This window comes from Staurois parvus, unplaced genomic scaffold, assembly GCF_062004578.1.
Source record: "Staurois parvus isolate SC_StPar_1 unplaced genomic scaffold, SC_StPar_1.0 ptg000122l, whole genome shotgun sequence".
Taxonomy (NCBI): Eukaryota; Metazoa; Chordata; class Amphibia; order Anura; family Ranidae; genus Staurois; species Staurois parvus.
The window spans coordinates 10,549,665-10,621,753 of NW_028317918.1; the positions used below are offsets into that span (position 1 = coordinate 10,549,665).

Sequence of the window (72,089 nt, forward strand, 5' to 3'; positions counted from 1 at the left end):
GCCCCCTACTGACCCCGGGCCCTCGGGCAGTGCCCAGGTTTCCAAATGGTCAGTCCGCCCCTGGACATCACATGACCAACTGCAAGGGGTACATGAGGTAGACTCATTGCTCTGGATTTCAGTAAGTCTCTTTTCTTCCATGGAATATCTTACGCAAGCACCACTTCATTTGCACACTCTGCAGAGTTGTAAATCAAATGTAAAGATTCTGTAAACCTTAGACATGAAATATGAGCAAAACATATCCCTCTATTGTATGTACTTGCCTCAGTTAAGAGCACTATGTGTCATTTCTGTCTGCTGCTTTGTTCCTCTGCTATCTTTATGAGTCACGTCTAACATGTTTTCCTGACACCAAGGGAAAAAGGATGATGGGAAGGGAGCTTCAACACACAGCCTGAGAATGACAGCCTCAACTCTGTTCCTGAGCTATGTGTGAAAGGGGGGGGGGTTGTGTCCTTTCCCTCCAATCAGCTCTCAGAGTTCTCTTAACTGAGCTCTGAAGTGTGTAATTTCAGCTCTCCACCTCCTGTTTTGTGAAAGCTCAGACAGGCTTTTCAAATTCTGCACTTTGAATGGCTGTAAAGAAGGGAATACTGCAGATAAACAGGTACAACTTATGTAGGAGGTTTTGTTTTCATCTCTGTGTACCACCTGGGTCCAGTCAGTTCACTGGGTAAATGTAAGGGTTTACAACTATTTTCAAAACATTCATTAGAACCAATTCTATATGTAAAATACTATTACTATATGTAAAATACTAATACTATACTTCTATATGTAAAATACTAATACTATACCTCTGTAAATTATTTAGGCATTCTGATTAAACAGAGTGTCTTGAGCTAGGCCATTTAGCAGTAGTGTTGTCTTCTGTGGCAATTCTCCCCCCCTCCTCCCCCAAGATCTTAAAATGAATAAAATCACAAAGGAAAGAAATTAGTGGTGACCTGTTTTATCAATACTGCAAGCAGTTCCAAATAAGGCAAAGAACTGCCAGGCATAAATAAATCAGTGCACATAGGAATACCTAATATTTGTATGCTGGGAATACTTCCAGTAAATGACCCTTACAATGGTATAAATCATAAATAAATGACATATCTGTCAGGCATCAATTTTGTCTTTCCATTGCATACAATTAGGCCTTTTTATATATTATGTAAGTTGCAGTAACCCTCAGAAACCAGTTAGCACCTATTGTTATTGATTTGTCATTAATAAATAATGTATGATTTATTATATCAATTATTTTCATTTCCATAGTATCACTGCTGTTTGTACATCTTTATTAAATAAGACCAAATGACTTGCCACAACTGCATTGAGTGGAAATCATTTGGGCTCTTAGGGGGAGGTCCTCCTGTTTCTATCCTCATAATTTAGGATATGGGTGTCAAACCGATGGCCCTCCAGCTGTTGTCAAAATACAAGTTCCATGACACATTGCAAGATTGACAGTTACAAGCATGATTCCCAAAGGCATGATGTGACTTGTAGTTTTGCAACAGCTGGAGGGCAGCCAGTGTGACACCTGATTTAGGAAGTAAGTGATCAGGAGGGGGTAATAAAGTCTCACTCCTAAGCGGAATGAGGTAAACCCTTCAGTTTTATGGTTCTGATAAGGTACCATCCTTTATATGAGATTTTTGTGTGTGCTTGTTTTCTGTCATTTAAAAAAACAAATGATAACTTAAATCAAAATGCAAGAAAAATTTAGTATAATACAGTATATTATCATTCCGTATATGTGGGTTGCTGCATTAGTTTTTGTTTTTTAGGATAATTATATTTTACTAGAAACACCTTCCAGTGCACTAAAATAGTTATCTTCCTTCTAGGTTATCTTCCATGAGCTACAAACCCCCTCCGCCCGTATAATAGATGAGGAGAGAAGGACGTGTTTTGTTGTCCAATTCAGAAGGGCATCCTACGGTAACAACACTGCTTCTTCAAAACAGTAAGTGTTGTCACCCAAAGACAGTTGATGTGTTAAAGACAGGATTAAAAGGTGAAAAATAAAGGGAAAAAAGCCTGAAAAAGAAAACAAAACTGTTGTTACCACATCTAAGGACTGGTAAGCTGCAATATATGTTTTTGTTTGTTTGTTTTGGGGTTTAGATACATTTAATGTTGTACAGCACACTATAAAATACACATACATAGAGCAGATATCTGTTTAATAATAGTTGCACAAGCATAGTTCAAGGCATGTTTGAGTAAGGGACAGTTCACACCAGAATGTGGTGTGGCAAAGGCGTGCTCCATTTTTATTTCCCGAACTGCGTGGAAATGCACTGCCCTTGCAATCTCCATGTGGGCAGGGGCGGACTGACCATTTGGAAACTCGGGCACTGCCCGAGGGCCCGGGGTCAGTAGGGGGCCCCATGAGATGCCCCTGGTACCTTTTTCATAGGCTTTTTTGAGTTTGGGCAAGGACACAGGGTCCCCATGATCCCCTATTGCCCGGGGGGGCCCCATGAGTTGTCAGTCCGCCCCTGCATGTGGGTGCCAACGTACTGTTATTGGCACCTTAAATGCAAACCACAAATGTAGTGCAGTGCATTTTTAAAACTAGTGCAAACACTATTTGTTGCATGGTCCAATGCATTTTTCAGCCCAATCAAATGAAAGGGCTGTCAAAACTCACAGCACAGAAATGCATGGGAATCATACAGGAACACACACGTTCCCATCGGATCCCAACATGAATTTGCCCCCAAGGAATCTGAACCAAATAAACCTGCTAAATTTTGCTCACTCTCCACTACAATGTATCCCAATGTCATCCTATTCCTCAAGAAATTTTAAAAAAAGGGAAAGTTATTGCAAAGGCAAAATGTTTATTTATTAAAAAATACAAACATGTCATACTTACCTGCAATGGTCTTGCACAGAGCAACGACTTCTCAGGTCTCCTGCAGGTGCTCCTGGCCTCTCCCCCCCCCCCCGTTGAGTGCCCCATAGCAAGCTGCTTGCTATGGAGGCACTCATGCATCTACATTCCTGAGCCCCACTCTATGTGTCCATTGACACACAGAGTGTGACTTGTCCCCACCTCCCGCTCTCCTCTGTGGCTGTGATTGATAGCAGGAGTCAATGACTCCCACTGTTGCCTCTCTGTCCAATGAAGAGAGAAAGCAGGGAGAGCCACTTCTCTCATGCACACCACTGGATCGAGGGGGTGGGGGGTGGGGGGAGCTGCATGCAGAAGTTTTTTTACCTTAACACATAGAAAGCATTAAGGTGAAAAAAACCTTCTGCATTTAGAACCACTTTAACCAATAACAGAGTTAATATGAATATGTCTACTACAACAAGCATTTAAATTATTCATTTTAAATTTTAAAGCACAACATATACCTGTGATCTAGTGTAATAAATATTTTAATTAAAAATTTGTTACATCACTTCTCTGGGGAAATATTTATAGCTCTAGATCACGGTTCACAAAAAGGAAATTCTAATTTATTTTGCTGATTTAAAGTCAGCAATTAACTGTAAGCAGCAACGTGTAAATGATTCAGAAGTGGGATAGAATGTGAAGAAGCATTTTGTAATCATTTTACTTTTCATTAAAGCAAGCCTGTCATTTCCTAATATCAGTTAAACAGATTACAGGTGAATCAAAGACACTCTTAGGTGTCTGCACAAAGCTTTATTTAGCTTATCATTGCTTTGAGAACACTAAATCATGGGGGGCTGTAATATGTAAATTTCAATGTTTGTTGAGAAAGCTGATTACTGGACCACCCCCTCTGACTTCCATAACTACCTAATGGTTCTCCAGCGTGATGGGCAGCAATTTTAACCTCTTCACACCAGCCACACGCAAATGTGCGGCCTCCCAGCGTCTGGGCCTTGATGCCGAACGGCAGCACATTTGCGTGCAATTAAGAAAAACATATGTGTTGAGAGCACGTGCCCAGCACACATGTTCGGTGCTCACGAAAAGGTCCCGATCTCCTCTTTAGATCGGGACCTTTCCTGATCATGTGACCGCCATGATGGCGAATCATGGTGGTCACATAACCCTAAAACCCCACCCCGCCTCCTGGCTTCTGAAACCCTTCAAGGGCTGGGAGGCGCTGGCATCAAGGGGTTAGGAATGTTTACATAAAAATGTCCTGTGAGCCATCAGTCTACTGCAAACAAAAGGAAAGCATTTTTACATACTTTCCGCCATCAGTGATCACTTGCTAGGACTGTTGTTAAATTGTAACTTGGCAGCTCACAAAGGAAGAGAAAGTAGCAAAGCCTTGATCTCTGTGAGCTAACATGTTTACACTCAGCCAAGAACAAGAGCCAAAAAATCTACACCACCAATGTACTGTATATGATTGTGCCATCTATAGGTTCTGCATCTTAGCCCAGGAAGTGCTAGCTGATCTTGGATCATGCCTAACAAATATAGCATTGGCCTCCTCTTCTCAGGCCCCCAATGGTGCTCTTGGCTCTTCTCCCCTGCTGAGTGCCCCCATAGCAAGCTGCTAGCTGTGCTCACTTTTCCATTGACACACAGAGCATGGCTCAGCTCCGTCCTTGGCTCCCTCCTTACTGACTGTGATTGCCACTGGCTCCCGCTGCTGTCTCAGAGCCAATGAAGAGCAAAAGAGTCAGGAGAGCCACTAATCCCATGCACATCACTGGATCAAGATCTGGCTCAGGTAAGTATTTGGGGGCTGGACAAAGGAGGTTTTTTTACCTACATGCATAGAATGCATGAAGATAAAACATCTTAAGACTTTAGAACTACTTTAAACACCTAGAACAAGTATACAGCCTGTATATCTTTCCATTGTATCATGCCATTTAAGCTAATTATGTTAAAGTAGAACTAAAAGCATTTCTTTTTTTTCTACTTTGAATAAAGTAATGGAGGGTTATAACCCTTCAAAGGACAGAGGTATACCACTCAGGTAAACAATCCAGATCAATCCACGACAGGTGCAGGATCTGGCTCGCCACCACACAGGATGCAACAGGAAGAAGGGTCAGCTGCACACCGGAAGATTGATGAATATAGTGTATATTTATTGATCCATAGGACACACGAAACACCAGGACATGAATACAGGACCTGTTAACGTGTTCCACGCGATCTTGTGCTTAATCACAACCAATTTATGATTAAGCACGAGATAGTGTGAACCGCATTCACAGGTCCTGTATTAATGTCCTGGTGGTTTGTGTGTCCTGTGGATTAATAAATATACACTATATTCATCAATGCTCTGGTGTGTGGCTGACCCTTCTTCCTGTTGGGGTTTCAACCCTTTTAAGTTTATTTTTTTGCCACCTATATCTTATTGGGATTCAATTTCTGTCCCATAGCCAAAATAGAAAGTGAAAGGAATTCCCTTTAAAGTGTGGGAATCCCTGGTTATCCAGAACTAGTGCCCCCTCCTATTTTACTGGGTGACAAGCCAAAAGCCTCTCAACTCTGTCTAAAACTAAACATAAAAATGTGTTTGGTTATATTTTAGTTTTTGCAAACACATAGTACCCTGTAATAACAACTGACATCAACCAGCAACAGAAAATTGTGTTACACCTTGGCAGCACATGATATACTGCAAAAAATAATAAAAGCACATTATTGTACCAACCTAAATCACATAAACCAAAAAAATCTATTTACATTAAATTGGCTTAAACTTCTGAAAAGAAACATTATTAAAGCATATCTTCATATAAAGTGCACTTGTCGCAATCCATAGCACCTCTCCTTCCTGGGTGTCACTTCTGGACGCTTTCTCAGACACCAGGCAATCTACAGTGATGGCCCTTTCTTCTATCACATGGCAGGTGACCTCTGTGAAGGTGTGTTCATTCATTCAACTCAGATGTCAGTTTACACTCGGTTCTCTACTCTGTACTGTGGATTGTGTGACATCAGTTCCCTCCTAAGGGCTAAGAAATACAATCTGCTGGGTGTACTTTGGAGGGTTCTGGAGGGAAAAATGTTGCAGCTGCAGAAGTATAGCTTATTTGAGAGGATTAACTTCATGACAGTTAATCACATATGGGTAGTTAAGTTTTTTACCAATTTAACTACCAACATGAAATTATATCACCCTACAACATCCCCATATACAGTATCAGAGAGTAGTGCAATTCTACAAGTGTGCATCCCCTCTTTTAAAGTGTTATTAAACCCAGGACCCTGCATTCACTTTATCTGGTCTCCCACAGTACACACTACATGGAAATGCAATTATTTGAGTAAATATACACTGATAAATACCTTTTCTCACCAGCGGTATATAGCAGTCTCGTGACTTCTATCAGTGTCCAGCTGGGCACTGGTTAATGCTTGTAGAAGGAATTTTCATTCCATTCTGACTGTCCTAAGAGGCTGCATGAACCTCTGTCTGGACAGTGCTAATTGGCCCTGTGCACCCTCCCAAAGAAAAAAAAAATCTCTAGCAATACACACTAAACTGAGCATGTGCAGAGTGACTCCTAGAGTTCTGTACTATCAGCAGATGGATTGGGGACAGTAGAGGAAGGAGAGGATGAGAGAAGATGGGATCAAACAGCCTTTTTACACAATGCGGAGGATTAACCCCTTAGGTTCCTCTTTGAATATAACAAGCATGCTTTACTGCATATACAGACTGATTTTACTGTTGTGGGTTTAGTAACACTTTAATTATCTACCTCCATTTTTTATGTACAGCCACCCCCACCTACTTATATTTAGCTACCATCAGTTTCCTTAGGTTAAGCTTCCTTAAAGTAGAACTATAGGCAAAACATTTAAAAAAAATTCTGGATAGAGCAAGGAATCCTTATTAGATATTTTTTTTTACCATCTGTGTCCAATTGCAAAGATTTCCCTTCACCTTCTGTCAAACAGGAAATGAGAGGAAATTCCTGCAAATTATGGGAATTCCTTGGGGGCCCCCAGGTCAAAAGAACTATTGTCCCCATTGGAAGATTTCTATTATTTTTCTGGAGACAACCCAAAATTTGAGATTTTCTTTTACGGTCACTTTCAATATTCATGGTAAACAGGACTAATAGAGAGGGTGAATCTCCTTAATGGGGGCACAGATTGCTTTAAGAACTGACAAGCCTTCTAATCTCTCTCTCTACTCTGTTCAAAACTAAAGAAAACATTTTTCCTTTAGTTATACTTTAAATTGAACCATCAATATAACAGGGATTCTACACTCACAACCAATTCCCCCTTTATGTTGGTGTTCAGTGTAAACCCTCCTGTTACATTGGTAATCAGTGTATATACCCTTGTTTTATTGGTTTTAAATGCCCGTCCATTACAGGTGATTCTTAAATGACAAGCAGTTTAATAGGGGATTCTACACAGAACTCCAATGCAATGTGGGCATTTACACTAAACACTGCCATCAATGTAACAGGGAGATTTGTACTGACCACCAATGTACTCAGTATAATAGTGGTCAGGCTAAAGTTGCCCATTACATTTGTGGTTAGTATAGAATTCTCCTCATATATTGTTGTCCAGTGGGATATAGTCCTCACATTCAACATTGTTTATTGGGAAAAGAACCCTCAGTGGGAAAAAAGGCCTCCTATTTATTTGTGGTGGTGGAAAAAGAGCACTCAATTCATTGAGGTGGTAGCAGTATTTACTCATGCAGCCATGAAGACAATCCCGATACTCAGCAGTGGTTGTTCCTTATTATAGGAGGATGATAGTGGGAGTCCTAAAGAGAGTCCAGCTTTAGGGGCACAAGTGCTTCCTCACTCCCTAGACACCTCTGTATGCCTATGGAACACACAGAGTATGGCTCATCCCTGCCCCCCCTCCCTCCTCACCGGCTGTGAGTGACAGCAGCAGGAGACAAGGGCTCCCACTGCTGTGTCTCAGCCAATAGGGAGTGAGACCTGGGATATCTGCTATCAAAATTGGGCTCAGGTAAGTATTTGGGGGGCGTGGACTGCATACTGAAGGTTTCTACCTTCATGCATAGAATTCATGAAGGCAAAAAACCTTCAGCCTTTAGAACTACTTTAAGGCAACGGGGTTTGAATAGAGCTTAGATATGGTGCCAAAGGGAGTGATCAAAGTCCAGGATTAAACCTAGCATCCTGACATGAAGGGAGAGACTAATGGTTGTGATGTTGATTTCCATGAAATCATTGAGTTTAAGGTGTTGTGGCATCCATATTAATACAGTTGCAAGAAAAAGTATGTGAACCCCTTGGGATTACGTGGAGTTTTGCATGAATTGGGCATAAAATGTGCACTGAACGTCATCTAAGTCACAACAATAGAAGAACACAGTCTGCTGAACATAATACTACACAAACATTAGATGTTGCCATGGTTTAATTGCACATAACATGTAAACATTCACAGTGCAGGGAGGAAAAAGTATGTGAACCTTTTGACTTAATATCTGGTTGACCCTCCTTTAGCAGCAATAACCTCAACCAAAAACATTTCCTGTAGTTGCAGATCAGACCTGCACAACGATCTGGAGTCATTTTGGACCACTCCTCTTCACAAAACTGTTTCAGTGTAGCAATATTCTTGGGATGTCTGGTGTGAATTGCTCTCTTAAGGTCATGCCACAGCATTTCAATCGGGTTGAGGTCAGGACTCTGACTGGGCCACTCCAGAAGGCGTATTCTGTGCTGTTTCAGCCATTGTTTTGTTGAATTACTTGTATGCTTTGGGTCATTGTCCTGTTGCATCACCCATCCTCTGCGGAGCTTCAGTTGGCGGACAGATGGTCGTACGTTTTCCTGCAAAATGTCTTGATAAACTCTGGAATTCATTTCCCATCAATGACAACAATCCGTCCAGGGCCTGAGGAAGCAAAGCAGCCCCAAACCATGATGCTTCCTCCGCCATGTTTTACAGTGGGGATGAGGTTTTGATGTTGGTGTTCTGTGCCTTTTTTTCTACACACACAGTGTTGTGTGTTCTTCCCAAACAACTCAATCTTGGTTTCATCTGTCCACAGTATATTTTGCCAGTAGTGCTGTGGAACATCCAGGTGCTCTTTTGCAAACTTCAAACGTGCTGCAATATTCTTTTTGGACAGCAATGGCTTCCTCCGTGGTGTCCTCCCATGTACTCCATTCTTGTTTAATGTTTTCCTTATTGTAGATGTGTCAACAAAAATGTTAGCATGTGCCAGAGATTTCTGTAGGTCTTTAGCTGACACTCTGGGATTCTTCTTTACCTCATGCAGCATTCTGCGCTGTGCTCTTGCGTCATTTTTACAGGACGACCACGCCTAGGGAGAGAAGCAACCGTGCTAAACTTTCTCCATTTGTAGACAGTCTGTCTTACCGTGGACACATGAACATCAAGGCTTTTGGAGATACTTTTGTAACCCTTTCCAGCTTCATGCAAGTCAACAATTCTTGATCGTAGGTCTTTTGAGAGCTCTTTTCTGCGAGGCATGGTTCACATCAGACAGTGCTTCTTGAAACCAGTAAACCCAAAACAGATGTGTGTTTTTTAAGGGCAGGACAGCTGTCAGCAACACATCCAATATCATCACACTGATTGGAGTCAAGGTTGGCTCACTCCTGGCTCCAATTAGCTCTGGGAGAAGTCATTAAGCTAGGGCCTCACATACTTTTTCCTCCCTGCACTGTGAATGTTTACATGTTATGTGCAATTAAACCATGGCAACATCTAATGTTTGTGTAGTATTATGTTCAGCAGACTGTGTTCTTCTATTGTTGTGACTTAGATGACGTTCAGAGCACATTTTATGCACAATTCATGCAAAACTCCACGTACTCCCAAGGGGTTCACATACTTTTTCTTGCAACTGTATGTCAATTAGTAAATTAGATTAGGAGACTGAAGGAGTGAGGTGAGGAGTAAAGATATAGATTTTGGTATTAAAAAAAAAAAAAAATATATATATATATATATATATATATACAGTATATAAAGGGGTTGGACATACACATGAAAACACTACATGATTTGCAGGTGTGAAAGTAATGACAATGTTCATCATTCACTGCGTGCGCTGCTAGTAATACGGAGTCATGTCAGAGCATACTGAGATTCAAAGATGGCAAAATGTTGGTGCCCGCTTCGCTAGTGCCTCTCTGACAGAAGTTGCCAATTTATTTTCCATGCCGCGAGGTACAGTATCAAAGGTTATGACAGCATCTACAGTTTCCAGGAAAACGTCTCATGAGCATAAGTGCGATCAACATGGTCAACTGACTGAAAGAGACAAAAGGAGATTGCACAGAAACAATTGCTGCAAAAGTGACTGCAGAGCTCAATCCTAGTCTTCCAAGCCCATGTCCACAAGTACTGTGTGGAGGGAACTCCATAAGCAAAACATTCATGGGCGAGCTGCAATTGCCAAACCACTACTGACCGATATTAATGCTCAGAAGTGGAGAGAGTGGTGCAGCACTCATAAATCATGGACTATCGATCAATGGAAGACTGTAATATGGTCCGATGAATCAAGCTTCACACTGTTCCCAAACCTCTGGACAGGTTTACATGTGGTGAACACCATCCCAAGCTTACAACCAAGACGGTCTTGTGCCAATGATAAACCATGGTGGTGGCGCAATCATGGTTTGGGCAGCCGTATCTTGGTATTCTGCAGGCCCCAACATCACCTTAAAAGGTAGACTCAGTGCCAGCGACCATGTACAAATTTTGGCTGACCATGTTACCCCCATGGTGCAGACATTGTTTCCTGAAGACAGCGCCATTTACCAAGACAGTAATGCTACGATTCACACAGCTGGCTTTGTCAAATCATGGTTTGCATGATGCAGACAAAGTCTTGCACCTTCCCTGGGCACCGCAGTCACCAGACCTCAATAACATAGAGCCACTATGATCAGTTTTGGAGAACAAGGTTCAGGCCCGTTTTCCTCCTCCATCATCTCTGCGAGAACTGGAATGATTTTTGCATGCAGAAAGGTATCATATTCCATTATCTTCCATCCAAGACTTATATTTGTCAATTCCTAGGAGAATCCAGACTGTCTTGGATGCCAAAGGTGGTCCAACACTATAATAGGTAAGTATTTAGTTCCTTTACCTGGAGTTTCCATAATTTTATATATATATATATATAGTATTTATTTATAGACAGAAATATGTCACCATTGAGGAAATGTGCATAAATATTATACGGTTCATAACGTAGCATTCCTCCTTTAACTGCTTGGTAACTTCGTAGATAGATGCTGCCTCCTTAGTAACTGCATAGATGAATGCTACCTGCTCAGTAACTGCATAGTTGGATTCTTTCTGCTCAGTGATTGCATAGATAAGTGCTACCTGTACAGGAACTGCATAGATTAATGCTACCTGCTGAGTAACTGCATGCCGCAGAAGAATGCACCTGTATAGTAAGTGTATAAATGAATGCTAGCAGCTATGCAACTGCATAGATGAATACTACCTGTTTAGTGATTGCATAGATGAATGCTACTAGCTTAAAAAATACATGGGGGAAAACTACCTGTTCAGTAACTTCATGGATGAAAGCTACCTGCTCAGTAAGTTTTAGCTGCCGGTCCACAGCAATGGAAAATGGGTAAATGGGTATTCAACCTCTGGTTGCCATGGAAAGTGGAAAATTTAACAGCAGTATTGCTACTTTTGCTAAATGTGACAGCTACCTGCTCAGGGCCCCTGGTTGTTAGAGAGCTGGCAGACACTGGGGTACTAACAGCCAGTGGATCATCCCTGCCTGGCCCATTCAACTATCAATTGTATAATCCTGGTATTCCTGGATGAAAAGTGAAGGTACTTTATTTTTATCCACGTGACTGTAATTTTCAAATTTCACCTTAATTAAAAAATAATGATACTTACAGTATTCTGGTGTGTTAGCTTTGTGAATTGAGCCCAATGCATTGGGTGTTATGAATAGCATGGGTACTTTATTATACATTACAGTTATTATTAGAGAAGATTCAAATCAAAGCTGTACTGGCCCTTCTTTTTTTAAATACACTTTTATTGGTTTTATGAATAATGAAAAACACAATACAATTTGGATCAAAAATGAGCATTTACAAGTTCAACATAAGAGCAAAGATAGGAGTTAGAGTATGTCCTAGGCTTTAGAATGTTACAAAGTATAACATAATTGTTTCTACAGGGTGATGAGGCATAAGTGGTGGATTCCTAAAGGGTCACACCTGACTAAACCAGTCAGGTGAACAGTGAGTTCTCCAAGTATGACTTAGATGGCCAACCATCATACCATGAAAGAAAGGGAAGGATGAGGAGGAGGGGGTGGAGGGTGTGAGAGAGATAAAGATGGGAAAGGAAGAAGGGAGAAAAGTACTAACTAGAAACCAACAAAAATCAATACTTGAAGAAACCAAGATGGCAAATCACCTACTGGTAAAAAAAACTCCTGGCTAGACCAAGGTACTTGAATAAGGCCTAGTTGAGGGAGCTGGTAGCTGAATTAGAAAGAAAGGTTGTCTAGTGGTTTTGTGTCAGGACTGGTTAAATGAGGCCAAGGCAAAAACTGACAGGAAGACACTGGTAGAGTTTTTTTCTGCATCTGCTAAGGTAGAGCCCATAAAGGTCTTCCATCTGCAGGTGAATCGCTTTATAGAGACATAGTTAAATAATTCCATGTCCAGTTTTTCTCTATAGAGCAAGATTTTCAACTCGTTTGACATCCATGATGATTGACAGTTTTGAGGAAGTCCATTTTTTGAGTATAGCTCTGCGTGCAACCAACAGACAGATGTAAGACCATTGTGGGTGATAAGAGAGTTGTATAGGTGGTTGGGAGGCAGACTGACATGTTGATGAGCCATAACCAAATAGGAGTAGCAGAGGATCCTTAGAGATGGAGCACCTAGAAAGCCCATGTATAAAGCTGGTCACCTGATCCCAGAAATGATATATGTGTGGATACATGACCAGAAACAGTGAGTAAGAGAAAGTCTGTTAGATCCACAGAACTGACAGTTGGATGACTGGGGTTATTTTTTCTGTGAGAAATGGGATGAGGGCTATGTGAAGGAGCTTAAATTGCACCTTTCGCCCGATTGATCACTAGATTTGTTTCAATATTGTAACCACCTAGTATTTTATCTGTTAGCTTGTAATCGGGGAAGTCTTTACACCATTAAGATACAGAAAAGGCCGCAAAGGATTTTATGAAATACATAACAAGAGGTTAGTATATGTCTGAGATGTAGTAAGTTTAACTGTGGAGCAGGAGATCTATTAGTGAAAGTTGAAATCGCTTGGTCTTACTGGTGTAGCAGGACTTTGCATAGCTGGAACATTGTGGGGGCAATAGCCCTTTAAAACAGATTTGCAAAAATAAATAATGATGATAATAATATTAATAACAACAACAATTAATGTTATCATAATCATTGTTATTATTTAGACAGTTAGAAAAGGCTAAACATTTTCGTAAGGAAATTTACATAAACAATATGCTTTGAAGCTAACCCTCTTTCAATTTGTCAATGCCTGCTTTTTGTCATGTAGTTCAAATAACATGACATTTATTATAGTCTACAAATCTGATTTAACAAAGACAATTAAATTACATTGTGTGCTCTTGGATGATGAAAACAAGAAAATGTAGGCCTGAAAAGAGCATCTATTTTTTACATATAAAGGCAGCCCATGGATATAATGCTTTGAAAAAGACCACGCTTCTACAAAATACAGTTGATAATAACAGCAATGTACCTTGTTAACGCTATCCAAAATAATACAATATAGTAGCAGCATAATAGATTGCTTGTTTCTGAAATGAGAGACACTTCTTAAGGATCCAGCGTGACATGACACAGAATGCCTGCTGTGGGAGAGTGTTTTAACTGAAAAGTTTGTCCAAGTGTTGAAATTAGAGCTCCAGCTGGGAACCTTCTGGTAAAGGCCAAAGTTGCATATTATATATGCTGAACAAGGCCACTAATGCTTTCACATAATCAATATAATCAGTACGCATGCTGTGAGGAATAAGCTAGCAACAAGATATTGTAGTGTGCTACAACTTACTGCTAACACTGGAGCTCTGCGTACTGTATAATAAATCCTAATGTTGTTGACCCAGACTGTGTTGTTTTATTCACACAAATATTTAAATCTAACTTTCTGAATACCAATATGTAATATTAAACAAGTTAAAAGCAAGTTCTTAAAACTGAAGTACTGATTGTAGTGTAAATCACTGAGAAGGAATATTTTACAATGTAAGTTTTAAAGAGTTTATGTAAACAGTTTTAAATATACAGTTATACATGACAGCATGACAAAACTTTAACCACTTGTCCTCCAGAAGATTTGCCCCCTTTCCTGACCAGGCCATTTTTTGCGATACGGCACTGGGTTACTTTAACTTATAATTGCGTGGTCATGCGATAACAATATTTTTGACATAAAACATATCCAATAAAAAAATTTTAAAAATCAAATTTCTTCATAAATTTAGGACAAAATGTATTCTGCTACATGTCTTTGCTAAAAAAAATCCCAACAAGTGTATATTAATTGGTTTACATTAACTTTATAGTGTCTACAAATGGTGTTATATATACTGCAATTTTTATTTTATATATACTGGTGATGGCGGAGATCAGCGACTTATAGCGGGACTGCGGCAGGCATTCTGACACTGGGTGGGAACTGACTAACTGCCACTAACATTTCCAGTGACACTAATACAGTAATCAGTGCTCACAAAAAGCACTGACACTGTACTAATGACACAGGGCAGAAAGGGGTTAACATCTGGGGTGATCAAAGGATTAACAGTGTGCTGTGTGTGTTTTATTATGTGTGCTGTGTGTGTTTTACTCGGGAGACATGCTGCTTTGTATCTCTGCAGTACAGAGAGATACAAAGCAGAATGTCCATGCTGACAGGAGAGATCTCCCCTCTCAGCCCTGCCGATGATCACCAAGGCCAGGACTCAGTGATGGACATATCCAACAGCCAATAGGGTTAGGCGGAAAGTGCAAAATCACGTGATTTTGCGCAGCGGAGCCACCCTGTAACAGTATATCTGCTATGGGGCGGCTCTTTAAGTCTTAAATGCAAGTAAACAAAACAAGGAAATACAGGTGAAAACAAAATGTATACAGGCTGTATTTAGCATAATGAATTTAGGCCGGTGTCTATGGATCAGGGTAATAAAGGCCTCAAACATTAAGATCTCCAAGGCCCTATTGCACATTGCAGTGATCTATGTTTTACTGCACTGGAAGAACATAGGTCACTCTTAGGACACATAGAAAACTATAGTTCTCTATGTGTGCTGTTCACCCTGCAATGCACCCTGGAGGTGCAGTGCAGTGAGCTTTGGACAGAATATCATGTAAGCAGAACAACACACCATGCTGCTGTACATTGACATGAATAAAGTGTCACTTTTGTGCACTTTAAATAAAGTTTGCATAAAAAAGGGAGCTGTGTGATGCGCTAAAACATGCCCCCTACCACCTGCTCACTGCAGCCAGAATGTACAGCTGCCGGACACTAAATCGCTGTGGTTTAGTATGTGGCAGCTGCCATTGCTGTGTGAACGGGCCCTAAGGCCAGGTTCACACCTATGCAGTTTGCATTTAATTCGTTTCTGCAGTGCGTTTTGCATTTTTGCTCCCGCGTTTTTGATGCGCTTTGCATTTTTTTTCCCACTTTGGTTGGCCAATAAGAAACAGACACAGGTTTGATGTCACAGGATGTCAGCATGTTTACTTCCTTATGTCTGTAACCTGTGCAGATCTGACACATCATGGCTGCAACGTCCTTATTCCTAACAATTGCCACATTGACAGCTACAGTCATGCAGGAAGAGGAAGAAGAGAAACAGAGGAGGAGACACAGATATTGGATACATCCGATGATAGCCAGTAGACAGCAGAGAGGACCATGTCTAATGATCTGAGAGCATGAGTACAAATTTTTCCAATACACACAGATGTCTACAAAAAGGCGAGCACAAGTTTAGAACTGTTCCTGTAGCTACATATGTTTGTCGTAACATCCCCCTCCCACTTCCACTCTTCATTTCCTTTTTTTGGGGGGGGCTTATTCTTTCTTGCTTTGTGTTTCTTCTCTTGTATTTCTTCTTTTCAACTTTTTTTTTCTTTTTAAATTTTTTTTTTAATCACTAACTTTTTCTTTTTTTTTTTTAACAGTTTTGATGAATTGCTGGGTCTACTCAGCAGCAAGCTGGAGCAACAAAACACCTTCTTCCGGGACTCCATCCTACCAGTAGAAAGGCTGATGAATACATTAAGGTAAGTGTTTGTACTCTAAACTGTACAAGTAATAATGTTGAATTGCAAAAAAACTTTGCATTTTTTTTAACATACACTTATGTGCTTTAAAATAATAAAATGCAATAAAACTTTAGAACAATTTTTTCTGAAATTTTGTTTTAGTTTTTTTTATAAATAAACACAAAATGGCATTGTTGCCAACATATTATGACATAAAATTAAAGAAAAAAAATGATAGGGTCTGATAAACTCATTCCTCCTGGGAGACATCTTGCTGCTCAAGGCACTGGGGCTGGGGCAAGCATGGTGTAGGTTTTATGTATCTCTGGGGAGCACTGGCAGGTGAATACATTGGGCGCTGAGTTTGTCCTTCAGGCACAAAGTGAGACACAGATGGCCGTGGTGGAGGCATGAGCTCCATAGGTGTTGCCAAAGCATGATAACCATATTGTGGCATGTGACAATTTGGCCATATAGGACTTTGGTAAGCACCATGCATTGGGTATGACACGTAAGAGTTCTGAGGTGGTGTCTGCTGGGGCAAGCTTGTAGGTGGGGGTGGGTTAGCAGAGGGAATGAAAGAGGTCATGCACTGCATCATTGCAATTCTCATCTGCCCTTATCTTTCAATAGGAACTTGATCAACAAAGAGGACTAGTGTGTTTACGTACTGCTGGGATAAAAACATTTGGTTTTTAAATAGAGCTACCAGCACATTTAATGTATCCATTTTTTTTTCACTTTGACGTTGAGTCATCCTTCTTGATGCTCCTCCCCTCCGAGATGGTGGTTCAGCAGGCCTGCTCAAATCTTCCTCCACCTCCTCCTCCCTCATCTCCTCTGTCACCCTGGATACGGGTGAACCAGTAGTTGGGGTTTCCAGGGGTGTTGAAGGACACTTCCCAGGGTCCTCTGCACATGCTTGAGATTCCCAGCTGCTCTCAGTGCTGCAAATACAGAAAGGAACATTTAAAAATTCCAAATATTATTTTTATTTCAAACAAAAATGATTGTAATGATTCTATGATCCTAGCTTACCTTCTCATCTCTAGGATTGGTTTGAGGAACTCCATCTCCTTAGTAAATTGGTGTTGCAGCAGACACACTCCTTGCTTGCTGTTCCATACGCAGCTGTTTATAGTAGGAGTCTTGTATGCTACGCCATCTCGTACGCAACTCTTTAACTGCAAAACATTAAAAAAAATAAATATTTTTTATTTCAGGTGCCTTGCAACAGGACATTCTTTAGCCAATCTACATTTTCAGTTTATGGTGGGGAAATCAACTGCAAGCTATATTGTCTGTGACATCTGCACTGTCCTATGGGAGGTACTGAAGGATGAGGTCTTCAAGAAACCAACAGCAGAAGAATGGTGCAATATAGCTGCTGTGTTCCAAATGCGCTGTAATTTCCCAAATTGTCTGGGTGCGATAGATGGGAAACACATTCGCATAATAAAGCCAGTAGCTAGTGACAGCAGTTTTCATAACTATAAAAAATATTTTTCATTTGTGATATTTGCAGTGACAGATGGCAGTTATCGTTTCACTTACATAGATATTGGGTCTTATGGTAGCAGCTCAGACTCAAGTATTTTCTCACACTGCTCATTTGGGCAGATGCTTCAAAACAATGACCTGGCCCTGCCAAAAAACAGTGCACTACCAGGCACAAGGGGTCCTGCTCTACCATATGTATTTGTAGGCGATGAGGAGTTTGCCCTCAGTTAACATTTGCTAAGGCCCTTTTCCAGTTGCTTCTTGGATGTTGAGAGGAAGGTGTTAAACTATTGCCTTACTAGGGCCCGTAGAGTTGTCGAGTGTGCTTTTGGCATCCTTGCCAATAAATAAGGTTTATTGCACACTCCCATCCACATAAACATGCAGAATGCTATAAAAGCTGTTAAAGCAGCATGTGCCCTGCATAATTTTATTCGGGAATGGGATGGATTTCAGTAGGAAGACACAATTAACCATAACATGGCAAGTGCAGATTTACCAACACCTCGGGGCAGCAGGAGTGGTGCCGCTATCATATTCTATGCCTATTTCATGTCTCCAAATGGTCAGGTGCCATGGCAACTTGACGCTATTTAATATTTTTGGTCTTGGTTTGGAAGACAAAAATACTGCTATGTAAGGTTGTGAAATTAGCATTGTTAAGTTTGCAAAACTGTTTCTTATAAAAAAATATTGTTTTTTTTATTTTAGGAGAAATTAGGATAATAAAAAAAATCATTATATTTTGGACTTTGTTTGTGTTTTTTTTGGGGGGGAATCTAAAAAAAAGGTACAGCAAACATGAGCTACGCTGAAACCAGATAATACAGATAGTACTCACTTTTGTTTTCTTTCTGTACCTAGTTGAAGGAATCCCATTTGTTAGAATAGAGTTCTTTGACAATTTCCAACCAGCCCTGTTGCTGCTTCGACTTGCTCTTGTGCTCTGGGTTGGCCAGGCTATATAGATAAGCTCCGGGCCTCACCAGCTGTATGAACACCTCTGTTTGCACCATGTTGCCTTGTCTTTTATCTTATTTCCTAGTTTGCAGGGCAGCATGGGAAGTCTGTTGTCAAGGGGAGATATTAGTAATGAAGCATGTTAAAAATGTGAAACACATCAAAAACGTGTAAAACGCACACAACGCAGCACTTGCGTTTTATATGCAGTTCCATCGACGTCTATTGAACCAAAAGTGCAAACTGCAGCTGGAAAAGAAGTCCCTGACCCTTTCCAAAACACGCGGCCACAAAAAAACGCATAGATGTGAACGTGATCCATAGGAAATCATGTTAAATGGCATGCACTGCGTTCCCACAAAACGCATAAAAAATACACAGGTGTGAAATTGGCTTAAATGATAAAGTTTTCCTTTTTTTGCCCATTTCTGGACATTTATAACTACATTCAGGAAGTGATTTGTATGAGGAAGTTTGTGTGCAGGGACTGTTAAGAGGAGCCATAAGATTCACTATAGATCAAGAAACAGGAAACCATATCCACTTTCTCTTTTGGTGTGCTTTACAGTTAAAAAGTATCTGTGTTGACAACAGGCATGCTTCAATAGCACATTCGGACATTGGATTTTACTGGAATAATTACATTAGCCTTGTGTAAAAGGGGACCATCATTCAATTGTGTCTATAGCAATATAGCAAAAATAGACAAATGCAGCTCTGAATATATGTGGTGACATGCCATACCCAATGTGTTCTTTAATATCAAAAGAGGGAAATTCTAAAAAAAAGAGGTACACTAATTTTGCTGGTTTATTTGTAAATGTGTTTTGTGATCCGTTGATAAGGTACATACCCACATTTGCAGGTTATTAAATACAGTATTTGGCTTTGCAATAAAAAGATCCATTCATATCAGTCTCAGCCTTGAAGACATAGAAGCTTACAGTCACAAGACATGTACGTATAATACAACTGGAATACTGTATGCCTGATAATGAAAGCCAGAATGCATGCTTTGAAACCATGACATTTCAACCTACTGTACCTAAACTTCTACATGTTTCCCATATTATTTCATAACTACCCCTAAAATTGCATCTTTTTAGGCTGCCATATAAGAACATGGGAAACAAATGAAAGCTGTACCAAGAGCAAGCAAACTGTAATTGTTGACCCTCTATTTTGAAAACACTAGTTTCTTGGCTGTCACACTGATCCAAAGGCTTTGTAACTTTCTAATTAACTGACCCGAAACAATGATAAAGTAGAACAGAGCCTAATAGGGTGCAAGTTACACGTGCTTCGTTTGGTGTGTATTATTAAACAGGTAGATGAATTTGGTGCACACTGCACCACTTTCAGAACACATGTGAGAAACTTTTGCAAAATCTTTCTGCGCCAGTCTTTATAAGTTCCAGGGATTCTCTTCAATCACCAATCAAGTACTTATTCATCCTCTACAATCAGACAAGGCCCACATTGTCAGATACTATACAGCTTACTTATGACTGCAAAGAAACATAAGCATAAAGCCATACAAACATCATATAACATATATCCTTGCCAAAAAAGTCACACAGACTAATTACCACTTGCCCTCCGGAAGATTTCCCTCTTTCCTGACCAGGCCATTTTTTGCTATTTAGTGCTAATTCAACTGGTAATTGAGTGGTCATGCAACTCTGTACCCAAACAAAATTTATGTCCTTTTTTTCACACAAATAGAGCTTTCTTTTGGAGGTATTTGATCACCACTGGGTTTTTTAGTGATATAAATGAAAAAAAATACCAAACATTTAAATAAAAAAAGATATTTTCTACTTTTGGTTATAAAAAATATTTTTTGCCACAAATTTTTGGAAAATGACAATTTTGTTTTTCTTTACACAAAGTTGTCACTTAAATTTTTGCTCATATATGCCATGGTTATATGTGCAATAACACTCCAAAACACACTCTGTTACTTCTGCCGAGTATGGTGATATTACATGTAAGAGACTATTTGGCAGCCTAGCCACAAACATGCCTCCAAAATCCAATGGCCACCTTCAGGCTTTCAAAGGGCATATTTCCTCATATCACTTCCTCACTACCTATCACAGTTAGGTGATAGGTAGTAGACACCCCACGGAATTTGATAAAAGGCATGGTGAGTATTTTTCAGATATCATTTTTGTCACAGAGTTTTGAAAATTAAAAAAAAAAGGAAAAGAAAAAAATACATATTTGTTTTCTTTCATCATTTTTCAAAAACTTGTGGCAACAAATGAGATCTGCAAAATGTTTACCATGTCCCTTAGCAAATACTTTGGAGTACATACTTTTCAAAAAGGGGTCATTTGGGAGGGGGGGAGGATGCTTCTAATATCCTGGCATTTCAGGGCCAACATTAAAAGCTTATGCCAAACATCACCCACTCTTTTAACCGCTTGAAGAACAAGCCTTTTCTGACACTTCTTGTCTACATGAAAAAAAATTTTTTTGCTAGAAGATTATTTTGTTTTGAACCCCAAAACATATGTATATATATATAAATATATATATTTAAAAGCAATGGCCCTAGAGAATAAAATGGTGGATATTGCAACTTTTTATGTCACACAGTATTTGCGTGCAATTTATCTAATGCTAATTTTGTGGAAAAAAAATATCTTAATCTTAATGAGAGGTATAAAACATATCAAGAGTTACTTCAGGAATTTAACATGTACAGTCTGAAGTAAAGAAGGGAAAAGGGAGACACGACTGAAACATTTAAACACATCAAGAAGGTGAACAAGGTTCAGGAAGGCAGTATTTTCAACATGAACCAAAATCAAGAACATGGGAGCATGACCTTAAACTAACTGGGGGAAAGTTCAAAACTACTCTCAGAAAGTACTATTTTACTGAAAGAGTAGTTGATGCTTGGAATAAACTTCCAGCAGAGGTAGTGAGCCAGTCAACATTAAATAGCTTCAAACATGCGTGGGGCAAGCATAGATTTATACTCAGACAAAAAAGTTAACAAAGAGAAAAAACCCAAAACAAAAACAGGCAGACTCAATGGACCACTCAATCTTTTTCTGCCCTCTCTTTTCTATGTTTCTATGTTAATACACAAAAACACAAAATATAGCCCAATTGTTTGATAAAATATGAAAGATAATGTTACGCCGAGTAAATAGATACCAAATGACATGCTTTAAAATTGCGCACGCCTGTGCAACAGCGTCAATCTATGTAAATTTTTAATATTGATAGGTGACGCTTTAAAAACCTTTACAGGTCACCACTTTATATTTACACAGGATGTCTAGTGCTAGAATTACTGCACTCGATCTGACATTTGTGGTGAGAACTCACATGCATGGTGCAATCTCTGCTTACATACCAACACGGGACCGACACTTGCGTTCACCTTTGTGCACAAGCATGGGAAGTGGGGGAGAATTTTTTTTTTTAAATTTACACTGTCCCTTTCTTTTCTTCTTCTTTTTTTATCACGTTAATGTTATCACAGGGAATGTAAATATCCCCTATGATAGCAATAGGTAATGATTGGTACTCATTTCTGAGAAATCTGGGGTCTATTAGACTCTAGATATCTCCTCTGTACTTAAAGCATCTGATTACACCAAGATCGATGTGATCAGATGCTTTCCCAATTTAAAAATGGTGCTGTTAATATTCAGTGAAACAAATGATGAAATGCTCGTAGCTTTTTTTAGCTCAGTTTTTTAGACCATAGAAATGATTGGAGCCATTCTGGTCTCTGATCAGCTCTGTGGTCAGCCAGCTGAACTGCTGCATTCTTGGATTCCCCTGTAGGATGGGAGAGCCCAAGAAAACTTTGGAAGGTGGAGGGAGGGCGGGGGTGTCCCTTTCCAATGCTTGTAAAAATGATCCAGCAGCTAGTTAGCTGCTAGGATTGCTTTTACATGAAAGTCAACCACCAGCTGAAAAAAACAATACCAGGTCAATGCCTGTAACTGCAGGCTTCATCCTGGTATAACCACTCAAAGTCCAGTGATGTACCAGTACATTGATGGTCCTTGGTGGGCATTTATTTAACAGCAGAGAACAAGAGCATATTATGAATTTGACCTCAATTCATTCTTTTTTGTAATGCTCATGTTGAGGGATAGTGTCAGGACTCCGGGTATGACCAGAGGTATGTGAACTGATGCAGGGAAACGCAGGCTTCAGATATGTTATAAAAAATATAATTTATTAATACTAACAATACAAAACGCAGTGCAATACTAAAACATAAACACAGTGCAAACGAACCAAACCAAACCACCCCAGATAACAATACATACAATGAAAGCGAAGTCAGGCAGGCCGGGTCAATAACAATCGGGCAGGTAGGAACAGGAGGAGCAGGCAGAGAGTAGTCAGGTCAGGAGCCGGGTACAGCAGCTAACGGGCAGGTAGGTACAGGGGGTCAGGCAGAGAATGGTCGGGGTCACAAGCCAGGGATCAAACAGGAGAAGTCAGCAGAGGTCAGGATCAGGCTGGGTCGGCAACAAGTCAGTCAGGCAGGAACAGGAATGCAGGTAGCAAGATACAGGGGCCCATGGAAAAACACACACCAAGGCCCAGACTGCAGGTCTGGCCATCCCTTAAATACACCTCCGTAATCAGCTTCAGGTGTTTGGCTGACTGCAGGGTTGAGTTTCTGATTGCTGAGAGCACCCGCTGGCTAGCCCTGGTACTGCAGCCCACAAGGCAGGTGAGTCCCACCATTATTGGCAAGTCCATTCCTGACAGATAGGCTCAAAGACGTTTTAAATTCAGAAACTGTGATAGGTTTCCATGTGAATTGTCTGACAAGAGCTACATTTTGGTGGGCAGCGAAGTATTGTTGTGCATGTCAATTGCTTTGGCCCACAATCAATTGATACAAATCTTCTGTGACAAACAGTACAGTGGCTAAATGGTACTGCTACAGAGATCCTGCTAACATTGCATTTTTGGGGACACTATACAAAGGAGGCACTAGCATAGTACTGTTTGTGATTAATATATTGATCCATACAAACACTATAATGGCATTGATCAGCCACCTATAGCATGAGTGCGATAGTGTGCAGGCAATCTAACACAAGCTGACCCTGGCTGGATGGGGAGTTTACAGACTCTGACACTATCTGATGTCACTAGTGGCAGTAATACAGTGATCAGTGAAGAATTCTATATACTGATACTATACTAATGGCGTTGGCTGAGTGACGGGGTGATCAAAGGGTTTATAGAGGTGATCAAAGGGTTAAATGTCCTAATCCAACATGCATGTAAAATGTAGTGCTTTTACTCACAGTGTGGTATTCTCTCTTCTCTACCTGGACCTACAGAGGGGGCAGCAGGAGGCCCAGTAGCATTCACAACCTGAAATGTGCTCGCCTGCACATTGCACAAAAAAAACCCCTTTAAAAATAAAAAAAAATCTCAATACAGTATTTTTAATTTTTCTTTACTTCTTTTTTAAATTTTTTTTAAATACTTTTATCAGAGTACTACAATGTTACCATAGTAACATTGTACTACTCTGGGGGTTGATCAGGGATTTTTTTTTTTTTTTACACTTCGCTTTGCAGGAGCAATAAAGATTATTGCTCCTGCAATGGAAAGCTTGCTTTGAAGTGCTTTGAACTGTCATGAATGGGTTAAATTCATGACAGTTCAAAATAATAGTGATCTGTGAATGGCTAGAGCAGGTCACATGGTACAGGGTGCTGTGATTGGCTTCATGTATTATGTGAGAGCTGTGGGCCAATCACAGCTCACCAGGGAGAGAAGCAGAGCTGTATTGAATCAGATTGATTCATAACAGCTTTGCTAACAATGTGATCATGTGATTGCATAGTGATCACATGCACTAATTTGAGGGATGATGGCAGCTGCAAATTTCCACCACCATAACATATAACTGATGAATAGGGCTAGGCACTTTAGAAGGATGTCAGGCCCTCCTGATGTTGATAGTTGCCCTGGCCTAAAGGCTGCAGTGACATTCTGAAGCAATGGAGGGGCAGTTATTGAGCCTTCCCTATTTAAGACAGTAAGATTCTAGTCAGCCTGTCTATTCTCAATAAGTTCCCTGACCCTGGAGAACAGCTTTTTAGTATCCATGCTTAGGTATATACAGATGGAATGTAGAGGAGTACAGCTCTTGCGACTGTTGTCAAATTTCACAGATCACTGATATACTTTGACAAAGTGTAATTCAGGCCACACCCCATGTTGTAAGAACCAATCTGTCCTGAGCTTTGATATAAAAGTCACATTTGCAGGTTACCATAGCAACTACTTAAAGAGCAATTATTCCATCAGTCAGAGACTTAGGGGGCCTTTATCTTGATCCCACAACTTGTCCATTCATATTGTAAGCTTGTATGCTTCTTACTGATATATTTTTTTCTTTATTTAAATCATAGAACTATGTTGGAAGTTTTATTTTATTTGTAAAATGTTCTCTGTACACCTGTATGGGAGATGATTGGGATGCATAAAATATTTTAAAAATATTTTTATCATTCATAATTTTAATGTTCTGAAAGATTGTCTAGTTGTAAGAGACTGCCATATCACAAGAAACTGTCATATTCCAAATGTTTTTATAAGCCTTTTCTATGTACTGCAGAAAAGAATCAGCTCTTTATTTTCAGAAACATTCACTTTTTCTCTTTCAAAAAGAGATTTTTGGTTAATCTCCATTTATAGCAGCATTAAATTAGGCATACAGAGTGTGGACCACCCTTTATTGATATCCCATGCTGTTTTCCTCATTTCTACTTACATGTACATGTTCCTCCCAGGATGCATTTGGAAGTCGATCAGACAGTATTTAATGCCAGAAATTAGTATGTTCATAAAGATCTAGAAAAAGGCCTGAATAGTTGGATTGGGATGAACATAGCAGGATGTCAGTTTAATCAAAGGGATATCCCTCCAAGAAATTGGATAACAGTGTGTCTTAGCTTGATGTGCCAAAATAACATTCTTCGCATCAAGTGTCACCAAAATAAACTTATACTATATTCAAAGACCCAGCAAACATGTTTCAAATTGTGCTTGTGTCACTAGGGAATAGACAATGTGTCCAGAACTGATTGCTTATGTGCTTTACAGAAAAGAAGCCTGCAAACTTTCACATGTTGTATTGCAACCTGACAACATGCAGAAAAAGCTAAAAATTGTTCTAAGAAACATGCAAAACTATACATCTCCTGACATTTCAATTGTGAGTGTTCAGCAGAATTGTAATAGTATATCCATAATTTATCACTTGCCATTGTCAGCTCACCACAGCGTGCCATGGAAGGAGATTCTAATCTTGGAAATACATATTTATTGTGGATTAAAAGTGAGGATTTATTATGTTAGCCTGAACACACAGAAAAGTGAATCTGTGATTTTTGTGTGTGTATTCAATTGTACGGGCTCATGTTTTTTTATTATTTTATGATGCGGTAAGGAAAATAGATTTCACTGTAATATGTGATATTACACACAGCAGATGTTTAGAATGATGTTAAAGGGCTATTAAACTTCAGTCTGGACATATACAGTAGATGATAGTGCACATTAGCAAGCAATCTGACCACCAGGCAGTTTTTGTGCTTCTGAGTATACATGCTTCCATCTTTATTTAAAGTGGCAGCGCTGATATATTTTCCTTATGACACAGAGAAGTAAACTAGGGTAATTTTGAACAAAATATTTGAGATTTCTGTTAACATTTTTCTTTTCTACTCTGCACTGTCCCTTGCCTCTCTATCACAGGTTGGTTGGCAAATCCAACTGCAGAAATGTATATGGTGATAGGTGGACGCAAATGCTGCTAAGTTGTTGGGTGAACAGGGTTAATAAGATTCTCTGCAGCTCAAGTATCCCATTGCCTTTTGCATTTTCACTGAAGAGTCCTGACTGGTAGGGTTTGCAGTTCAATTTTAGATTTGTATGCAAAGCAGTCAGTCTGCTGCTTCCAGTAGCCAATTTTTATTTTAAGAAAACATGCAAGGATACTGGTACTGTCTCTGTATGGTGTTTGGTGAACAGATGAAGTATCCTCTTCATATACAGTATACTGTACAGCCAAACTAATTTCACTGTTTTACAATTTTAATTTCAAATGCCTCAACATTTAATGTACATTGGAAGATAGATAAGTGTAGCGCAGATCCCCTTTAGGGCTGCAGATTTTTACAGGTCCCAGATTCAGTACAGAGGCAGCCAGGCACACAACAGTCTTCCACTCTGGCTCAAAGATTGGTCTGGGGGTATTATTTTATTTTATATTTATTGATGAATAAACTTGGGTGGGATCGGGGGAGCTGTGGGATACTCCAGCAACACTGAACAATAACAAAAGGACACTCTTCACTTTGTTAGAGCTTCCTAGAACCGTCCCTTTAGAAGCAGCTAAGGGGATGGACAGTACTAGCATGATACACAAGCAAGTACAGACACTGGTGAACAAGGAATAACAATAGCAAAGGGGCACAAATATCCTGCACTGAGGTCTGTACTCACACTGTTACTGGATACTCAGATGCCTCCTGCCAGTGTCAGCCAAACATTTCACCAGTGAACTCTCCAGACCAGATTCTCAGTGAAATCCCTTAATTAGCTCCAGGAACATATTGCAAAACAGGCCCCCCCAACACGAGCATAGCTAGGACCTTGATGAGTACATGTAGAACTCTGGCTGGACTGCCTGAGAGGGCAGCAGCCTTTAAGGCTGGGAACTTCCCCTCCTGTACAAGAATCCTGCTGTTCCAGGTCCCAGACTATTTATACAGTACAGTTATTAGACACCTACTGGGCATCTTCCCCACAGAGATTGGCTCATACCACATAAATATTCAGGCAAAGGCTCTACCTAGGCCACTAGATTTTAGAATCCAATAGAAAGCAGGGACAAGCAGTTGAGCCCACAGTCAGTGAAACCCAGAATGGCCAAAATAATTACACACCGCTCCAATAGTTACAGAGGAGGTGAAGAACTAAATTTACCTGATTCTCTTTAACAACCTATTCTAGGAGAGTGTTACATAAGTTTACCCCAAAATTCAATAAACTATTGGGGCTAATTCCCTATATCCAAACAAAACAAAATTAGCTCATAGTAGCATTTTTCCTATTTTTTTTGGAAAGTGTACTGTTGTTTTTTGTGGTCATTTTTTTCTCTAGTTTGCTAATCAGAAAAAATTTATTCAATCAGTCCCATGCAGGGCAAACCAACAGGGCCACAATATTACCAATCTCTAAAGATATAAACTGTATACTTACCTTGTTTTCATTAATATGCCATTTTATTTAGCCAATAGGAGTAAAATAAATGCTCTACATAAGTCATGAGCTGAATGTTTAGCTTACACAGGGCAATGGACCCCTCATGTGACCAAGCTGATTAGTCCAGTACTGCCAGTAGAGTGATTTCCATATCCAGACATACTGAGAAACTCTTTTAGTTTCTGGTGCTGACAGGGACAATGGGGATGTGAAAGTAATGTAAGTATGTTCTGGTGGGGATGGAAAAATGGGCTTAAAACTGTTGCTTTGCCTTGAATGGACAAATCATATGTTTGCTTTTAAGCAGGAGCGGACTGACAATTCATGGGGCCCCCGGCAATAGGGGATTATGGGGCCCCTGTGTCCTTGCCCAAACTTAAAAAAGCCTATGAAAAAGGTACCAGGGGAATCTCATGGGGCCCCCTACTGACCCTGGGCCCTCAGGCAGTGCCCGAGTTTCCAAATGGTCAGTCCACCCCTGCTTTTAAGTGATAATAAAGTCTCTTAAAAAAAACAAATATATAAAAACAAATATGCTTGCTTGCTCTGTTCAATGATATTGCACAGAAAGCACCCTCTTCTGCTTTTCTAGCAGTCCCCAACTGATGCTATCAGCTTCTCTCTGCTCTGGGTGCCTTCTAACAAGCCACATACTAAAGGGATACTTGAGCATGCATGCTCCATGAGTCAAGCTGGGTGCGTTAATATATACACAGCACTGGTAAACCACACATCTACTCTGTCTTCACAGGAATTTGACTAATAACATCTGGAGCCTATGGCTCCACTGCTCTTGGTGTCTCCTGTGAGACCAGAATGTGAAGTGACCAGTGCTGGAACAGTGCAGGAACAGTAACAGGAGTCAAGTACGTGTTTAGTGACAGGGCGGTAGGACAGATAGAGGGATTTTTTTTTACCTTAATGCAGAGAATTAATTAAGGTAAACAATGTTTAGCCTTTATGACCATCTTAAAGGACCAATATCATGAAAGACATGAAAAATAAAGAACTGTTAACACTTAAGATTCAAAAATAGTTTTACTTTAGTTGTTTTAATTCTAATTGGTTGCTAAAGGTTGCATTACTTTGAAAATGTGAACTAATAGGTTGCTCGAGGGTACAGCGCTATGCCAATAGCACATTGGTCTGTTAACAGTCTATTAAATACGTTTGTTTGCCTATTAATGCTTAGCAAATATATCAATTAATGGATATTGTATTATTTATTGTATGTTGTATTCTATCCCTGTTGTATATACTGCATGCTAATGTAGCCATTCAAAATCAGATAACTTATTTTCAACCAAATACATATCATTAACTCTTTTATGCAAAAGTTAATACTTTTTTATGCAAACTACTAGGACAAATTAAGTAATCATAGGAATAATAATAAAATGATAGATTGTATTTTCTCCAGCTTCTTCAATAGTAAAATGTTTGAAAATGTAATGCAGTTATGTACATATTGTAAAAGAAAGAAGAAAGAAAGAAAAACAATTCCATATTATTGTTAAACATTCTCGTCCAGTTCAACCTAGCACAGACTGAGGCCATGGCAACAGTCTTGGTGTGAAGGTCTACAGCTGACAATGACAAATGCCATCTGGTGCATCATTACCAAAGTTAATTAAATCAACACTAGTAAGCTCTGTCTGAAAACAAATGGTAAAACCATGAGCAGATCATTGTGTACCTAATGCAAGGAGTCTTACTGATGGGTATAAAATCCTGTATTAAATGTAAGTCATTTTCTATCACACCAAAGCAAAACATTGCTTATAAGGTGTTTGTCAAACATGTAACAGTTTTGATGTTTGTTGATTAATGAAACTTTGTTATACAAAGAAACTAGAAAAAGGAAAAATGTGCATGTTTGCTATAACAACCAGCCATTTGTTTGCTGTTTGCTGCGACCAAATTGGACACTGCAGATATTGCATCCAGTTTTTGCATATTAACTTCATGGTTTAATATTTGTATTTGTACAGAAAAGTCATGAGCAGTGCTGGGACAAGGTCATCCAGTGCCCGGGGCAAAGATGGGAACTGTGCCCCCTTCTCCCCTGGGTGGAGAAAGACAAGGGGACGGGGCCAATTTGTGGCATGTGATGAAATACTACCAATGTTTGTGGTACACTGCAACAAACTAAAACATTTAAAATCGGTGCACAAATATGGGGCCAACAGTGACAAAGAAAAAGGTGCCACCAAGTCAGCAGTGACATTGAAAGGAATAAATGCCCCAGTCTCTGTGGTGTCACTGGAAGGAAAACAATTGTTCCTGCGTCTGTGGTGTCACTGGAAGGAAAAAAGAATCCTCTGTGTTGGTGGTGTCACTGGAAGGAAAGAATGTCCCTAAGTTGGAGGTCCAGTGTATTGCACAGAGCTGAGCAGTGTATATTGTGCAGAAGTTTGTATTGCGCAGGGCTCAGGAGTGTGTATTTCAGAGGGTACAGGGGAGGGTATTACTCAGGGCTCAAGATTGTGGATTGCGCATGGCACAGGGCTCAGGAGTGGGTAACATACAGATTAGTGTACAACCAACAATAACTTCCCCCCAAATTCCCTTCCCCATAAAGATCTCTATCCACAGCCCTTCCCAGTACAGAGTTCTTCCTTCAAAACCCCCTACTAGTGATGGGCTGCACACCCCCTGTTTGGCTCGCGTCGAACATTCGAACCTAACAAAAGTTTGACCACGAACTCCGACCGGGACAGTTCACTAAGCGGTATCTTACTGCATCTGAGTATGTGGTAAGATACTGCACAGCTACAAAAATACCTTATGAGTTATATTATTAAGTCAAGCAGTATTTTAGTAGTGAAAACATTTTTTAACGTTTCAGCTGTCCACTCTGACAACTGAATGTAAAAAGAATTGCTGGCAATTAAAAAAAATATAAAAACAATGGCATGGGGTCCCCCCTATCCATACCAAGCCCTTCGTGTCTGGTATGGATTTTGAGGTGATTCCCCACTCCAAAATTAAAAAAAAATGGAGTGGGCCCCCCCCCCAATATCAATACCATGCCCTAATCAGAGCATGCAGCCAGGCAAGTCAGGAAAGAGGCAGGACTAGCAAGCACTACCCCTCCTGAGCCATACCACACCTCTTGCCCTAAACATGGGGGGGTGCTTTGGGGCAGGGGGGATCCCCCCAAAGCACCATGTCCCCATGTTGATGGGGATAAGGGCCTCTTCCAAACAACCGTGGCCAGTGGTTGTGGGGATCTGCGGGTGGGGGCTTATCGGAATCATGAAGCACCCTTTAACAAGGAGGCCATATCCTGTTCCCCCTGATGTGAATGAGTATGAGTCATTCACAAAAAAAAACAAAAAAGTGTAGTGTAAAAAATGACAGAAGACAGTCTTTTATTAAAAACAAAAATAAAAAAAATGTCCCCAGAAATAGATCCAATGTCAATAACGATGCACGGCACCAACCCCCAAACTGAAAAAAAAGAGAAAAAAATGCTCCGCTTTGGATAGAATTATTGTATTAACTAACTATTTGTTATAAATAAGCTCCAGACAGAAATGTTATGTAATTTTTGTAAACAGTAATTGTGTACATTTGTGTAATTAGTTCTTGTTTAGTTGCAAGGTACATGAATCATAATTAGCTACTTGTTACCTTAATTACCTTTTAGTACGTGGCTGCTATACCCGTTATTCCCCCTGGCTATTCCCCCTGGCCACTGGTCATAAACATTTGCTTCTGTAGTTTTTAGGAAAAGTGTTTGGCAATATAGTTATTATGATGATGATTGTTATTATTATTATTATTATACAGGATTTATATAGCACCAACAGTTTACACAACGAGGGCAGATAGTATAGTTAGGGTACATGCACTCTGGATGATAAAAACAACTGCTTCTAGCACTGCCTGGGAGAGGACCCAACTTGAGGGTCACTCTCTATCTCTTACAAAACACTGCTGAACCTTCATTCTCTTGAAGACCCACCTTTCCTAGACCATTGGGAGACAGATCTGCATGTCACCTTCACTGGCACTCAAAAGGAACAAATTATTTTCTTTGCCCTCTGTAGCAAGTACCAAGCAACCACCTACAAAATAATCATGTGTTGGTACAGAACCCCGTCGACTCTAGCAAAGCTTTTCCCCAACTAATCTGATTGTTGTTGGTGCTGTGAACAACATCCAGGCACCATATTACATATCTTTTTGGGAATGTCCCAAGCTTCAGACCTTTTGGCAGCCAGTACTTCAACTTATTCACAAATTCACAGATATTTCTCTACTCAACCTTACTTCATTTTAAAAAAAATGGTACCACAAATCCCTCCTCAAACATCTCCTTAATGCCAATGGGGCATGTATACCAGGCCAATGAAAACAAAAGTCTGCACCCACAGTTACACAATGGCTTGCAAGAGTAGATGATATTGAACAGATAGAGACCCTGACTGCAGCGTTTCAGGAAAAATCTGAGGACCATAAAACCAGGTGGTTCTGCTGGGATTTTTTTCGCTTTTCTGAGACTTCCCTTCATATACCAGTAGCTCTTTGTGGATGTCAGGGGGAACCTTCTTTATAGACAGGTTTGCATTCTTATGACCAGCGTGGAGGGTTCCTAAAACGTGTTACATTTGTGATATGGCTTTCTGCTTATTTATGACTATATTAATCTACTATTGCTTTAGGCAGCCTTACTACCAGTACAATGTACCTGTACCCTGACTGTGCATACCCTACTGTATATTACCTGGACATTATGTGAAGTTGCAATTTTTTTGTATCTGTTGAATCAATCAATAAATAAAGAATTTTAAAAAAACCTGCTCCTGACATTGTTTCTGGCAGCAAAAGAATCACTTGGCACTGGTAAACATGTGTACCGCGTTTACCTGTGTCAAGCGATTGGGCATTTATTCATTTAATTGGCCAATCATTAGTGTTCCCTCTAACTGCAGCCTAGTAATAGCATTGCTGGGAGTAAGCTCGCAATGAGCAAGTGAACATGTGTTTTCTGTTGTCCTCTTGATACAGGTTAGCCACATGTGGTTTATGCTATCTTTGTTGAGTTTTGAGTTTGTTTTGACATTCACTTTCTCTGTTTAGTATCCTATATGTTAGTAAGGGTAACTCTTTAACACAAATTGATGAACTTCTCTATGTGGCCTGCACTTCCACTATAAAGAAAGTAATTATCTGTATAATGTGATTCATTTCTGTTTGTCACATTAAACTTGGAATGAATAAGTGAACACATGTGTTTTCAGTTCTCCTCTTGATGCAGATACTGCAGGCTGAATCTTTGTCATACCTTGCGCTCAGATCAACAATAATTCTGTAACATGTACAAAATAAAAAGGATTGCGAAGAGCAAAGAGAAAGCTCTACATCCTAGCATTATTTTTTTAGAATTAAGATCTTCTTTCAGGCAGCCTATTTATTTTAAATGGGCTGCCAATAACTGGTAATGGATGAAAAACTGTACATGCATCAAAAGTGTACCAGAGTGCAGGGGCGGACTGACAACTCCTAGGGCCCCCGGGCAATAGGGGATCATGGGGCCCCTGTGTCTTTGCCCAAACTCAATAAAGCCTATGAAAAAGGTACCAGGGGCATCTCATGGGGCCCCCTACTGACCCCGGGCCCTGGGGCAATGCCCGAGTTTCCAAATGGTCAGTCCGCCCCTGCCAGAGTGTATGGAATGTGTATTACAGTGTGCTACAGGGCAGATGAATTGCTGAATATTTTGGTTGGGCATTGGGGTGGCATTCTAAATAAATGGCAAAACAACATACCAGACTAAGTGTTGTGTGTGCTTACAAGTGTAGCTAGTAAACACAAAGATGACAGTGGGGTTGATTTACTAAAACTGAAGAGTGCAAAATCTGGTGCAGCTCTGTATAGAAACCAATCAGCTTCCAGGTTTTTTGTCAAAGCTTAATTGAACAATCTGAAGTTAGAAGCTGATTGACTACCATACACAGCTGCACCAGATTTTGCACGCTCCAGTTTTATTAAATAAACCCCTCTGTTTTACTGCAGTACAAAGATGTTAAGATAGCCTTAAGGGGTATTTTAGTATATAAATTTACAGTTATTTGTTATTTTTTTAACCACAGTTTTATTAACATAGTTTTAGCTTTTACATCTTGTAGGAATCTTGTTCTTTTTGTATTCTACTAATAATAATAATAATTTTTGTGTATTTTTATAAAAAAAGGTTTGATAAACATTTTATGATGGGATATACAAAATCATTAATCTTTTAGGGCCCATAAACATTTCTTCATTGAGATAATGCACGCAATAGCACATGGTAATGCACATAACATGTTGCTGCATTGTGGTGCCATTCATTGTACGTCAAACACACTAAGGCAACATACCTGTGTTGTAGCATGCTTCTTTGCATGTTAACTCATGGTAGTGTTTTGCTATGTGCTGTATCACAAAAAATAGTGTAATGTGTGATTTTAGGCATGTTAAGGTATGTTGGCAGGCCATTCATTTTGAATCAGTTGTCTTATTGTAATGTGTTTTAATGTGAGAGTGTACTGCAAAGAAGAATATAGGCCTTCCATTGAAGATATAAGATTTCAGAAGTGGAAGGGGGTGGTATTGTACAATTTTTCAAGAATTTAAATATTATCAAGCCACCTGAGGAGCAAAATGAGACTGCTCGACAGTGATAGGGTTAAAGTGACTGACTCGACTTTTAAGACCATAGTACATATTACAGCCTTATTTAGCATTTACCATGTAACCATGGCCAAATGGTTCTCCCCATCCTGAAAATGCCCCCCAAGGCAAGTAGGGGATTTTCTTCCCCACAAAAGCTGTCAGATAAGTTCTTCAGGGTTCTGCTCACACAGCAGCATCAGTTATTCATGGAGATATGAAAATTAATAAAATACCCATAATAAAAGGCCACCATAACAGACAGACTTGCAGTTATCAATGGAACACAAATGCAGTGATCACCACACTCATAGTCCATTGAAACTTCTGTAGGTCTCTTAATTGAAAGTCCATACCTTGTTATGGACATACAGATGAAAGAAGAGTCTACAAGAGGCTAGCATTGCACCCGCTATCCACTGATTGCACTTGCAATGCTTTGCAGGCATATTTGCAGAAAAAAATAGGTGCACATTTTATTTATTCAAATATACAGTATGGGGATATATTATTATTGTTATCATTATTATTATTATTATATATTTATTTATTTTTCAAAAAAAGGTGGACTTTGCTATTAATGATCTATTTAAGTGTGGAGAAATAGCTCTAACAGAGTCCAAGATAACAGTAAAAGATTTAAAGTGATATTAAAGACAGAATAATTTTTTTTGCTTAAAAAAAACAAACATGTCATGCTTACCTGCTATGTGGTTTTTCACAGAGCAGCCCCAATCCTTCTCTTTTCAGGTCCCCCGCTGGTGCTCCTGGGCCCTCCCTCCTTCCTTATGCCCCCATAGCAAGCTTGCTATGAAGGTACCTGAGCTGCTGCATTGTGTGTCCATTCAAACATGGAGTGTGTGAATGGACACACGCCCCCACTCTCTCCCTATTGGTTCACTGGCTATGATTGACTGTCTCAGCCAATGAGGAGGGAGAGACCCAGGAGAGTTGAGGCTCTCGTGCACATAGTTGAATCAAGATGGGGCCCGGGTAAGTATTAGGCGAGCTGGGGGGCTGCTGAACACAGAAGATTTTTTACCTTCATGCATAAAATGCATAAAGGCAAAAACCTTGAGCCTTTACAACCACTTTAACCCTTCCCATGCTATCCAAAACTAAAAATATATTTTTTAAATTGTTGGGCTTGACATTCATTTAAATCACTCAGTGGTATAATCATATTCTGCAAACTATGTTCTGGTCTGATATTTTCATTTGGGAAACTGAAAATGCTCTTACTTTGTACATATACATATGTCTGCAGGAGTTTAAATATAAATAGAATTTTAAAAAACAAAAAAAAACAAAAATAAAAGCCAATCATGGAATTGTGCTCTTTCTACACTCACACTAATGTCAATCTGCTGTGTGAAGAATTAGGTATTTACTATAAACAAATGAGGGCACACCATATGTTAATTGTGACCTGGGGGCTAAGTGACATTTATCTGTGAATACAAATAACTTTACAAAAACATTGCTGAAGCAAAGTTCCAACATTGATCATTCAGGGTTTTTTTTTTGTTTTTTGTGCTGTGGGTTATGTTTTGCAAACATAAACCAGAGAAAAAAATCTTTTTTTCTTGCAATACATGTAAGGATGTGTAAGGAAAGTAGGGGTTAATCCTTTCTCTATCATTTTGTGAAAAGGATTCCATTTCTTTGGTAGAGACAAAGGGTGTTAAAACTTGCTCATTTATCGTCAAAACACCTATCAGCTCCACTGAATCCCACCTGCTCCATCTGTTAGCACCTCCCTGAGAACATCCTTCCTTGTCACTGCTCATCAGTCTTCAACAGGAACCTCTGTTTTTAATTCATTTTCTTTTCACAGGATTGTGTTTCCTCTGATTCACTTCTCCAAGAAAGCAATACTCCTAATAAACTCAGCCCCCATCAAATACTTTCATCTATTCATTATTGCGAGCAGTCTTTGTGGAAAAACATTTTTCACTGTCTGCGCATGATGTTTAAAGTTGTCATCGAGCCTTTTTATCACAAATACAGAAAGAGGAAAAAATATTTTTATAACAGTTCTAAGCTTCTAAAACACAAACCTTTTTCTTTCTTAACATTTGAAAATAAATAGTTCAAAGCATTTTCTTTTTATTTTGTTTTTAAGCAGTTTATAGAAGGACTGAAATTGCGCTTTTGATGGAAAACACATAACTTTTAAGGTTAAAAACAAATAAAATTGTAAAAAAAAAATTATTTAGCAAAAGCATAAAGTTTCTCAGAGGTTGAAGAATTAACTTCACATATTTTTATCAGTCTTTTAAGCTTTACTATTTTACAGTTTTAAAAGCTGTATGATGACAAGACTGTACAGTGACAAGAGTGTTTAACAGAAAATAAAGGAAAATAAAGAAAATCAATATTGTAGAAAAAAACTCAATATCACATATTTTTCACTCTCTACTTTTAGTTAGGGTGGCTGGACAGATGGTCACAATGTCGCACTTTGAATGACGATTGCGTGGTCATGCAACAGTGTACCCAAATTACATTTTTATCATCTTTTTGAGACAGATAAAGCTATCTTTTGTTGGTATTTAATCACCACTGTTTTTTCTTATTTTTTTCTAAACAAACAAGAAAAGACAGAAAATTTTATAAAAAAACCCTTTTCTTGATTTCTGGTATAAAAATTTTCAAATATGTACATTTTCTTCTTCACTGATGTGCACTGATGAGGATGCACTAATGGGCACTGATGAGGCTTCACTGATGGGCACTGATGAAGCAGCACTGATGGGTACTGATAAGCTGCACTGATGGGCACTGATGAGGCAATACTGATGAGCACTGATAGGTGACAGTGATGGACATTGATTGACCCTGATAGGGCTGCACTGATATGCTGCACTGACAGGTACTGATGGGGCTGCACTGATAATCAGGGCACTGATGATCAGTGCCCTGATTATCAGTGTAACAGGGGTGGACTGACAACTCATGGGGCCCCAGGCAATAGGGGATCATGGGGCCCCTGTGTCCTTGCCCAAACTCAAAAAAGCCTATGAAAAAGGTACCAGGGGCATCTCACGGGGCCCCCTACTGACCCCGTGCCCTCGGGCCGTGCCCGAGTTTCCAAATGGTCAGTCCGCCCCTGCAGTGTAAATGTTTCCTATCATAGTAAAGCTGGTTAATGGCTTTTCCTTCCTCAAGCTGTGACAGTGCTGAGAAAGGAAATGCCGATAACCAGCGTTTATTTACATGTGATCAGCTGTGAGTGGACACAGCTGATCACATGGTAAAGAGCCAACGTCATTGGCTCTTGACTCTGATCGGTGATGCACTGTGTCGGAGGGACACAGCTCACCATCAATTGCCATGCTGCACACCCCCGGGGGGCTCCCACAAGCAGCGTGACAAGGAAGAGGTCCACCTGGAGGGATGAAAGGCCGTCTGGCCGTCAATCTGCTATTGGTAGGAACCAGTTAAGAGTGGTGGAATAATGATTGTATCCCATTATTACATTAAACTATAACAATTCACCACAAATTTTATGTTTTGGAAAATACAATGGACTATGCCTTCATTGTCAGTCTTTGGGAGTATAAGCTGTAGTAACAATGGCAATTTATCTTTGTGTCTATAGTATTAGTACTTAAAACTAAAATCCAGATCAGGGGCGGACTGACAACTCATGGGGCCCCCGGGCAATAGGGGATCATGGGGCCCCTGTGTCCTTGCCCAGACTCAAAAAAGCCTATGAAAAAGGTACCAGGGGCATCTCATAGGGCCCCCTACTGACCCCAGGCCCTCGGGCAGTGCCCGAGTTTCCAAATGGTCAGTCCGCCCCTGATCCAGATAGATTTAGTAGGTATACTCAATATAAATCATGACATATTTTATATTTGTAATACATGTATTTGAATTGGCCTTTATATAAGTTTACCATATAGCTGTCATGTGAGGCAGTCGGAGACAGTGTTGTTAATCTATCTATGGAAGACTGTGAACATAAGGAGTGGGCAGAGTGTCATCTTCATCAGTATGGTAATGTTTATTCATATTCTAAACAATACACTGGGATAATTCTTCAGCAGAGAAAAGTGAGGTTAGTATCCTGGCTATGCTGGCTGGCAAGAACACATTGATCCTAACAGTACTGAACAGAATAACAAATCTTTTGGCAAGTTAGACCTCATGCACAGTGGGTGTACGAGATCCCAGTGTTTTGGTGTGGGTGGGAGGCACAGGTACACCATCCAACCCAGCCCTGTAAGTCTATGAGAGGCTGAATGATGCTGTGACTGGACAATCAACCAAGTGGTAATATAATTTACACCCTGGTCACATCGGGTGCAACTTGGCATGCGATTTGCATGCTATGCAACTTGTAAATCAGATGCCAAGTTGCACCATACTGTCTGCAATTACAGCGGTCATATCTGTGCGGTTCCGACTTGGTCAGAGCTGCACTGATTTCTAAAATAGTACATGTACAACTTTTGGTTCGAGTTGCATAGATATCTGTGTCAGATGTCTTTCAAATCGCACCTAAAATCGGCATGTCCCCTGACATTGAATTTGTGCAATTTCACTGTAATTTGCATGATTTCAAAGCTGGGCTTGATGTGACCCGGGTGTTAGGGCCTTAAGTATCTAAGGACTATTTGTCCCTGAATACATACTACCCTAAACATTAGTACTACTTTGTGCACCGTTCAGCTGCAGCAACTTTCAGCCTCTCTTAGTTCTTTTACAGACTGCCAGCAGCATGGCTAGATGGTGCATCTGTGCCTTAAGCCTGCACCTAAAAGCTGGGATCTTGTGCACCGGGGGGGGGGTGTACAATTCCCAGTGTGCATGAGGAGTAAAAACATTTTGCATATATTCATTTTGTGAGCAAGTCAGTTCACAAATCTACTGGATCAGAAAAACAGTCATTAATTTATGCATTCAGATTTAACCAGCCTGCATAGAATTATGACTTATATGTTTTCTTGAAGGTTTTATTTTCACAGCTCTGATAGATCTACATCCAAATATTCAGGCAATCAAAAATTGGTGAGTCACTGATTCTCATTATTCAATCATAAACAGTTTAGGCCCTTTGTGCTTTACTTTCTACTCTATTGAATGTATCTTATCTTCCTTACAGGAATAATCAGACTCTTAGTCCCTCTGTATGGTACATCTCACATTTGCATTTCTCTGCATTAACATAGAGTGACTGGAGAAATGCCAATATGTGTTTGTTTTTCTAATGGCCTGTTTATGCGAAATGCATTTGTGGTAATGAACGGTAAAACAAGCAATTTTGCACACATTACAGCATGTAAAATGTGCATGTAGGTGGGGCCTAAACCTAGGGTACCCAATCAGGGAGGGACCCAAAAAACACACACAAACAGTTCTTGATGTTGTAATTTATCTTGTAGATTTTTGGGTTATAGTAGGCAAGGATGCAAGGTAATATAGCTGTTGGTATTTATACAGTGTCACCAGGCTTGGGCCTGTATTAGTGGACGACAGCTTCTGCTGGAGGGGTGGTGGGTTGCAGTGTACCGGGATGCAGTGGCGTCCTAAGGCAGGTGCAGGGGTGCGCACAGCATGGGGTGACACCTACTGCACGAGGTGACACCGGACCTACTCCCCGAAACAGTAAGTTGTAAAGCAAGCCGACGATCCCCGCAGAATGGATCCAATCCATCCTGCGGGGATCGTCGGCTTTCTTTACAACTTACCTTTTTGTGGAGCGGGCCCGGTGTCACCCTGTATAGGTTGCATGCCAGTGATCCCCACAGAATGGATTGGATCTGTGGATTGAGGAGCATAATGGATCAGACTCCGATCCAATATGCTCAATCCGCAGATCTGAACCATCCTGCGGAGATTGTTGGCATGCAACCTATACAGGGTGACACCAGACCCGCTCCACGAAAAGGTAAGTTGTAAAGAAAGCCAATGATCCCTGCAGGATGGATCGGATCTTCAATCCATTCTGCGGCAGGGGCGGACTGACCATTTGGAAACTTGGGCACTGCCCAAGGGCCCAGGGTCAGTAGGGGGCCCCATGAGATTCCCCTGGTACCTTTTTCATAGGCTTTTTTGAGTTTGGGCAAGGACACAGGGGCCCCATGATCCACTATTGCCCGGGGGCCCCATGAGTTGTCAGTCCGCCCCTGTTCTGCGGGGATTGTCGGAGGGGGTGTCACCAAGTGTTATCGCACTGGGTGACACCAACCCAAGGGACGCCCCTGCCGGGATGTACATATATTACTGCTGCAGATATTGGGATGTATTCTTAAGACAGGTATTGTCCCTGAGCTGACTCTGCTTGCCAGGAATATTTCCCTGCTTTATGCACTTCTCCTTATCAGCGAGGTCACTCTTGCTCCAGTGTCCACAACATACCAAGCAGTATATAGTTAAAACATTCACACATTCTGTTTACTTGAGGATAATATGGAGTGGTATGCGACTTGTAAATACCAATCAGTCAAGAGTTCTGAGAAAACCTGTAACTTGAAATAAGGGCCTAAACCAGTGGTTCTCAACCTTCCTAATGCCGCGACCCTTTAATACAGTTCCCCATGTTGTGGTTACCCCCAACCATAAAAAAATTATTTTCGTTGCTACTTCATAACTGTAATTTTGCTACTATTATGAATCGTAATGTAAATAACTGATATGCAGGATATGCAGGTTACTATTACTTCCACACACTGACACCAATGATGGGGCACTATTCCTCCCACACTGACACCAATGATGGGACACTATTCCTCCCACACTGGCACTAATTATGGGGCACTATTCCTCCCACTGACACCAACAATGGGTTACTATTACTTCCACACTGACCCCAATGATGAGGCAGTATTATTCCCACACTGGCACTAATGATGGGGCACTATTCCTCCCACTGACACCAACAATGGGTTACTATTACTTCCACACTGACACCAATGTTGAGGCACTATTCTTCCCACACTGGCACTAATGATGGGGCACTATTCCTCCCACTGACACCAATGATGGTACCCCATCATTAGCGTCAGTGTGGGAGGAATAGTGCCCCTCATTGGATTGATGTTAGTGGGAGGAATAGTGTCCCATCATTGGTGTCAGTGGGAGGAGTATTGCCACATCATTGGTGTCAGTGGGAGGAGTAGTGCCACATCACTGATGTCAGTGGGAGAAATAGTGTCCCATCATTAGTATCAGTGGGAGGAATAGTGTCCCATCATTGGTATCAGTGGGAGAAATAGTGCCACATCGTTGGTTTCAGTGGGAGGAATAGTGCCCATCATTGGTGTCAGTGTGGGGGGGGGATAGTTCCCCATAATTGATGTCAGAGTGGGAGGGGATAGTGCCCCATCATTGGTGTCTGTGGGTAGAATAGTGCCCCATCATTGGTGTCAGTGGGGCGGGAATAGTGCCCCATCATTGGTGTCAGTGGGGGGAGGAATAGTGCCCCATTGTTGGTGTCAGTGGGGGGAGGAATAGTGCCCCATCGTTGGTGCCAGTGGGGGGAGGAATAATGCCCCATTGTTGGTGTCAGTGGGGGGGAAATAGTGCCCCATCATTGGTGTCAGTGGGAGGAATAGTGCCCCATCATTGGTATTAGTGACACCAATGATGGGGCACTATTCCTCCCACTGACATCAATGATACTTACCTTGCTGACCTCTGCTCCAGCCTGGGCTCGCTCCCTTCCTCTCCCATCTACAGCCAGCATACCTGGCTGCAGCAGCACCATCTGCATGGTACAGACACTTACTGGTCAGCTGTCTTCCTTCTCTGGCCGCTCTCCTCTGCTTCACTCGCTCTAGCAGCTCCCTCACTTGATCTTCTTTGATCTTTGCACTGCCGCTTGGCTCCTCCTCTCCAAGCTCCACCTCCTCGTCGGTGGTTGGCCGCCTGTGTGCCTCTCCTGAGCTACAGTTCAGGTGGCCAATCACCGGCGAGGAGGCGGAGCTGTTGAGTGATCCCGGGGATGTGGCCAGATGACAGGGGCGGCATTTCATCCCGCCCACACATCACGGTCCAGGGAAATGAAGACACCGGACCTGCCTGGAGATGGATAGAGGAGCGGTGTCTAGGTTCCTAAGACCATCGGAAATATGTGTTTTTTGATGGTCTTAGGCGACCCTTGTGAAAGGGTCGTTCAACCCCCTAAAGGGTCGTAACCCACAGGTTGAGAACCGCTGGCCTAAACGAATAGGATCTATTTTGGGCAGCTTGAATGCACTGGTGGTAATGGGTCCTAAAGCCCAGCTGATATGAACTGCAATCAAGTTTACTCTAAAAAAAATGGTTATATAGCTGTGACGGGATTGTCTGTATGGCACTACAATCCATCTCTATGTATGCTTATTAACCGCTTAACATCCGCCCTATAGCAGTTTTACTGCTACAGAGTGGCATTCCTGTGCAAAATCACATTTATATATGTGATTTTGCACATTTGCCACACGTGCGCTGCCAGAGGATCCCTTCTGCTGTGTCACAGCACAAACCGATCTACAAGCCCCTGCAGATTGTCGGTCAGGGAGGAAGAACAGAGCTGTATATGTGTAGACAGAGTTCTGTTGTGACGGACGGGGGGGGGGGGGGAATCATGAATCGTGTACCTCTGCATAGCCAAGAACATGATTTATCCCATAGTGAAAGCACCACCTAGTGTACACCAAACACATAGCTAAGCACACACTTAACCCTTTGATCACCCTTGATGTTAACCCCTTCCCAACCAGTGTCATTAGTACAGTGATTAGTGTATAGTTTTAGCACTGAACACTGTATTAGTGTCACTGGCTGCCACAAAGTTTCAGTTAGTGTCATTTAGTGTAAAAATGTCAGTGTAAAATTTATTGCTTATCCACTTGCCCTCCGGAACATGCAAATCAGTGCATAATTTGTTAGACATGCATTTCTTTTGAATTTTTTGTTGCTATTCTGTCTCTCAGTGTTACAATACACCTACCATTCGATTTTTAGACTGATCATTTCTTTGTGAGTGGGCAAACATTCAAAATCAGCAGGGGATCAAATACTTATTTCCTTCACTGAACACAGTAATTTTACATGATTTTACACAGAGCGGTAGACCTGTAGCAGTAAAACTGCTGTAGGGCAGACAGCAAGTGAGTATACCAGTGAATTTCACTGTTTTAAGCAACCATTTTTACTGAATGAAAATGATTCATTCAGTGTTTACTATTGTGGTTAGCTGTGATTGGCCACAGCTAATCACATGGCACAGATGGGCTGTGATGGACCCTGTCTGTACCATGTGACAATTGTGACCCATCACAGAGATCAACACAATAGTACACAATGAATGGCATTAATGAAAACCATCTATTGTGTATAATTGTCATGTGATCTGCTGTGATTGGTCTCAGTGATCACATGGTACTGGCAATGCCCAGTAAACTCATTGATCATCTGCTGTGTTCAATGGAGACAGCGGGTGACAGATCATGCTGCAGCATGGCCCCTGAAACGTGCAGGAGGTGCATTCCTTGAGGACTTCATACAATGTCCACCTGGAAAGGTTAAACCCTTAAATTTGATAGGGCATACTGATTTTGATGAAATAAGCCCAAAATGTTGCTGTGAGACATTGCTACTAGACCAATCTATTGGACCTGACCTAATCTTAGGCTCTATGACTTTTAAAAGTTTCCAGTTTTGGGGATGGCAATTCATCGAAGGATGGTAAGGTGTAACAGGCCTTGCAAAGCAACATGGGAAGATATTGTTGAAGGCAGTTTTTTCAGATTTTGCTTGAGCCTGATGGTGATATAATGCAGCATTTTGAAATGTTATCCTAACCAACACACACAAGCTTGGACCAGGGGCGGACTGACAAGTCATAAGGCCCCTGGGCAATAGTGGATCATGGGGCCCCTGTGTCCTTGCCCACACTCAAACCACACCCAAAAAAGCCTATAAAAGGTACCAGGGGCATCTCTACTGGGCCAGGGCCCTCGGGCAGTGCCCGAGTTAGCAAACGGTCAGTCCGCCCCTGGCTTGGACACACACATACACACACACACACACACACACTAGTTATACCATAGACTGTTATTGTGGACTCATTTTTTACCTTTCTTTCTGACCATATATTCCCTCATTCAGCTGTTGTTTACATTTTCTTGGTGGTCTGAGTGTTGTCTTTGTAAGTCTATTGGCTTTCACACCATTAGACTCGTAAAAAAACTGTAACTAGTTAAGATGATTAAGCAGCTGGTAGCAAATGGCAAACATACAGCAATAGATGGGTATTACTGGCATTTGAAACTGTTTTACGTAGTGAATTTCACTGACATATCATACTAACATACTATACATTAGTCAATATTAGAAAGATTATTTGTTCTAAATTATTGAAAACGTTTTTTGGAATGGTCTGCACATAGTGAATATTCCTGCTCAAATTTCACTTATTCATTGTTACTAATAGGAGTTAAATTTTACCTGGGTTAGGTTTGAGGTATGTTTATTAAACTGTACCAAATCCAACTGAAATCAATGGGAACTAAATCTTAGACATCAGTAATGGTCATTTTCAAGATAATAGGCAATGGATTGTCAAACAATAGACACGGGGATCTGAGCAGTGGGGGGCATGTACTAAAGCACACTTTTTTAAATTTTGTTTGCTGAGGAGCAGCAATTTTAATAATTCTTAATATCAAATATTAACATTGCAACATTCCTTTAAATAACATTCTTTGGGTATGCCTTGAACCTGCCTGTGAAATGGCACACATGTATGATATATACACTGCTCAAAAAAATTAAAAGAACACTTTGAAAACACATCAGATATCAATGGGGAAAAATATCATGCTGGATGCATACTGATATGGACTGGGTAATGTGTTAGGAATGTAAGGATGCCCCATCGTTTGATGGAAATGATAATGATCAAACTACAGAGGACTGAATTCAAAGACACCCTGAAAATCAAAGTGAAAAAATGATGCAGCAGGCTAGTCCATTTTGCTGAAATTTCACTGCAGCAACTCAGAATGGTACTCGGTAGTTTGTATGGCCCCCACTTGCTTGTATGCATGCCTGACAATGTCAGAGCATGCTCCTAATAAGACGATGGATGGTGTCCTGGGGTATTTCCTCCCAGATCAGGACCAGGGCAACACTGAGCTCCTTTACAGTCTGAGGTGCAACCTTGTGGAGTCAGATGAACCAAAACATGATATCCCAGAGCTGTTCTACTGGATTTAGGTCAATCTAGTGTGGGGGCCATTCAATGGTATCAATTCCTTCATTCTCCAGGAACTTCCTCAATACTCTCTCCACATGAGTCCGGGCATTCTTGTGCACCAGGAGGAACCCAGGATCCACTGCACCAGCGCTGGGTCTGACAATGGGTCCAAGTATGTGATCCTGATACCTAATGGCAGTCAGGGTGACCGTGTCTAGCCTGTAGAGGTCTGTGTGTCCCTCCATGGACATGCCTCCCCAGACCATCACTAACTGGTCATGCTGAACAATGTTACAGGCAGCATAACATTCTCCATGGCTTCTCTAGACCCTTTCATGTCTGCCATATGTGCTCAGGGTGAAGCTGCTCTCATATGTGAAAAACACAGGGCACCAGTGGCAGACCTGCCAATTCTGGTGTTCAATGGCAAATGCCAATTGGGCTCTATGGTACTGGGCAGTGAGCACAGGGTCCACTAGAGGATGTTGGGCCCTCAGGCCACCCTCATGAAGTCTGTTCCTGATTGTTTGTTCAGAGATATTCAGACCAGTGGCCTGCTGCAGGTCATTTTGTAGGGCTCTGGCAGTGCTCATCCTGTTGCTTCTTGCACAAAGGAGCAGACACACGGTCCTGCTGATGGGTTAATGACTTTCTACGGCCCTGTCCAGCTCTCCTAGAGTAACTGCCTATCTCTTGGAATCTCCTCCATGCTCTTGAGACTGTGCTGGGAGACAGAGCAAACATTCTGGCAATGGTACGTATTGATGTGCCATCCTGGAGGAGTTGGGCTGCCTGTGCATCCTCTGCAGGGTCCGGGTATCGCCTCATGCTACCAGTAGTGACACTGACCCTATCCAAATGCAAAACTAGTGAAAAACTGTCAGAAAAGATGAGTAGGGAAAAATATATCAGTGGCCTCCACCTGTAAAACCATTCCTGTTTTGGGGGTCGTCTCATTGTTGCTCATCTAGTGCACTTGTTAACTTCCCTAACACCAAAGCAGCTGAAACTGATTAAAAACCCCCTCTGCTACTTAACTGACCAGATCAATATCCCAGGAGTTTAATTGACTTGATGCTATATTCTGATTAAAATGTGTTTTTGAGCAGTGTACAACCTACTAAAAACTGAAAATTTCTATTGGAAAAAATTCAGCTTAAATTGTGGGTAAACGACAATTCCCAGATGCTTCATTGAGTTTGTAAATAAATGACTGGGGATTCCCTTCATCTATATTAAAGATATTAATGGGGGACACCACACTAAAAAACAACTAAAAACTGTTTGGGGTCCCCCCATATTTCATAAAAGACCCTTTGGGTCTAGTATAAGTTTTGGGGGCAATTCCATGCAAGAAGCAAGTAAAAAAAGCAAAATTCATACCAGACCTTTATCTGAACCTGTAGCCTAGCTGGACAAGACTAATAATGGCCAGGAATAATAACATGTGTCTGCCTCCTAAACAATATCATGTCACATGCCGTGATCCTCGCGGCAAAGTACCTTATCCCCATGAGGACCAGGGCTTCTTCCCCACAACTTTAGTGGTTGTGGGGGTCTGTGGGTGGGGGGCTTATTGGAACATGGAGGTCCCTTTAAGAAGGGCCCCAGATATCCACACCCTCTACATGAATGAATAAGGGATACATAGTACCCCTACTCATTAAAAACAAAATAAAGTAAATAAATGCACTGACAAACTCTGAAAAGTCATTAGTTAAAAAACAAAAGCTGCACACTCCAAATCCATCACCATTCACGTCATTCAGTGATGTAGATCCATGTCAATCATGATGCCCACCAAAAGGAAAAACATGCCAAAATCTGCTCTCCTGGAACGACAGCTGACAGTTGAATGTAAACAGGGTGATGTGATGATGCTGCTATTGATGAAAATGGACATGAGCATATTTGGTCAATAATACCATTTGGGTTCCCTGTTACTTCACTGACTAAATATGACTTTACTTGGGATACCCACCCATTTGTTTGCATTCAGCTGTGGATACCAGAACTGTTATTCATGGCAAACAGTCAATGGAATGAGGGAAATTTCTCTGCAACCCATCCCCCCCACACACAAACTTTTGGAGGGCAGGAAGTGGAGAAGAGGCATTTGTCTCCTGGAGACAATGTGCCTTGCAGGTAAGGACCCCTCCCCCCTTACAAGGTATTCTCTCAGTATTGATGACATAGTTACATAGTTAGTCTGGCTGAAAAAAAGACCATCCAGTTCAACCATTAAAAAAAAAAAGTTATAATCTTATACCCACAGTTGATCCAGAGGAAGGCAAAGAAACCCAGCAAAGCATGAACCAATTTGCTCCTGCAGGGGAAAAAATTCCTTCCTGATCCCCCGAGAGGCAATCGGATATTCCCTGAATCAACTTTACCTATAAATGTTAGTATCCAGTTATATTCTGTGTCTCTAAGAAAGAATCTGGTGATTGTTTAAAGCAATCCACTGAGCTGGCCAGAACCAACTCTTGAGGGAGTCTATTCCACATTTTCACAGCTCTCACTGTGAAGAAACCTTTCTGTGTTTAGAGATTAAATTTCTTTTCCTCCAGACGTAAAGAGTGCCTCCTTGTCCTCTGTGATGACATCAGGGTGAATAGCTCTACACTGAGGTGTCTGTTTATGAACCAGCAGTAATAGATCGCTGCTCAGTTCTCCGGAATTCTCGGAGAACACAGTTCTCCTGTGAATGCCGTTTATGAAGCATATGTAGATCAGTTCCCCAAACGAAGGTAGAACGGTCTACAAACGCTGGAAAACGGCTGATTTTACTATAATCTCGCGAGATTACAGTAAAAGATCAGTTTACTAAGCAGAGGTAAATTATCTCTGCTTAGTTTGCGGTCCCTCCGATTTTCCAGCTCTGGGCTGGAGAATCTGGAGGGAGAACACAGATCTCCAGTGAAGGGCTGAACATATTCTCCGCTGATCTCCTGAGTGTCATAAACTATGAATGACCAGATAATAGCTGCAATCCTCTGAATCACAGCTATTCTCTGTGTCATAAAAGGACACCTTAGTTCACTATTTCCCCTCAACATGCATAAAGGGAACCCACGCCATTTTTTTTGTAAATATCACTTTCAAAGGGTTAAAGTGTACTATTCTGTAACATCCAGTTTTAAGCCACCTCCTAAACATATTACGTTTTGTGTATTTTCAATGTATTTGTGTATTTTCAATGTTGCCCCTTAAGCCGCATTAAAAAAAATTCTCCCTGCTGAATTACATTGTTGACATTGCTGAAAGACATTGATTAAATGGTCATTAAATGATTTGCATCTAATCAAATTTAATAGGGTTTGTGGCTTTTTTGGGGGGTCACAGACTTCCTGCCAGCTTTGCTGAATTTCTATCAAACCAAACTTTGCTTTCTTCACTCATTCCTAGTCCTTCTGGAGGAATGGTCAGGTGGAAATATAGGAATTTATGTGAACAGGCAATAAGTACATATAAATGTTAGACATACACATGCAGGTAATTAACTTTAAAAATATCAGATTCCAGGTCCACCTTAAATTGCGAATTTCATAAAATAGTGATTGTAAGTTTTAAAATGAGACATTTTGGTTAGAAATGTTGGCTTTAAATAGGCAGAAGGTACTTCTTAGTTAATGACAGATACAGTATGTACTCTAATTTATCCTGCAAAATGTCATATACATGCATTTATCAAAGGAACTGTGTTTTTATGGTAGAATGAAGTCATAAGAGGATATTCTGATGTCACTTTTTCAGTGCCTTGTGAGGTCTTGAACAGATACTGAATATCCTCATCATGTCATGTCTGGTTATCCTGGTGATTTATATATTAAATGAATTAAAGTGAATGCGAATTGATAGCTTGTCCAGCTAGATAATGATCCTAAGTTACCTATTAGAAGTGACAGATTCTTTTTAATGTCTGCATTTGCTATTTTTCCTTATATTGTTTAAGAATTGTCCTATGGCTTTGGCAAATTTCCACCAACTTTACAAACCTCCCAACCACTCACATCAGATGAAAAATGTATTAATGTTACTGCATCTTAGTTGTGGGATTTATTTCTCATTTCCATCCTTAGAAGAGTTTTTCTATTGAAGCCTCTCTAGGACATAGCGCCTTTTATATGCAGATCGCTATAATTATGCTTTGAAATAGCTTTGAATTCCCAATGGCTTAAACTGAGAACATGAAAGGGCAAATGTTATATTGAGCTAAAGGATATAAAAGTGGCATGTACATCAATCCAAAACGAGATATAGAAATGAACAGTTCTTTACCACTAATGTCAGTTTTTGACAGGTTATTGAAGGATCTTTACAACCGCAATGGCTGCCTTAGGTTGGATAAAAACTATGCCTGGGGATATTCTTATCAGTTTGTATTTTTCTTTTTAATACCAAAAGGTGAGTTGATGTTAAGTGAAACAAGAGGAATAGGCGCTGACAAAAGCTTTAACGTCCTTCCCTAAAGAATGACACCTGGCCCCAGTGGTAAAACACAATGCAATCTCTTGATGTAATCACCTACACAACCTGTCAAAGAAGGAATGGCAGTCTGCACTGGGCCTCTCCAGTTGGGAAAACATCGACAAACTCCAGACACCAACCTTGGTGTCCACAGAGAGCTACATGACAGATGACTGGATGCACAGCACTAGAGAGGAACTGACAGTTTAACAGACAGCCTCTTTGAGTGTTTGCTTAAAGCATTAAATAGTTTCCTTTATCAGATGTGATGAAAAGAAAGACATGGTTACCTAGTCCTTACAATTCCAAACACTAAAACTGTCTTGAATTTTAAAGACAAATGACACAAATATAATAAATAATATGATGAAGGGAATGTAATATGCATTTAAATACACAGACACACAAATATATATATATATATTATTAAAATAAAAATCTGACAATGATGGTTGCAAGTTGAATTCACAGTATTTTGTTTAAAATATATTATAACAAAATATGGTAACAAATTATATGTATTGTAATTGTTTTACTATACAGATCCATTACTTTCTGTTTAATATGTGTTTGCTTGGCTTATGCAGTCAACTAAGGCAGATTTCTCAACCTTTTTTCAGTCAAGGCACTCTTTAAAACTATGGACAGTCCCGAGGCACCCTTTAAAATTATGAACAGGCTTGAGGCACCCCATTCTAAAATGGGGTGCCTCAAGACTGTCCATAATTTTAAAAGGGCACCCCCATTCTAAAATGTTAAAAACTATTTTAATAGTTTTATATAACACAGTAACATCCACACATGTAGGATACCCAAATTGGTGTGTTTACACGCTCTTCCTCTCTGACCTGGACCTGGATTACAAGAACATTGACAGCTGAATGTCTCTCTTCCATGTACTTGTATAAAGCTGGTCATTGACTATACAATCTAATTGTGCAATCTCTGTAAAAATTTGATTTAGATTTACCTGAACTATGTAATAGGAGAACCCACCTGAACAAGCAGCCCTTGCACTACATAATTGATGGTAGAGCTAAAGGAAATTGTACAATCATGTTGTAAAATGCATGGCAACCTTAAAGGAAGAAATAGGAAAGTGGAAATAAAATGGAGGTGGTATAGTAAAGAGGGAGATATTGTCGACATAGGTAAAGCACACTGCAGGGTTATTAAAAGAGGAGGAAGAAGTGGGTACATTAGTAGCACTTACAGGCAACTGGCTCCTCTGCACCTTGGGGAAGGAAAAAGAGGAAGACATTTTCAATCACTCAACTACCTCCTGTGCATGGCAGACTTTAACTGCCTCTAGATGGTGCTGCCCAACCAATGTTTTGTCCTGCAGGGTCTACTCACCCCCTGCTAACTCCAGTTGCAGAAGCTCTATTTTTCTCTTTAACCGCTTGCTTAGTGACTGAGGGTAAAATAAATGTTAATGATTAGCACAATTTTGCAACTTTGACATGCGTCAGTAGAATTGTACATATTATCACAACTACTGTGGGCATCCAAGTGGACTATACCTTGTTTTTTTTCTGCACAAATTGGGCTTCCTGTTATCAAAGGTACACTAATCCCAAAATAGTAACAAAATAAACCCAGTTTTTTCAACTTAAGTTGTATATTTCTTGCTGTCATCATAATTTACCACCAAGGAACAACTCAAAATAATGTCTCCTGCTCCTGACAATAACAGTGATGCCACATATGTGTATGTTAGTTGTTGTTTGTGTCTGTAGTAGGACCCAGAAACAATGGTGCACATTTTGCATTTTTTATCTGCCTAAAACATACTGACACTGGCACTAATAATAATTTAGGAGTGTACAATCTAAGGCCCCTAACATACATACACATTCATACATATTCATGCATACACATACTAGGGCCAATTTAGACAGGATCCAATTAACCTACCAACAGGTCTTTACAGTGTGGGAGGAAACCAGAAAGGTACTCTGTAGGAACAGGGAGAACATGCAAACTCCAGAAAGATGGTGCCATGGTTTGGGTTTGAACCAGCGACCCTAGTACTGCCAGGCAGAAGTGCTAACCATTTAGCCACTGTGCTGCTCAAATTAATAATGTGTTTATTTATTTAATCAATTAACCAATCAATTACTTAATTAATTAATTTATTTATTTCTACTCATTTTTGTTTTTTTATATCTTCCCCCCCTGCAAGAAGAGAAAAAGAAACCAATGTATCTTTCCCTTCATTAAAAGAGGAAGTAAGCACAGGGGCAGGTTCACAGTGACTGATTACTGTGATAACCAATCAGAGGCTATCACATTGATCAGGTGACGTGGAACAGGGAGTCCCGGGTTCTGGTCATTAGTAAAAGACCCGGAACTCTCAGTGAGAGCCTGGTCTCTGTGCTGGGAGTGCACTGTGTGGTGCGCTCCCAGCACAAAGAAAGATAAGCATATATGTGGCGGTTAAACCGTAAAGGGATTAAGCCTGTCTTATATTTTTATAAGGGGAATAAATATGTGGTGCTTTGGTGCAGGTTACTTTACAACACAGGTATGCAGTGACATACTGTGAACAAAGGGCAGCTTTGCCTGCAGAACCCAAAATAATACTGTGAAGCCTGAAATTATTATTATTCAGGATTTATATAGCACTAACAGTGAAATAATAAAAAAAGAATACAATTTACCTCTCCCACAGAAAATAAACTTTGAAACATAAAACCCAAGCCCATTTTTTTTAAATCTAGCATAGCTTTAAAAAAATATGAATAAACATAAATTAAAAGAAACAACACCAACAAACCAACAGAAAAAAGACTGCCATGGATGTAAGCAACTACAGTTTTTGATGACACAGAAAAAAGTAGTCTTAAAACTGAACTGTGAACAAGGTGGGTTGCAAAAGCATAAGAATATACAGTACAGCTCATACCCATATGGAAGAAAAATATATTTGAAATACATTTTAAAAATATTCTTCCCAAATATATTAACATATATTTGAAATGCTACAATTTTGGCCATATTCAATATATTTCAATATATATAAATATATATATATACACACACACTTCATGTTGAAATGCGTTTTTATTACAAAGTATATGAAAAATATTTGTAAAAATACATTTTCAATATAAATTATGTCTTTAAAAATACAAATCTACATTTTTGGAATGCATTTACAAATATATATAAAAATATATGTTAAAATGACTTTTTTATATGTAAAAAAAAATCTGAAGAATATATTTAAAAAAAATATATATTTTGAAAAATATATTTTTGAAAATATATTCTTCAGATCTTTTCTTCCATGTGGGTAGCACTGCAGTCCACAGTATATTAGTGAAATATACATAGTTAGGAATTTGTCAACTTTGGGTTGACGTTGCTAACTTTTGCAAGTGTGTTACTGGCTCTACATCTTGCAACTCCAGGCTTTCTGGTTTTAATGGGGACTGCATTTGAGGCTGTAGTATTTTGATTTATTATTTTTGACAGCAGGTAGGACTTGATTAAAATGTTGGTTGCTGCTGTGCAGGACAGAACAAGGACTAGTCTCTGCAGGCTGGAAAGGAGAGGAAAAGGAAGGAGGGGGAATGAGCACAAGGATAACCAGTACTGCTGTGTTGATTTTGACAGAGAGAGTGCTTGAAGAAGTAAACCTACTGCTCCACAAATAGGAGCCAATGGCTCCTGCTTGCTGTCTCGGCCAATAAGGAGGCAGAGACCAGGGACAGCCAAGACTGTCGTGTACATCGCTAGATCGCGATGGGGCTCAGGCTAATATTGAGGGGGCTGGGGGCACTACTGCACACAGAAGGTTTTTTACCTTCATGCATATAATGCCATGTCATCGTCATCATTTTCATGGCCAGCACAGCATCAGCATACATTGACAGTCAGGGGCGGACTGACCATTTGGAAACTCGGGCACTGCCCGAGGGCCCGGGGTCAGTAGGGGGCCCCATGAGATGCCCCTGGTACCTTTTTCATAGGCTTTTTTGAGTTTGGGCAAGGACACAGGGGCCCCATGATCCCCTATTGCCCGGGGCCCCATGAGTTGTCAGTTTGTCCCTGGTCTTGACACTTGGCAATTTCTATCAAACTCTCATTAAGAATTAATAGATAGAGCAGTGTAAAACTAGCCAGCAGAGGGAGATTTTTTACTGATAGAGAATTGACTGAAATGTACTAATTAAAACAAAAGACTGCAAGTGTTTTAAGCTGCTATTACGCTGATCAGTCTTTGTTTCGTTTTTTGAGTTAAAAAAAGAGGAAACAAAATGCATGACCAATAAATCCTATGGAACTCTTCACACTGGTTAGTTGCGGGTCCATTTAATTTTTCAAAGACCTTCTTGCTGCAGTTTTGGTGCATGTTTGGTGCAGTAAAAAATGCTTTAATGCACCTCCTCATTGAAAAAAAGCTGAAAACACATCACAAAAATAGCAAAAAAGCATAAAAAATTACTCACATGTCCTTTTTTTACAGGTGCAAAACATGGTAAAAATACAACAAAACTCTACAAAGCTGCTTATGTGATTATCATGTTTTTTTTGCAAGGAGCAGTGTGAAAGTAGCCTTACTACAGGATTTAAGAGACCACAGATGACACTTCAGTGTAACATTGGATGGCCCACATTTACTAGAGATAAAGAACACAGGTTGGGGCTTTACTTTAAGGATTAAGATACTGTAAAGGATACAGCAGTGTAAAAGTGGCAGCTAGGCAGTTTTATTAGGGATAAGCCTTACTAGAGAATGTGAAACTTTTACGCTACTAGGAGATGGGGGAGTGCAGTTATTATGAGTGATATTATGATTTGGTGCTCACTGTTGCAGTTTATTATTTTGTTGTAAACAATGCAGCGTCGTGCTGTGAACAAAAGGCATCTTCAAGTAACAAGTGCATGCTGCACTTTAACTACTTGTAAAAGGAGGGGGGTGCAGCGCTAGAGAGAATCCACAGATGTTATGTTGAAGAATAATAACAGTATAAAATAAAGTGATAATGTGCAAATAGATGGGCCACTGAATGGTGGCTATTAATGTGAAGAAGGTGTCAAACACTATAAATAAAAATAAGTCCAAAACAGGAGTGTTGGTAAGATCTCGGGTGATCTTCAGATATCCAAAACTGGAACCGTGGAAAAGGTGACAAAATGTTTAAAGATTGCGCACTCACCAGATACGCAATCTCAATGCGCATTAATAGTAGATAACCTCAGGACATCAGATATCATCAGATTGGTTTGGTCAGATCTGGTCAAGTATCCCTCACTGCCTGGTGGTACTGTCACACTTGGAGGTAACCTCTTAATGGATGCAGCTGCTCTGTGAATGTAGCTAGCTCCCATGGGAGCTCAAAAGAACAGAGGGGGCAACATAGTGCAGTATCCTTAGGATGTTTATTCCATATAAAGGCAAATATACAAAGGAGGAGTACTGATAAAACAAAACTGACCATAAAGTATCAAGATGGCTGCCGGGGCCCCTCGTGGCTCCGGCAGCGTGGATTCACACCTGCTGCAGCTCTGACTTGATGCGTTTCGAGTGACTGCTCATAGTCATAGGGGTTCAGCTTACCTTTACTTTAACTACTTGCTGACCGCAGATAGCCGAATGATGGCTTCACTGCAGCCAGCCAGTTCTGGGAGGACGTCATATGACATCCTCCCAGAACGCGTTCTCCTGAACGCCCCTGGGGACACGCACCCGGCGATCTCCGTGATTGCCGTGTCCTACGGACGCAGCTGATCACGTGGTATGGTAAAAGGCCAATCACAGCGGCCTTTCACCACGTGACCAGCTGTGTCCAATGACACACTGATCACCGGGAAATGCAATTGCTGGTTATCGGCTGCACTTTCCTCACGCTCTCACAGCATGAGGAAAGCACTGCTGAGAATCGGCAGTTGTCAGAGGAGGGATCAGCACCGATCATCAGAGCACTGATGATCAGTGCCCTGATGATCAGTGCCCTGAAGTGCCGCCCACCTGTGCCCAGCAGTGCCACCCACCTGTGCCCACCAGTGCCACCCACCTGTGCCCACCAGTGCCCCCCAGTGCCACCCACCATTGCCACCCAGCAGTGCCATCCATCAGTGCCGCCCAGCAGTGCCACCCATCAGTGCCCAGCAATGCAGTCCATCAGTGCCATCAGTCAGTGCCCATCAGTTCCAACTATCAGTGCCCATCATCAGTGCCAGCTCATCAGTGCTGCCTCTCAGTGCCATCTGTCAGTGTCCCCTATCCATGCCACCTCAGCAGTGACATCTATCAGTGCCACCTATCAGTGCCACCTATCAGTGCAGCCTCATCAACACACATCAATGAAGGAGAAAAATTACCTGTTTGCAAAATATTATAATATAAACAAAGAAAAACTTTGCAACCACGGCAGACAGCTTGTAGTTATCAATGAACTGCGAGGGCACTGGTGAGCACTCTCATAGTTTATTCCCACTTTCTGCTCTTCAGTAACCATCTGCCTGTAAGGGAGGTATGGCCAGATAGTTGTACTGAGTGTCTGCAGGAGCCTGGCATTTCTGATCGCGGGTGCAATGCTTTACATGCTGCAGCAGGGTTAAAACATAATAAATGCACATTTTTTTCTTTTTACCTGCAAAACCATGTTCGTTTTTTTTTTCTTTTTTTTTTTTTTTTTTACAAAAGGTGAACTTAGCCTTTAAGCCCCAGTTCACATATATGCAGCCGTGCGGGTCGCGTTCTGCGCGGGCACAAGAGCTCATTCATTTGAATGGACTCCCGTGCCCCGTGACACGCAGGGAAGAAGTCCCTGCACTTCTTCCGAAAACGCAGCCCACACGGGAACCTCGGTTCCCAGTACAGTTGCGTTTTCAAGTGCGGGTGGCGTGCCATTAGAACTAATAACACCTGCCCGCTGGTCCACATTTCTCTGTGCGGGTGGTGCAGCTGCACAGATTTGCATGCGGATCCGCAGCGGCACCACCTGCACAGATGTGAACCTGGCCTAAGGGAATCCTTAAAAAAAAAGTTTAACCTTAAAAGCTTATGTCAATATAATCTATAAACCGGTAAACCCACAAAATAAACAAAGTTTCCAAAATACTGCCCCCAAATCAAAAGCCTTTTTTTGTTGTACAAAGCCATGCAACATTTTGTTGAAATAAATCTTGGCAGCAGCAAATGTGAACCTCAGTCGGACTAAGCAAGTGCCTGTACTGTAGTTGGAGTCTGGTCAGTTTCTTTATACTTTCAAGCATACTGTAAACCTTTACAGTAATGTGTGCAGGAAAACCTAATTTGTGGATTGTAATAGGAATTTTAAACATGTCTGGATTTTCTATTGTATTTATGCATTTTATATATATATATATATATATATAGTGTGTTTTATATGCACTATTGTTTTATTTGTACTATAACAATGTTCTAATGGTTAAAATAAAAGACAAAACACTAATTTTAAAACCTTGACCTAAAAAGAAGAACATAAGACTGTTATAATTTGCCTTTAAGCTCACTACACTTTTCATCACGTCTCTGCTCTTCACACTCATCCAGCACTTTGTTTCTATTCAATCTGATGTGCCTGGATTAGAGTGGTCTCCAGCAACCTATTTCTGTAAACATAGTGGAACATAAGTGTATAGTAATGGCTGCCAAATCAGGGAAATTTGAAAAAAAATATGAGGGGCCAGGAGGACACAGCAAAGTGAAAAGACATGAATAGGGAAAGGAAAAGTAATTAAAAATAAATGAGAGAATGAAGAATTTGCAGCAACTATATTAGAGATAAAATGTACAAAAAAAAAAGTGATCTTAGGCTGCTCAAGTGAGGAAAATACTAGATGCTAAGCTGCAGCTGACTGAATGAAGAGTAAAAATCCCTTGTGTGTAGCACTGAAAGAAAGAACACATATCTGAGTACATGTTTTTCCTTAGACTGTTTTTCTTTTTCTTTTAAATATGCTAGTGTCTGGTTTTACTTGTTGAAAACTGTATATACTGCAGCTTTTTAATAGATTTTATATTTTTCTAATAATATAATGTTCCATGTTGTCACTAAAAACAAGATTTGGAAGTATGAAATCTTAGTAGATATAGCTACTCATTAGGACTCTACATAAGTAGGTAGCAGTTTGTTAGAATAGTATTTTCACACCATAGTTGTGTTGTAATGTGTTAGCACCTATCGTACTTACCATTAAAAAGATCATTTCTAACAAACTCTGTACTCTCTGAAGAAGACATCATTACTTGCTTCATTCAAAACAGTCATAATATATTATTAGTGAAAACATTCCAAAACTTATTGTGTAATCATTCCACCATTATGGTTTTGCTAACTTTTTTTACACCAGGTAGCTGGGGCAGTATTCATGCTTTTTTTTAGCACCAAAAATATACTGTACAGATTTCAAAATGAAAGCCTATATAAACGTTAATAACTAAAATATCATAAAATCTTTAAAATGTTAATGTGAATATAAAATTATTTTTCAATAAGGGTAGCACAGTGGCTAAATGCTTAGCACTTTTGCCTGGCAGTACTAGGTTGCCGGCTCAAATCCCAACCACAGCACCACCTGCCTGGAGTTTGCATGTTCTCCCTGTGCCTGCATGGGTTTCCTTCGGGCACTCTGGGTTCCTTCCACACTCCAAAGACATGCTGGTAGGTTATGCTCACCTCCAGGACTTTTCCAGAGCCTCTCCCATCCTCTGGAGCTCCCTACCACAGCAAGTCCGGTCAGCCCCCACCCTGTCTGCCTTTAGGCGATCTTTGAAAACACACTTCTTCAGGGAAGTCTACCCCACCTCCACCTCCACCTAAGAACTGTACTTGAATAACCTCCACCAAATCATCCCCCGCAGCTATCACCTTTTGTATCATCTCCCCCTTCCTTTAGATTGTAAGCTCCACGAGCAGGGCCCTCACATTCCTTCTGTACTGAAAGTATTGTAATTGTATTGTCTCCCGTTATATTGTGAAGCGCTGCGCAAACTGTTGGTGCTATATAAATCCTGTATAATAATAATAATTGACTCCTCTATAAATTGACCCTAGTATGTGTATGTATGAATGTAAGTCAGAGACTTTAGATTGTATGCCCATTGAGGGTTAGATTGTATGCCCATTGAGGGTTAGATTGTATGCCCATTGAGGGTTAGGGACTGATGTGAATGTACAATATACATTGGCGCTATATAAATCCTGTATAATAATAATTGACTCCTCTATAAAATGACCCTAGTATGTGTATGTTTGAATGTAAGTCAGAGACTTTAGATTGTATGCCCGTTGAGGGTCAGGGACTAATGTGAATGTACAATATATATGTAAAGCACTGCGTAAATTATCTGCGCTATGTAAGTACCTGTAATAAAAAAATAATAATCTGCAGCTCTTATTAAAAGTACCTGGAGGACTCACCATGAAGTCCCTTATCCAGGCGCTTCCTGTATATGTGCTTGTCACATAGGCTTCTGAAGATGACTGCAAGTGGACATTTCTGCACACTTTATGCAGGCATTGTCAACTGCTGTCATAATCAGGAAACCCACCTGGAACAATGCCACCCTTGAAGTGCAAGCATGTAGACAGTAATTGGCTGCAAAAAGCTGCAGGAGATGAACAGTAAAAAAAGGTGAAAACAACAATTTTAATTAAAAAAAAACATGGCAATTGTAGATGAAGCTCAGTGCTTTTGAAACAATTGTTGGTAACCTTAAAAAAAGTAATTGCCACATCACAATGAATCCTCCTAAATTAGGTAGAATGGGATAGTCTTAAATAAACATACCACTTTCATTCAAATTGTCAGAAGAAAAGAAATTGCATGTGTATTTAGACTTTAACTTTTGTACACTTCCAAAACACAATAGTATAGTAAAAAGTACCACTATATGTATTCTATTGCCTGTATGGATTACATGAATACCTAATCTGTGCAGATTAATAGGGATTTAAATATTCACACTAAAAGCACCAATAACTGGTTTAGTTGTGTGTTGTGATATTTTTCTATAAATTAAAACATAACTTACAATCATACAAAATAAGTAAACCAGGCAATTTATTTATTTATTCCAGGTACTTATATAGCACTGTCAATTTACGCAGCCCTTTATGTATATATTACACATTCATAGCAGTCCCTGCCCTGAAGGAGCATACAATCTAAGGTCCCTAACTCACATACATATACTACTAGTCAATTAACCTACCAGCATGTTTTTTGGAGTGTGGGAGGAAACCAGGGTACCCGGAGGAAACCCACGCAAGCACAGAGAGAACATGCAAACTCCAGGCAGGTTGGGATTCAAAGCAATGACCCTGGTGCTGCAAGGCAGACATGCCAACCACTTAGCCACTTTATTGCCAATGAATTTAAGTATATGTAAACCTATGCACAAAAATCTCTTCCACTTTAATGTACTCACTTGTTCATAACCTTAGATTGTACACCCCTTGAGGGTTAGGGACTGATGTGAATGTACAATATATACTGTATGTAAAGTGCTGCGTAAATTGACAGCGCTATATAAGTACCTGAAATAAATAATAAATAAATAATCTTTAACAAATTCAGACATTATTGTCAATATTTTTAAACGTAGAGCCTTTCATAAAATATTGCCTTGTGATCCTGCTGTTAAAGTCTTTGTTCAGTTACTTATTGTTACAGGGTGACAGCTCTGTGTCCCTGTCTCCCTTTTGTGCTTCTGTATTGTCACCCTGTCAGACAGGCTTCTAAAGGAGAAAACAAGTGTGTGTTTCAACACATATTACACAGGCATGGTCCACTGTTGTCACCATCATGAAACCCTCCATGAGAAATCCAATGCAGCCATGTTGACAGAAAGTGGCTGCAGAAAATCAGCAGCACGGAGCTTCACCAACTGCTGTATAATAAAAAGGTGAAAAAAGTATATTATTTAATAAACATGGCAATTGTTTTCAATACACAGTGCTTTAGCAAGCTAAAGATCACTCAGTTGGGGTTAAAATCTACTTTTGGAACTACTTTTGACTTTTTTGCATGCATTTACAGTTGATTTAAGCTTTTTATTTCATTCAACCAGCAGATCGCAGCATTCACACAAATTATGTTAATGCAGGGATCTCTCCCGCTGTTCTATTGTATTCTAACAGTGGGGCACCCCCCAACCCCCCACCATCAGGCAGTATAAGTACAGGTATTTATGTTTACACCAAGCAATCACAAGTAACAGAATATGAAATGCCCTGGTCACAGCAGGGTAGATTTACTAAAGCTGGTTCACTCTGGTGCAGCTGTGCATGCTAGCCAATCAGCTTCTAACCTCAGCTTGTTCAGTTAAGCTTTCTCAATAAAACCTGGAAGCTGATTGGTTTCTATGCAGAAGTGCGTAAGATTCTGAATGAACCAGCCTTAGTAAATAAATCCCAGGGTGTCATGACTGTGTGCAATGACAGGGCTTGGAACAAACTATAACATTTGGTGGTTCTTGCAATAATCATGTTTTGTTTATATGGTTTAAAGTGGCTCTGAAGCCTGAAGGTTTTTACCTTCATACATTCTATGCATGAAGGTAAAAAACCTCCTTTGTACAGCTGTCCCAGAGCCCCTCAATATTTACTTGAGCCTGATCTTGATCCGGCAATATGTACGAGAGCAGCGGCCCTCCCGGCTCTCTCCCTCCTCATTGGCTCAGAGACTGCAGTGGAAGCCACAAAGCTGGCTTGGGAGCAAGCAAGCATGAGTTCCCCCAGAGCAAGTGGCTTGCTATAGTGCGCAGGGGACAGGAGCACCAGCGGGGGACCCAAGAAGAAGAGGATCGAGGATGCTCTGTGCAAAACCATTGCACAGAGCAGGTATGTATGACATGTTTGTTGTTTTTAAAAAAAATATCCTTTAGCATCACTTTAAAGCTTGGTAAATAAAAAATAAATGGTATAAAAATGTTGCTGTTCTATTCAAGCATCCCTGAAAGTGTTGTTTTTCCACCCACTATCACTTTTTCTGCACAGCTTGATTGGTATTTAAATGTGGACTCAAATGTAAAAAAATGTCATGCAGAATTAAAAAGAAATTTGCTTAATGAACACATTAGCTGAAGCTTGTTGTATGATTTAGACACAGAGCTTTCATTAGATTGCACAAAAGCCTCAAGACTGAGATGATAATTGTGTCACACGATAGCCTTGTGATCCTGTCTGCAATCAGTAGGGATTTACTGGTAGGAATAAGCTTCATATTTGGGCCAAATGTGAGTTCAACATGAACCCAGCCTATTCACAGTTCAGCAAAGTGCCAAACAAACTGTCCAAGCAAATCCCCGGCTTCTGTTTGTAAACAAAGCAACTGGGAAACTGTAATTTATCAGAGGGAGCACTACCACAACTAAATGACAGATCCCTGGCTGACTCCTGTTTTTAAACAAACCAGGCAGGGTTCATAGGTAAAGTAATTGACCAAATATCATCGTGAGCATATATGGCCAGTTATACCATTCATTTGTTCCTGGATTGTGTGTTTACAGTCAGACGCTTGCAGGGGATTTTCCATTTTGCTTTTGTAATGTGGTGGGGCAAGATCATTGGGTTGGGAGTCATCATGGCAGTAGGGCAATATCAATGGATGGATGGCAGTGGGTCATCATGATTGATGAGAATTTACATCACTGAATGATGTGATTGATGTTCTGTTTACATTGAGGGCATTGTATACTTTGTTTTGCTGGCGGGGGGGGGGGGCATTTGTTATGAAAATATTTTTTGTAAGATGTTGGCATGTTTATTTACTTTACTTTTACTGCTTTCTGGGAATACGTAATAAGGGGTACACATGTACACCATTCCCCTGGGGAGGGAGGATATTTGTGGGGCCCCCTACTATAAAGGGGATCCAGATTCTTATAAATCCCACCACAAAGCCCTACATCATCTTGAGGACCTGATGTGAGATTGAGCTCTATGTCATCTCAACTATGGGACAAGGTATCTTGCAGGCTTTCCTGGCACCTACCCCTCACCGGCAATGTACCCTCCCAATGTTGAAGGCATGTGACCTGCTAAGGTTTAGGAAGGGGGGGGCACACTTGCTGCCTTTTCTTTCCTGGCCCATAACCATTTTTAACAACAGCTTGCAAAAAAGCACTGAAATGATCAGAACAAAATACAAGATTTACCTCCCACAGACTACAGTAGGATTCACTGCTAGGTTTGGGATGCACAGCTTCCGCCAGGTTCAAAGAACCTCCAGCTAATCCTTTTTTACCAACCCTAAAATAAGCTAAAAGTATTTTATTAAGGTCATTGAAAATACAAAGAACAACTCAAGTTTTGTTCCACAATAGTCAATGTCACAGTGCAGTCTTACAGGAACTAATAGCAGGAAAAAAAACAGGAAAGATATTAATGTACATTCTTAATAGCTATTTGCCCCTATTGACAGGCAAATGTTTAGCAAATGGGGTACACAGATGCAATTATGGTCTTCAGCTGTGTCTGACAATGACTGAACAGTTCATACTGCTCCTTAACCTCCCTAGCGGTATGATTATGTCAATATTTCTGTGCTCAAAGCGGTGCATTTTTTTTGCATGGAAATATGTTGGGTTTTTTTATTGTAGGCCTGTAATTTTTAGGAATAACTCACTGAAATCTGTCTGAACAAGAGTCTAGTAAAATTTGAAACATGAAATCATAAATTATAATTTAATAAATAATCATAAAAAAAATAATATAATAATAATAAATTTAATTCAATAATATAATCAAACCAAAAACACTGAAATTTTAAATAGAGCGCCAAGTTTGCACATCACTGAGCAAAGTCGCAAAATCGTTTTCAGTGTCTGATGACGAATTTCCCCACGAATCATTATCACTCAATTCTGCAAGTGGTTCTGATTTACTATCGCTGTTCTCTAGCTGGTCTAAAACCGCTTTTGACATAAAGGGACGCTTTTTGGACACCATGGACGCTTCTCAGTTTCCAGGCAGAAAGAACAGTAAAAATGCAGGCAGGGCACAGGACAAAGTACTAGGGACAAAATGTATGTGAAATGCTTTGATACAGTAATGTTTTACTATGTGATTTTAGTGTATTTAATGAATGTCACTTTTTAACATTTTAACATTCGCAGGGACCGGAACCCGGAAGACGGATTCTGGCATCAGCTGGTGGAGATGGCCGGGGACACGGAAGGGGGGAAATTCCCAGATTCCCAGAGCAACACTGCAGGGTAATCCCGAGTGTACCGCTTTTGGTACTGAAAGTTAACCCCGAGCTACACTCGGGAATACTGCCAGAGAGGTTAGTGTGAAGTCTCTTCTGTTTCTTCTGAAACATGCCAATTCTGCCTGAATGCTGCTGAAAAACATTAAATATAAAATATAAACTGTCAAAATGAACATAATAGGTGATATAGAAAATAGTGTAGCCTTCTCCTAGGTAGTCTGCTAGGTAAATTTAGTGTTAGAGAAGTTAAAGTCGATTGCTTGAGGCTGTTTGTGGTTTCTCAGGTGGTGAGATTGATTACTTTCCTCTGTCTCTATTGAGCAACTTCCAACATTTAGGATGGGAAATGCAAATCTCTTACCTGAACATATTGCTATCCTCTGGAAATTCCTGGGAAGTTGTGCTCAGTAGGTGTACAGAAGGCAGAGGGGGGAGGGAGTTGTTAAATAGGTGGTAACCTGTTTAGACTTTTTCTTCCCTCGGAGGAAGGGGAAACGCATGGTTCTCCTCTGGAGGATAGGGGACTGTGTGCTTCAGGGGACTGCTATGCCCTGAAGCCTTCCTAACTGGCTGCAAGACTACTCTCTCCCCTAGATTGGGCCCATGGCCTTGCTTCCACTGGGATTTAGTGTACAGTCTTCTGAGCTGCAGTTTATGTATGGTTTTCAGCTGTGGATGTTACAAACTGCTCCAGTATGCCTAGTGTGCTACTTATTTTGTGGTTTTCAACTGCAAGAGCTCAGACTGTTCCAGTCATCTCCTAATAACTGTCCAAAGCTATCCCGTGGTCGTCAACTGTGGCAAACCTACATGTTCTACTCATGCTCTAACATTCTCCTGGTCTACAACTGGGAGGGAAAGACTATGCTGCTATCACCCAGAAAAAGTTTGTGCTCTAGCATTTTGGAGTATCCCTTGCACACTTGTCCACCCCAGTTACAAGTTTTTAGCAATAATTTAAAAAAAGACATCCCCTGAGACAGAGTGAGTGAACTGTTGTTGTGTGTCTGGCTGTGTCTGCACTGTGAAGGGAAAGAACCTGTTAACTACAGCGGCTCCTATGGGGTTAGCACTACAATAGGAATTAGTCACTGCTGCCCTCTATTTCCTCTATCATAAGAGGATGCTTGGAAAATTATCTTTAAAGTTATCCTATCAACAATTTTAAATGTAATTCAACCATGCCCTTATAAAAAAAAAAGAATACAAATACCATCTGATCACTAAACTCCACTCCAATGAAGAAAATACTGGGGTGAAATTGACACTTCTGAGAGTGTTGATCTGCTTTGTCCCCTGCAGCACTAATTAGTTCCTTCTGCCTACCTTATATCACTCAGGACAGAGTAGTGATGTAGGAATCATTGGGTGACAACAGTAAAGGCTGTATGGGATACGGAAGCGAGACACCCCCAAAAGTATGGGGTTTCTAACTAACTTCACATGTTGATTCTTCCTGATTGGAGCAGTGTTTAGCAACATTGCAGACAGTTGAAGTAAGTATTACCATTATTTATTTTTACAGGGGCAGGGTTTATTTCCATTTAAAAATTACTGACACGGTCACTTTAAAAGACTGTTATCAAGTTATATAATACAACAGTTATCATTATTATTGATATTATTATTATATTACAACACCTTTCATAATTTAAAAACACATTTTACACTTTTCTTGTGAGGATATATATATATCAATCATACACACATAACATTGTGCCATATTTAAAGCAATTGCCTTCAGAAATTAAAACATTACCTTGAAGACAATGTGTTAAGTTTATTATATTAAAGACTGGTCTTTTGGCATACAAAACATCTGATGGTACTAAGAGTCAGTGTCTAATTGTTCCACAGCTCAAAATGAAATAGGACCGTAGCCAAGTCTCAAGGAAGTCTCATGCATTTCCTTTGCTAAGTCTGGTATGCATGTAATTCATCCTCTGGTAAAATGAAATAAAACAAAATGAATTATCTGCTGTGATATACACACAAAATGATTATGTCTGCTCTAAAAAGTAACTTACAGAAAGTAATATATTATGCCTTCAACTTAGAAAGTGTTTCAGTGTCTTTACATGATTTTTTTCTTATTTAAATAGAGAGAAGAGAATCCAAGTTCAATATTTAGCCTAGATTAGGCTATTTTTTTTCTATTTTGATATGGAGGTTATATAAGGTGGGCTACTCCTTGCTGCCAATCATCTTTCCCAGCATTCCTTATACTTTCTTGTTTTATCCATGGTCTGAAAAGGTTTTCTCAACAAACATATCCTCTTTAAACCTAGTCACCACATTATTTCCTGATACACTTATGAATTTAAAGTATATTTCAGTCAAAATCAGTTTAAAGCATTTTCAGTCAAATTTGAGAAAACAAAGAAAAGTTTATTATGTATTCCAATTCACACAGCATGTCTACTTTTTCATATTTCTTATCTTTTAGATGTTTCTCAGGTGTCATGGCAGACTACAAGGTTTTTTGAACAATAACAGAGTGAGTCTGTCCTAAGTCTGTCCTCAATTACATACACTGCCTAACCTCTAAACATTTAACCCTTTGTAGGACAGACATTGTTCAAATATAGTTACAATTGATAATGAAGATCTGCCTACATAGTACAGACAGGGTTAATTATTGCAGTTACAGCTGCCCAGTCCCTTCATAAACAAAGAGAACTACCAAGGAATTTCCTGCTTGGAGGGTCCAGAACAGAGCATATAAAAAGTTAAGCTGCAACTTTATTTTTTATTAGAACGAACGAAACCAGCGCTTCAGTCTTCATACAACCAAGGCAATGCCAAAATGCCAACCGAAGAGGTGCTGCCCTTTTAAGATCGGGAAATCTGACCACTAATGGAAAAGAACAAACAAGGGCGCACTCTCATCGTGCATTACCATGGTATAACATGTATTTATTAAATGAAAAGAGGATGTATACTCAATAAATACGTGTTATACCACGGTAATGCACGATGAGAGTGCGCCCTTGTTTGTACTTTATTTTTTATTAACTTGGGCTATGTGAATGGGGACATATAACAAATATAAAGTAGATGTTATCAAAATTTGGTGGCAAAATTAGAAATAGACTTTAAATTGGTGCTCCACCATGCTTTGCCTTCCTCTCCCAGTCTGAATCATGGTATGCTGGGGATTAAGGAAGGCTAATATAAAGGCAGACCGAGGTATTGCTTAGGATTTTTTTTTAATGAACACATAACTGGGTTAAACTGGGTAATGCCTTGCAGACAGTCCCTACTATTCTGCTTTGCCAACCAGTGGGTGATGGGTCCATATGGTCTACGTTCTGTGAACACTATCCTGAAAAAACAAAACATAAGAAGCCACTCTCCTTCTTAAAGCATACATTTTTAATGGATATAGCCCAGTAGAAAGCTATTCCACCACCCTTTCCTTTAACATATTTCACTCCACTAGGAGCTTCATATAATTCTTTTTGTTTTTTGAGCAATGTCTTCCTTCTCTTCTATGGTAACCTCTTCCTGCTGGCCATATGCATATGTGCTGCCTCTTGGCGACTAAGCTTTAAAGCCAAGAGGCTTCATATATACGGCCGTATAAGAACACTTGAGAGAGTGCTGAGAGAGCGTACAAGAAAGCTCCCGATGCATACTTGAGACTGGGAGTTTTCAGATCATGTGACCACTGTGACAGCCAATCACAGTGGTCACATGATTGGAATGCCCACCTCCTGGTATTTAGAACCTCTTAAAGGGCTGGCAGGCAGTGTTGGGAAGTAGTTAAATTCTGCAATAATATTGTATCTATTTCAAACATCATTATAAAATTTGTGACATTCAGAGACAATAAAAGTATGATAACGGTTGTTAAGGTAAATTTTTCTTTTGGTGTGCCTTTTTCCATCACAAAAACAAACATTATTATAACATAAGAGTATTGAATGATGATTTGCACCTAGTACATACGGAAGCAAATTCATATTTTCTCACATAGACTATGCTGTCATGCAATTTTCAGTATGCAAGAAGATTTATGCTCCTCGTTAGATAGAGTTTTGATGTTTTTTAAATTTTGATCATCAGTAAATGTACTACCCAATGTATGTGACACTACTGCATGCATACATTATGCAATATTATGTTTGCTTCTGTAGCGTTTGAAGTAATCTAAAATACAACTTTATTACTAAATACGTAGAATAATGTCCAGAAACAAAAACAATTAGGGTAGCATTGTCATGTCTTAGATAACTGAAACAAATGCATCACATACCCCTTTGCCCCTTATTTATACATGGTCTGCCTCCAAGCCTTCACATTCTGTTTTACAGTTCCTGAATTAATGAACTCAACAGAGGGCACAGGAAGTGAAATCAGTTAACCTTGAACTACAACTACAGCCAATAATGTAAAAGCATTTTTAGGAGTAGGGTGGGGAAGAATGAGAACATGTCTGGTCTTTGCTGCCATAATCACAAATCACATTATGCTACTACATTACCAGACTCACAAACATAGGAAGTTCTCCACCCATAACATCATCTTCATTACTGATGTTTCCACATCTAAAGTAAAGTAGTAGTAATCAAAGTGTTACAGTATGTTATGTGATCTTACCAAAGATTAGCCTCTTTCACTCATTGCTATTAGCAAACCATCCCTGAATGTATGTGTCTAATAAGCTCACCTCTCCAGTGCCCCTGTACTTTAGCCACCAAAAAATAGCCAGTGCTGCCAGGAATGAGGGAACATGTATGCTTCCCCCATTTAACAGTGGTCAGGTTTAATGGCCAATTGCTATGCCTGAGTACTGTCATGTAATGGAGATGGTGATATTGCCGTATCCTCCCACTCCAATACAAGCCAGCACTGTTTTACCAGCTGTAAAGAAAGAAGGAGTAGTGGGGAATCACTTGAGAGGTGAGTATTAGTGTGTCAGGGGTTCTTTTGCAGAAATTCTGATTTTGCCCTGAATGGGCAAATTTACAGTGCCTCTTTAACTCAACATGATGCCTTTACAAAAAAAGGGTTGGTCTAGACATGACCAGAATAGGAAGGCAGGAACAGCAACAAAACAGTGTCAGAAATAATAGCCCTTCTTCATTCCATTAATAATGTGTTTTATATTTGTCTGTATCCCCATTGGAGATATATTATTGTGGCAGGAAGTGATAGGAAATCTCTAATACAGAGGCACAGACAGTAAAATGAAAAAGTCACCTTGAACAAAGAAACCTAAAATGGAGTTCCACCCAAAAGCGGAAGTTCTGCTTTAAGGCTTCATCCCCCACTCCCAGTTAAGGATTGCCACATTTGGGGAGGGGGGGAGGACCCAAATTTGACAGGTACTCACTCCCACTTCCGGTGTGATCGTCTAGGTGATCGGAAGATGAAATTGTCCCCTCCCCATAGTCTTTTGGGACACGTGACAGGTCCCAGAAGACTACGGGACTATTCAGAAAACACAGCTCTACTTGTGCATGCGCAGTGGGCACCCATCTGTGAAGCAGCAAGCTGTCACAGCCTGGTGCCCACACTGAAGATGCCCACACTGAAGCAAGAGAAGACGGCTGGCTAACCCAGCTACTGTGAGGATACCACTGGATCGAAGGACAGGTGAATGTCTGTATTTTAATTTTTCATTTTTTTTAATTTACATTTTTTTTAAGTTTCAACTGAAGCTCCGCTTTAATCTGGGTACACACAAGCTGAAAATGGTCCAGTTTCTGCTAAACTTTTGCTCTGTCTGACAGAAGTCTAATGACTGGCTTTTGTTGAAAGGATGTGCTGGGAAAACCATCATCTGATCAGTGACTAATGCCAATCAGTGTATTCTGTCTGGGGGAAGGAAAACCCCCTGTCAAAATACAATAGTAAAATAGCACAGTGGGGAAGATCATCACACCACTGTTGCTTGTGTTGGTACTGTGATCTGTTGTTTTTTTTCTTCAGCCTGCTGGGTTGAACGAAGGAAAAAGTGAAGTGTGTACGGGGCTTTATAAGTCATATACAGCAAAGGAAACTCACTCTTCCCTGTACAGCATCAACGCTAAAGAGTTAAAAAGCATTCCAATGCTAAAGAGAATGCTGTGAGTCACATATTTATAGACAGATGTAGGTTCTGAAAGGAATGGGGGAAGATCGTACAGTCAACTGTTAACAACACTTTAGATGCATCAACTCAACAGTTGTATGTTGTGCTGCTATAGTGCTAATGTCTGCACATCTCCAGGACTTCTAAAGATTAAGGATTTTGGAGATGTAAAGATTCAAACACTGTCCTGTGCCAATAGACTAGAAACACAAACATCAAATTGTGAAAAAAGCACATGTTGTAAATACCATTTGCATTATATTTGCAGCTGATTCCATTGCTTTTCTATAGACAGGGTAAAATGAGGTTATGTTCAGTTCTAGTACAATTGTTCTATTCAGCACAATTCAATTTCTGAATGAACTACACTAAAATATTCACCACATGGCTTCCTATTTTTATTCTAAATCCGATCCACTCACTAGATAATGTTATAAGGTTCATATGAAACTATGAGACATGACTCATTTAGTAAAATCTGTCCTTTCTGCACACACTCCTACTCAGAAATCTTGACTGTACTATGTTTAAAGCATGGCATAAAAGTCTGACAATGATTTAGTCCAAAGATTTGATGCTTTGCATTCTCCTTAGCCCCACTCATTTGAGACTGGGAATACTGCCAAGTCACAGAGCTCTTACTTTAATCTATTCAGCTTTGGTAATGTTGTACAAAAGGATCATTGAATCCCCACATTGAACTAAATTGGGCATTCTTCCAAAACACTGAGCAAATTGCTTTTATTTACCTTGTGCACAAGAGCACTATATCAGGTTCAATAATCATGCTTTTTTTGTTCCATATCAAAGCAACATTACCCTTATACACCAAAACACAACTTTTAAATTTACAGCTGGGCCACAAGGCTCTTGCACAGCGAGAGGTGGCTTTAATCTATGTGTATTGAGTTTATATGCCTCTGTTACATGATAAAATCTAACTTGTCTCCATGTGAATACGTTTATATGCATTTGGTCCAGAAACAAAATATAAATACATAGGTAAGAAAAAGAACAGCGCACTATAGTCATACCGATGTATATTCTATTTCCCAATCCCAATTTTTTGCTGACAACTGTTATACAGTTAGTTATTTCGCTGTTTTTTTTTTCTTTTCTGTAAAGTTCTTATACAATAGATGTCCAGGATGTGTTTAACTATTTTTGCTTTGTATTGTATTGTTATAAGAATGTCCTTTACTTTGACATTGCCCTGTTACACGTAAAGAGTGCTCATTATAAAATAATATCAGCAGGTATCTAAATCACAAGCAAGGTATTGTGTTTTTTTTTCATTGTGTTTCAAAAGATCTACATATGTATCTTTTTTTCTAAAGTGGTAAAGCCAAGTAAGGTGAATGTACATGTATTTCAGAAGTTTTCTGTTTCCAGCTCATGTATTTAAATGTAATATGTGGTGAAATGTCATATGCCCAGATGTATTTAATCAACCAATGCCACCAGCAGTAATTGGTATAATCAATGAAAATCACTCAAATTTAAATTTTTGGAAGGTAAATATTACTTGGTCAC

General features: G+C 40.1%; 1 pseudogene; it reads left to right on the forward strand.

Annotated features, from left to right (window-relative positions):
- The first annotated feature begins 15,704 nt into the window (after window positions 1-15,704).
- LOC149467143 (uncharacterized) lies at window positions 15,705-18,420 on the forward strand (annotated as a pseudogene).
- Window positions 18,421-72,089: the final 53,669 nt, after the last annotated feature.